Consider the following 60,948-nt stretch of genomic DNA (forward strand, 5'->3'; position numbering starts at 1 on the left):
AAAACGGACTTCTTTCAAAGTGCACAAAAAAAAAAAAAAAACGCAGGAATTGATTCAGAAAGTTTTTTTTTTTTTTTTTTTTTTTCAGGTTTCAAGTGAGATAAATACAGATAAACAATCAGCAAGAATAATTACTTGTGATACATGACATGGCATTTTGTGAAGAGCCAATCCGAGGTCTAAAAATTCCGTAAAGAATTTCGGAATATAATTTGGGGTACGGGCAGAAAAACTCCATGTCAAATCTTGTAAAAATATGCCAACTACAGCTTTTTCTTAGCTGACTGAGGCATCTGTAGATATAGCAGTGTGATGGGGGTATTTTTCTTGGTGATCAGCCGGGGTTTTTTTCTTCTTCTTTTTCTTCTTCTTAAACATTACACATACCCGCATTGGCGGATTGGCCAAGGTGTAGTCGTATACATGAAAATATTCATTGGCGATTACGAGAAAATACTAGCGGCAATCTGTAATTTTGAAAAATGTATTGATGAAAAACGACAGAAGAACATTTAAATAAACGAACAAAATATTTTGATGGAAAAAGCAGATGTCGAAAAAATTTGAAACAGTTAGCTTCTGCTGTAGCGCCTGCTAATGGGAGATTACCGAAACAGTCAAAATGCTCAAATCACCGTCTTTAATCAAGCGCTTTCCACATCTCGGAACAAAATAATGCAAATAAACAAATCAAGTTCCAACAGAGCCGCACAGCAAAACTAATTCCTTTTCACCATCTCATAGCCTGAGTCGTTTTGGGACGTTAACCCCCCCCCCCCCCCCCCTCCCCCCACACATGCACACACAAATTCTTTTCACCAGCTGGATTTAAGACAAAAGTTGCCCGGACCGGTCATTGAGGCCCTTAGATGAAAGAGAAGGCAAAAACAATACATCAAGGCGCCCGCTGACTAAATAAATAAAGATGTTTTGTCCTCCTCCTCCTCCTGCACCAAAGTTTACTGCCGCTTATATGTCAATACCGCCTTCCTATACAGGACATGCTCTTTTCATTTCAATATCTAATGGCGATTTCTACTGGTAGATCGGAGCTGAGCGCCCGAATCGGAACTGAGTGACCTAAACCCACAGAGCGAATCTGCCTATAGTCGACCAGCTGAACATGAAGAGCGTACTGCGGAAGCAATGCTGAATCGCATCCGGAAGTAGAAGCCGCATTCTAGCGCCAAAATGTTCTCGATTTATAAATAGGCGGGAGTAGGCACCTGCAACTTACACGGTATTCAACAGACGCACTTCAACATACGGGCGCGAAAAAACGATGATGCCCAGTCCCAGTGTCCTCGATATCTCTGAAACCATTAAAAAGAACCCCAGAAATACCCGCAACATCCGGAAGTGACGACATCGACGACTGGAACTTCCGACGAGATCCGACTCTGGTCGGCGAATTAGGGTGACTCGATGCCTTCGCCTCCGCTGCGCCAGTCATCGAGGCACCCTGCGGCGTATCGAGCTGGAGCGCCCTCAGTTGCTCCAAATGGCCAGCGAAATGCGCGCAAACTTCGAAATGTCATCCCGGAGCAAGGAAACATATACTCTGGAGCGACCAGTGGAAGTCGTCAATAATCTCACCTCGCGAAATGTATACGTCAGTTAATTGTCGGTATATATAAGTGCTTTTTTCCTCATCACGTTGATATGGTGCAGAGAAACCTGAATTTAGGGATCATCGCACGCCTTCACTCTCCCTCCAGCAGAAGGAAAATGCAGTTAATCAGAGCATAGCGATTATTAAAAAGAGTGTTGCCAATACTGCACCACTGACTGCACCATTAATTTCATTCAGCTGTGATGCTAAGTCTGTTGTTCCTTTATTTGATATGTTGTTGTAAAGAACAAAATAAATATATATTTTTTATATTGCTTCGTTTCATTTACCTAGAGAAAAAGCAGTTGACATGAACACCAAGCGGACAGCGCGTAAGAGGTTTATTGTACAGAGCAGAGTGCAAGTTTAATGAGTAGAAGCGGCGTTCCACGTTTGCTGAACGACACAAAAAGATTCATAGGGCACAAAAAGGCTGTTAGAAGTCGTATCGTAGAACGTTTTAGATGTTAATTACGAACTAATGGCATAGAGGTCAGAAAGGGCTCACCGTACTCATTTCAATACGAGTTTTCTGACGATGTCTAAAGACGGTTTCATCGTATATTGACCAAGCAACGACACAAATCGTCTGAGGGCTGGAAACAGGCTTCCTGGGACGTTTCTGAGCCTTTCGTTAACTCTCAGATAACAACAACGGTCTCTAATTTCGAGCGACCTAATTAAAACCCGTGGCTAACGAAGTGCGCAGCGCAGCTAGTGTTTGTGCGTGCGTGCGCGAACAACCTAGACCACCCTTCATAAGAACGCATGAATACACGAATTGAAGCCCATTATGCGCAAACTTTTTATTGCAATAGATCCCGCTTCATGTGAACCTCGCTATGAAATTATAACCATTTCGATTTAGTTTTTATGTGTATTAACAAGTGCACCTCTGAACAGTACGACGATATAAACGAGCGATTTTATTCAAAATTTAAATAAAACAATGAATAAAAGCAAAGCAAACTCCAAGTCCAGTTCTCCACCATGCGCTCCCGTGAAAGCCATACGGCGCGTTCGCACAAAAACCGCGAAGCTATTTCTTCTGCCGCAACTTTGAAGTGAAGAATCTGGAAGCTTGAAAACTGAGCATACCACGTAGTCAGGCACAAGGGTCAATAACGTCGTGCTGATTGGGCAAGTTGTAATAACACGCCGTGCGCAGTACGGCAGCTCGATTCAAGTTTCCGGTGTGCTTGACCGCTCGGCGCTGTATCAACTGCTCCCATAAGTACAGCGTGATAGACGGCAGAAAGAGAATAGACACAACACAGCGTTGAAGACCGTCACCAACTTGCCAAACGCACTTGTTTTGTCGAAATCAACTGTGCGTAGCAAAATGCTTCGGTGCCGTGTAACGGGTTTTTTACTAAGGCACAGAGCTGAAGAACGAGAAGGCACCATCGTGCAGGGGTCTCAGAAGTTCCTGGAACCGAAAAGTCATGTACTGAACTTTCGCGCTATATCGGTGCACGGCATGGCGTGTTCTAGCCAAAGCCGGTCGTGGTTCTAGCTGTGGGTGCCACTCTTGGAATCACGGTTCATGCACACCCTTCAATTAGCTGGCGATTACGAGGTAGCTAATAAGGGGCGACAATATAGATTGGGACGGAAGTAGTACGGTTTGTTTCGCATAATAGGAGGAAGAGGTTTCTTATGGTGTACACTAAAGGACGCCATTTCTTCGTTTAGTTTTAATTTTCAAACCTTTTCCGCTGTCATGCTGATGGCACCATTCTGCTTTCCGAACAAATTTAGTGGGGTGGGGTGAGGTGTACAAATAATACAACCTTAGCAAGGCTATTTGTGGATTTATGTGAAGCCTTGCGTTACCACCAGTGCATTCACAATAGCGGCAATAGTGGTCTGCATTATTAAACACGAATGAGGAATTATTAGCAGTTTACTAGATCGGTATATTAGATTTGGTTCTCTTACCAGCTATGTCGACCATTACGGCATTGGTATCTGAATTACTGTCCACGCAGTCCCGGCCGTGTCATGCCGGCCCCTCCCCCGTAACTGTCGTTGACTACTAATGTTTATTTTGGCGTCATAAATGCGCAATTCATGTTTTATGCACTTCGGGCTCCAAAACTATTGTTTTGGTTTATAGGGTTTAACGTCCTAAAGTTTTACCTGGGCTGAGGGATGACGCAGTGGAAGGCTATGGAAATTTCGACCCTCTGAGGCTGCGCTGATATCGCAAAGTCGCCTCCGTCGGTAAGCCGCCTGTAGTCAAGCGCTCTAACCACTGAGCCACCTCGACAGGTACGTTAATAAACTCTACTCGACAGTAATGAGCGGTACACATTTTGTGAGTTACATGTTACAAAATGTGTTACACATTTTGTGACGAGTTAGTCTGCTGCAAGTATAAAACTAGCCATTGCTTTTTTTGAGAACATTTGTTAAACTTTTTATATGTTGTAATTTACGCGGATTAAGTTTCCTCAGTCCCCAACCCACTTAGGCCCTGACCGCAGCGGCCGGCGAAATACAAAAACGTCAATATACTGTGCAAAGTCAGCACATTATAGAACACCAGTTGGCCTAAATTAATCTGGAGGCCTCGACTGCGTGCATGGGAACGCCAAAACCACAGGTTACAATTTTTATACTGCCCCCAGCAACTTGCAAGCAAGTGTTATACCATCAGTGGACGCCCGCCTGTAGACCCAAGCCCTGCCGTGTTGAGACACGCGCAGGCGGGCGTCATTCCCCTGTTCATTACCCTTTTGTTATTTCATTATATCCTCCTTTCTCCCTGTCTCTACCTATTTTATTTCCTCTTACTGTCCACTCGCTGTCCCTTCAATGCCGCCTAAGCTCAAGTGCCTCCGTGCTCGATGGCAGATGCCGCGGATGGCAAAAATAGTTTGCACCCTTTCTGTGATTTATTAAATAACCCCATACAGCAGCCTCGCCTTCGAATTTAGCAAACGTCACGGGACAGCACAAAGCATAGAACAGCACACGAACGCTACAAGTCGCAACCAAGGTGGTAGCAACGCAAAGCTCCGCTCCTGAAATTATGGTATCGCAGCGCTTTCAGACAAGGACAAAGAACTAGGGACACACACAACTGCGCTGATGTGTGTGTCCCTAGTCCTTTGTCCTTGTCTGCCAGCGCTGCGATACCATAATGTTTGATAACCACCACCAACTAGCCCAGCAGTATACCCTACATAAGCTCCTGAAATGTTTCATACAGTTCCAGTGATGATTGCAAACGTTCTCCCAGTACTGTCGAAAGAATGAAGATATTAAACATTTCATAATTAGGGATCTCTACTATGGCAACACCACCTAGACTAAGAGAAGGCCAGCGCAAGTCCCCCTTTCCACTAGTCCAACGTCACGACAGTGAGATCTGGGGATAGATCGGCGGCGCCGAGCGCAAGAGTACGCAAGCAAGGCGATCTGAAACGACTCGGCCTTAGTGTGCGTGCTTTCAGCCTGTGTTTGCTGCGTTCCTAATCCGTGCTGCATAGAGCAAGGTATCTACAATGTCTGGGTGTTGTGTGCTAAACTGTCGCTCTAACTACGCCAATGGATCCAAAGCGCAAGTGTACAAGTTTCCGTCGGACTCGGCTCAAAATGCAGCGTGGACAAAGGCTGTGCCGTGGAAAAACTTATTACCGAAAAAGTGCACTGTGGTAAGAAAGCGTTCTTGTTTGCTTCCTAATACTCGTGCTGCTATTCACCACTATTGATTTAGCGCAGTGTATTAAAGCGTAGGCGTGCCAATATCGAGCCCAAAATTTGGACAGCACAGCTACTAATAATCGTGTAGCATTAGCCCTGTTTTGAATGCGGAACAAAATTGTTTTGGCACCTAAATTATTTTCCTATGGAAACAATGTTATTTCGCCAGTGGACACGTGATTGTAGTTGCCGTAGTAAATGTTTGGTTTAAAGCCGAGTTAGCTGCTCGCTGCGTTAATATACTCAAGGCAATCGCTGATCCCAGCTTAAGCAGTTTTTTTATATATATTTACGTTACAGCTTTGTGACCAGCACTTGCGTCAAAGCGACCTCGTATTCCCGACAAGCTACACCGAGTGTCGTCAAGGTTACCGTTCTAAGTAATATCTCTGCCAACCGTCCTCTTCTTTATCTATCCATCTAACAATAAATGTGCTCTCAGATAAATTTTGTGCCTGTCTTAATGTTTATTCAAGTAACTCTGAATGAAGGTGAAAATTTCTTCATTTCTGCCAATAAAACAAATGCGAGGTGGATAGTGTCAAACTTCTCAATACTTCAAACGGCTGGCAATATTAGATAACATAGGTAACACAAGAATAACCCTCATCATCGCTAGCACTAAAAAATTCAAGAAGTAGCTCCAGAGCAGCGTTGAATAGAAAAAAAAAAAAAAAACGCGACTGCGTAGGATGAAGCCGACTTTCAGTATGATCTCACTACGATGACGTCACATAAGCTTGCACAGGCCTTATAGCAGTCTAGGTGGTGTTGGTCTCTGTACTGAAGTAGGAACAGAAATAGACAGAACCGCACAAATTATACAAATAAATCACTGTATGTTGTTGAAAACCTTTTATTTCCACCGAGAAGAAGCTCCATTTCGGACTCCCCGGCACGCAGGCCTGATGGAGCCTTACTCAGGAGCCTCGCGAACTAAGGTCTGGTGAAGATATATTGTTGCTTCACGGCCTCAGCCGCCAGGCGGATGGCTTGCTGCTGCTGGGCGGGGTCCTCGCTTCGCAGCAGGGTCTCCCAGGCGTCTCTATCTATATTTTCTTTAGCTCCTGGGCTGTTGTTACATTCCCAAATAATATGATCTAGAGTGCCCCATCTCCCACATGTTATGCAATGTAGATCCTTTTCATCTTTTGAAATTGTTGCATATACCCAAAAGGGACTAATATGATTGCCCCCTTGTAGCCTCCTCCATGCAATTGCCTCCCCGTTTCCGAGGGAACGGTCTGGCGGCGGATAGACCCTTCTGCTTAGTTTATAGTGCTCTGTAACCTCTTTATACGAGATTAGGCTATCTTTTATATCCATGCAAGAGGGCTGCTCGGCAGCCGCCCGGTGATAGAGAGCTCGGGCAAACTCGTGAGCAGCCTCATTCCCTGCGATGGATTCATGTGCTGGTATCCATATAATTTCCACGTTGCGCTCAAGCGGCCTCGATTCGAGGACTCGTTTAGCTTCTTCTGATATTCTTCCCTTCCCAAAATTTCTGACCGCATTTTTGCTATCGCATAGTATGAATTTAGCCTTGGTACCGACACAAGCGAGCGCTACTGCCAATTCCTCCGCCGCGTTGGCGTCTCTCGTGCGGCTTGAAGCCGATACTACAGGTGCTCCTGTTCCGTCGACTACTGCGGATACGGCTGCTCCTTGCCGTCCACATGCAGCATCTACGTAGGCCACTTGTTCTGCTGGTTGTTCTTTTCTCGTAGGCTCTGGCTCTATGCCCGCGCCTCTCTTTGTTATATTCGGGGTGCATATTTTTTGGCATAGGCGGGACGCGTATCCTGGCTCTTATCTCTTCCGGGATATCCACTGTCTTATGAGCAGTGTATCCCGGTTTGATGTCTATCCATTCTAATAAATCACTGTAGAATCTCGCGCCATTTCGTTATGTAGCCTCGGTCACAGTAGCCTCTGTTCTCGTCTGCTACAAAAACTATCCTAAAAAATGCATAAAATTTTTTAAAAATAATAAGCCTAATTTGAAAAACGTATTTATTTTACTTTTTTACTTTGATTTTAATTTTTTTGCCAAAAAAATGAAAATTGAAGCCAACAATTTTTGCAACTTTTTTAGCATTGATGTAGTAAATATGCTTATCTGATTATATGAAACAATTTTTTTGCTAAAAAAAAATATATTCCATGTTATTTCGTCAACTTCGTTGTTACTGTTTTTATTTATTTTTTCTGCATTTAGATTGAGTTTGAGAGTATATTCTCATTTCTCACACGTACCGTCGTTCGTCACTTCATGGCAATGTAACAGTGGCTGTTGAGGTGTACTTTTAACTTATAAGCATTCGTACGTAGTATCCTTGTCATGAAAAATGCGTTGTAACGTTGTGACCGTATTTAACAGCCTTCTAGGCGTTGTTTTGTTCTTGGTGAGTACCATTTCATTTAACAGGTGTGCTTTTCCGGGCGTATTTTCTGGTTGAGTAATCTTCTGCGTTATTGTGACTGCTATTCTCAATTTCGCCTTGCCTGTGCCACAGATGTACACGTGTTACTTGCCTTGGAATGTCTGTCGAGACGCCGCCTTGATCTTTCTAAAATTATTTTAAGGCGGACGAGTGTAAAATGCCGGTACACGTTGCACCTGTGTACACGACGATCGCAGACGTGTTGCTGGCCCTTTCATTCTCTTGACTGATGAACTGTGTTTGCCAGGATCTGTTTCCGCCAACAGTCGTTTTGCGATTGCCGTGTTTGTTTGTGATTAGCCTTGTATGCGCCTTCGTAGTTCACGAAATTAACACTTTCAGGGGCACCGGTCGCGAAGCACAGCTATCATTAGCTTGGCTGGGGCCCCTTTGCCGCATCAACCGGCCGTATTTATTCTAATTGGAAGGCAAACAGGCACAGGTCGTTTCTTTCCCGCGTGCACCGCCACGTACGATGTCGTTCTGTAAATCGGAGGCAGTGAATTGACGTCTTGATTGGGCTTCATTGCGCTCTTCTGGTGAAAGTCTGACCGCGACACTTTTTTTTTCTTATTCATGCGATGCAGCGGAAAGTGGTTCGACAACTTTGGCGCGTTTAGAAAAAGAGAGGAAACGACTTGACGCTATAAGCGGCGCACTGAAAACAACACAACGAAGCTGACTGCTATATTGATGCTTATGCAGTTGCGCCGAAACGTTGGTTTCGCTCAACTGCACATTTTTCGAGCACCCTTTTAACAAGCTTATTAACTTGTATCATTGAAAACTGGCATTTGCTGTGCTCTGCTGGAAGCAAATCTTTATTTATTTATTTAAATAAATAAAGATACAAGGGAAACAAAAACTGACAGTTTGTCAGCCCATTTGTGCCAGTGATGGATGTCTTCCTTCAGTTTGTGGCTGGCACTTCAGGTTAACACTGGCTAGTTTTCCATACTGCCAATGTATCATGCTGTGTCTTTATTTTCTTGAAATTGAAGAGCTATTATTGGACAGCGGCAACATAAAACTTAGTGCTGGGCCTCCTTGAAGCACAGCTGGAAGCGACGTGTGCACAGGTGTTGATTAGGCATCCACCAATGCAAGACATATGCGTCTGCTGACGTTGCAAACTCCCACGTGTATGTGCTGCTTAGAATTATTAACTTTATGCAGTCTTTATTACGTGATTGCACATGTCTTGCTGAAGGTGACCGGGATTATTACACTTGTCAGCATTTGTGTAAATTTTCATTGGTATGCAAGCATACTTGCTTAGTGAAATTAAAAGATCAATGGTGCCTTGATTTTTCTTTAGTACAACCAGTAATAGATAGCAGAGTCATTTATCCTAAAAAAAAAAAAAAAATGTATACTTAGAAATGAAACAAGAGGCGGTTTATCCAGCACCTTGCTCTTGATGGCAGCTGATGTCTGTCGAAAGTTCACTCAGGGGCCTTCCTTCCGCTAGGAATGGTGCTGTATGAAGCCTTTCAGCTGATTTTAGTTGGAAAATGAGTCTTGTGATAAACAGACTCGTGAAGTTGGCACATGCTGTTGAGACACGATAACCGCATTACGTAGCCTTGTGGACTGCAGGCCGCTTGTTTCAGATCTTTGGTTTAGATCAATATCTAGAGCTGAAATAATATGAAAGCACATTGACACAAAACCATTATGAGGTGTACAACAGCTGCAAACATCATGTGCCATGATAGCATATTTATGTAGCACATTCATTTGTACCTTCATTTGCTGAAGTTTATTTGTCTATTTAAGTCAGTTTGTGGTCAGACACGCATTGGGATTTGTTGTTTTGTATAACAAGACGGTGTCTTAGTAATTGGGATTCTGACATGACCAGCATTTTGAGTAGTCATCTTTGGCTCACAGATGTAAAACTCAGTCATTTAGCTATTTTCTCTGTCATGCCTAATAGCAACCTGTTTAGCTGTGAAAAAAATATGCATTGGCGGATCTATAAGAAAGCAGAAGGGGAAGGTGGCAGGTTCCTCTCCCCCTTCACATTCATGTGAGAAATACGCATAGGAAAACAGTTCTGAACACTATTTCTTTTTTTTTTTTTTATGGCAAATGTTTAAGAATAATTTGGATACCCTCCTCCAAGGCTAACCTATAAATCCACTCCTGATTTAAATCACAGCAGTTTTTTTAATGGCACTTTAAGGTGCAAGTTATTAACAGTAATTCAGAGCTAGCGGAAAATGTCGGTACTTTTTAGTTTTGTATGCCTTCATAGCTTACAACTCTGCTTTCGAGGCTCCTCATCACCGGTTCTGCACCTCAACTACATGGTTCAGTGTTTTGTTCGTTTTGCTGTTTCAGTTCCTTTCAAGAGCAAGACATGCCTTGGCCGGAAGTGTGGTAGATCTAACCTCTTCTAATTTTGATGACCACGTTGGTATGCTTATCAAATATTTCGGCTTTGTCTATTTATTTTTAAAATCTCTCCTGTATATCACAAAATATTTCACCTTTATGCATTGTTCCATTTCAGGAAAGCATGAGCTAGTGTTTCTTAATTTTTATGCTGACTGGTGCCGATTCAGTCAGATATTAGCTCCAGTTTTTGAAGAAGCAGCAAAGAGTGTCCACGAAGTAACCAAGGTTTGTTTATGTTCTGATTGCTTTATTTCTTTGGCCAAAAGTACTAGATAATAGGAAGGGCAAGCTTTGAATATCATGGATGTTAGTGACAGCTGGAGGTGGCCAAAGTGTAGTTGATGATCCTGGTGTACGAGTTATGTCATTTGCAGTTTTATTACCACTGCTTATGGCATTACGTTTGAAGATTGAGGGGCCACATGCTGAGATAAGTTTTGTAAAATAATTTTTGTTTTTCACCATGGTGCGTGTAACAGTGGAGGGTAGTTAAGGAACACCAATGGGCACACTACAGGCCTGTCAGTCTTTGGAATGAAATGGCCGAGTCATTCACTGAATATCCTGCAGTAGCACTTTCCTTTCATGTGGAGGACTGCTGAAATTAGTTTCATATTACAAATGACATTACCTTTCTTCAGAAATATGAAAGAGTCGAGTGTTGGAAACAATGGCTACATGTTGTGTTTTCGTCAGAAATTGAGTGGGAATGAATCTTTCTTAACATCTGCTCCTACTATGGAAGGGTAGAAACATATGGCTGGCAATATAGATTGTAAGTTTTTGGTTGCCTCTCCATCCCCTTAGAGCACACTCTTGGGTTCCACATTACTTAAGCTAACTGGAATTGAATCTCCATGAATTCTGTGTTCTCATTAGCCTATGGTGAACAAGCCAGTGTACATTCTCATTGTTCAGGCGGTGATTATCTTACCCTGGAGTGATGTCATCAGTTCTACAATAGACATGCTATATTACTGCAGTGCTGGGGGCGTGATTTAGGAAGCCATTGCTGGTACTTCATTTTTCTTGCAGCGAGCTGAACGGCTAAGAGCTTTAGTTATCGTATTTAAGATACAAGGCTTTTAACTAATTCTGAAATGAATGGCTGTTTGGGGCATGCATTCCTTGCCCAGTTTCTAGCAGAATCTGCATCAATATGATTTTTAGTATCAGGAACTGTGTTGTTCATTTCCATGTATCGCTGCTTTCTATTCCTTTCAGGAACCCAATAAAGTGCTTTTTGGGAAAGTGGATTGTGACAGGGAAAGTATGTGTGACTGTTATCATATTCAACACTAGTGCATTTGTGTTATCTTTATCAATGCATTTTTAAGCCATTATTGAATGCCATGTTGCATCCATATTATTGTTGGGCCTCATTTACGTGAATTAATCGCCCATCTTGTCTGACATTGGCAGTGTTGTTAAATTGTTGGCCCTTATTTACGTCAACTAATTGACCATCTTGTCTGACATTGGCAGTGTTGTTAATGATAATGCTGAATTTTTCAAGCATTCGTACATTCACGGTCACGTTGATAATCAGAAGTCATGCGTTTTAGTATGCATGTACAACAACTCTAGTGTTCTTAAATAATCGAAAACTTGTGTGTTACTGTTTAGCATTTCATGAAGCATGAGTATGCTTCTTGCTGTGCTTACTCTTTTTAGTGCTTGAGACAGGCTTAATATGGATTAATTTAAGTTGTATCACAGCAGGAAATGTCTCTGAAATCTTGTCTTGCAGCGTCCATTGCAGCAAAGCACCGCATTACAAAGTATCCCACACTGAAACTTGTGCGAAATGGCATGGTCATGAAACGAGAGTACAGGGGGCAGCGTTCTGCTGAGGCCATGAAGAATTACATACTTGAAATGCTGAAGGATCAAGTTGTGGAAGTACCGCATGAAGCAGAAGCAGAGCATGTGGAGGTGAGGCCTGCTCCTTGTTACATTTTTCTCTTGCTCTTTTTTTTTATTTCATAGCATTTTCTTTTGGTGTCTTTTGTTACCTAAATTCAAAGGCTCTTATTAGTTCTAAAAATGCTGGAATACTGCTCCTTTAGCGATCAAATCTACATCAACATTGGAGTGTTCAACTGGCTGAATTTATACGGAAGTCCTGCGCCATACCCTGGAATATTGTAATTCTGTAATATTGTGATTAAGTCTAGCTGTTGTGAGCAAAAGCAAACTGCTCATCAGCTAGTACAGTCATTAAAAAAAATGTACAGACCACAACTAGGGCACCAAGTGTGCAGTACAATCCCTTTGAAACCCTGAAAAATGAAACATGTTCATTTTTGCTTTTCATATGGCTTAGGGAGCTTTGTGTCTGCATTCTTGTAGATTTGGTTCACTATGCTATAAGACTATAGGCACCTAATTGTAGTTGCATTCTTTCTTTGTAATAATTCACAAGACATTGTATACATATATCGCCATTCGCATAGGATTGCTAAATTATTGATAATTAGTGGCTTGCGAATATTTAAATTTTTTAATATGAATCAAATGTGAATATCGGAAAAAAATGCCTTCGAATGCTGACTACCCGATCATAGGAAAAAATGGGAAATTAAAGAATAGGAACGCTGACTTATTTCAGAATTCACATGGTGTTTGCAAATAAAATTAAGCTAGAATTGTATGGGAGGATATACACTACTGCCAAATTCAGCATAAATTTTATCCAGGATTTTGTACTCGCCAGTTTTTTTTCAACAGAAAAAACCCACATAAAACCGGGTGGAGCTGTTATATCGCTGCTGAATACAGTAAACTCCCGTTAATTCGGCCTTCATGGGACCAGGAAAAGATATCCCAATTAACTAAAATTTTTTATTATCAAATGAGCCTGAAAAACTTGCCAAAAACCGTTTGCATCACAGGAATTCTATCACATGAACAGCTGTGTTCTTCCCTGGTTTCGTCAGCTGCTTTGTTCTGCGCACGCTGTCAGGAAGGGAAGGCCCTCTTCACAAAAAGGAAAGCCCCTCTTCACAGCACGGCCCTGTTGCGTTTTTAAGATGCTTCACTGCACAACCCACATGATAAACATTGCGGTGAAGCACGCAGTGCAGAGAAACTGCGGTAAAGTTGAATATTTTCAGTGTACCTATTTGGTAATTATCGAATATTCGGAAACTTTGAATAGTAGTTTCTGAATACGAATACGAATCAAATAACTAACGTATTCAATTCTTATTTGAAATTTAAAATATTTGCACACCCCTATTGATAATTGAATTTCTTCTCTCATTCAGAGCTCAGCACACAAAAACTGCAGAATAACCACTGATGTGTCATTTTGTTGTTATGCCAGCTCTTGGGACAAGTTGTAGTGAAAAGTCGTTAAAGCAAATCGAAACAGCATGGGAGAAGAAATTCAGTCGTGAACTATTTAAGGGTCAATCCCACATGGTGATTCTTATGCATTAAAGTTTAGAACATTATTATAAAGAAGAAAACTTGCAGGGAAATCTTTGGTGTCTATGCTCCTTCCGGTCCCAGTGATTTGCAACTGAAATTCAAAATGGACAGGGTGGGATCATGGTGAACTCTTTTGTTGCTTTTGAAAGCTGTGGCACAGAAAAAACTAAATTTATTGCTGTAGTTGTATAAAATTTACAAAATTGTTTCATGCTTGGTGAGAAGCTGCTGTGAGAAGGTGGCAGCTTCTCCACTGTGCAGTCATAGGACGGCTTATGTGTGTATTTCATTGTGTGGTCATGGGGTTGTTTCCCAAAAATGATTTTTTACTTAACCTGTCTTAATCACTTATCTTGGGCTGTGCATAATAAATGAATGTTATTATTTTTCCTTTTTCTACTGTTCAAAGGTGCATTTGTTAATTGCATATAGAAAATGGGCAGCTTTTAAAGGCGTACACATGAGGACTGATTGGCCACGATAAAACAGTTTGAGCATAATCTGTTTCAGTTCTGCCAATCATGCTCATGAAGGGAGGTCAGTCAACAACTTGTGTTGGGACATGATTGGTTTAGGTTTTTGAAACAAACTGCCTTACGACTGGCTATGAAGCCAGCTAGTTCAGGCTCACTGTACTTTACATTAATAACGTCCTAGAAGCATTTGCAAGAAATCTGATCTAAGTGCAAGCAGTTGGAAACAGAAGGGGGGGGGGGGGGGGGGGGCTCAGTGCCCCCTTTGGAGAAATGTTGGGGTTTCCCCTTCCTGTTTTAGAGTCTCTGCAGTACCCCCAGAAGCCCTGCTTCACGTTGCATTTATTTATTTTAAGCCACAGTGTAACACATGACCTCGTCTGAGTTGAATATCGCTTCGGTTAAGGTTAGGAAATAGAAACGAAATTACTCTGCATCCATCTAGCCACAGCCATCCTGGTTAGCTTAGTTAGTGACTTCCGGACAGGCCATGATCCCAGGTTTGAAACCCAGAATAGGAGGAATTGTTCTTTAACTATGAAGCTGTATAACATTCCTTTGTAGCAGTATGGCTGTGTTTGGGCAGAGGCTAATGAATAATTACTACTTTATTTCAAATGTTCTCCATTGCAAGGTGATGACATTCTGCAAAAAAAAAAAAAAAAAAAAATGCAGCCTGCTAAATCTATTTTCTTAATGGTTTTCGCTATAACAAGAATTTGATATCTAGACATTGTTTAAGGTGAAAGCTTTTATATTCTCATGAGTGTGGATGGGATTTCTGTGTGTCACATCGTCATTGTAGAGAAATTAACCAATTGATGGTTAAAAGAATGGTTGTATGTGGTAGACGGTGGAAAAATGTCTTTGAGCAAAATTTTATTGATATGGAGTAATTAGTTAATTACAGCCCAAAAAAGAAAGTCTGTATGATGTCAAAATAGCTTGGACGTCGATATAGTGTGCAGTCGTCAGAGCAGCTACGGACATGGAAATTGCGCAGAATACATAAAAATTTTGCAAAGGAACGTGAAAAAAACGTTGCAAAGCTTTAATGTGAGGCCTCGTTACAATACCGAACACAGTATGTCGAGTAAAAGAGGAAAGAATAGTGAAAGAGAAAAGAGCAAAAACTACACAAAAAGAAAACAACCAAAAGAGAAAAAAAAAAGGAGTAAAAAAGAAAAAAAAACAGGGATCAAAGAAAAAGGAAAAGAAGAGAAAAAAAATATGAGTGAAAAGTGGCAAATGAGTGCTAAGGGCCTCATGGGAGGCTTTTTCTTCTTACTGCACTTAAAGGTCCACTGTCCACCTTCCGGTCAAAAATATTTTCTTCCTCGGTGACTGTGAGACTTCGCCCCCAGAACGCAAGACCGGAAAATGTTTTTGAAAAGAGTAACTAATAACACAGTTACAGCCACCGCAATCACCCAATTCCGTCGTGTTTCTCTCCATCCGTTCCCTCGCAAAGGTTTTTCACTCTCCTGCCCGGTCGTCTAGCCTCCACAAGACAAATTCCCCTTCCTCCACTGGTTTGGCGGAAGGTGGGGCGTGGCACTCCGCGTGCGCGAAAAAAAAGAAAAAAAAACGGGCGAGGGAGCGTGCGCCGTTGGATTCAGTCCGGCAGTGCCAAGGGAAAAGCGCGCAGCAAGCGGTAGACACCCATCCTTCACCCTCAGGCAGCGAGACGGACCAATGGATGTCATTCTCGACAAATACGTTACAGCTGCGGCTCGACGGGCCAGCGCAGGGAACGGGGAAGCTGGCTTCCCGAAGGAGAGCATGAGAGCGCTTTGATTTGTATTTTCGTCATTTTGCGGCGCGCATGTCACTGTAGCAGTGTCACTGTCACTATAACACTGGGCTCCTTCGCTTAAAAGGTCCTTCCCTGGACAGTGGCCCTTTAAGAGAGATCAAAGTGCCTCCAACAAATTTTTGAGCGCTTGTATTCAGAATATGTATTGTGAACCAGATTGCTTCATGCACAAACCACGACCTTCAGAGGTCACACTGACCAAAAAGGCAATTGTGTATTTTGTATTTTGAAATGCAAACACTGAAAATAACTGCAGCCCTGTGTGAACCAAATCAAGATCTTTCAAATTTGATTAAGCTTAGAAAAATGGTCCTGAAGCGTTGGTCATTTTGTACCTTTGCCATTGCTTTATTAGAAGTAAAATTCTGCATAGATGGCCTGAGTTTCATAATGCCACTAATAATATGTGCCTCTACAAGAGAGCTGAATTCATCGAAAAGTCGACTCCTGGCCTCTAGGGTAATATGAAGAGCATATTAGTTGAATATGCTAGTAATTGCTATATATGATATAGACTTGTCGAGCTAATTTTTTGAAGAATGCTTAAGTTTGCCTGGTTAAAATTGTATATAGCCTTACTTGAATGATCTGCACATTAAACAGGGTTTATGTGTACTGTATGTTTGGAAAGATTAGCTGATGTCAGTATTTGACGTTCTTCTGGCAATCGGAATAGCAATGGGAAAGCCCTAGATACAGTTGAGAGCTACACTTTCGCAGTATCAGAGTTTCTTGTGCTTGTTTCAGGAAAAGAAAGCAGCTCTGCTTGGCTATTTCGCTGGCAAGGATACTGAAGCGTACACAACATTCCGCCGGGTGGCATCGGATTTGCGAGACGACTGCAACTTCTACTTTGTGTCCAGGTGTGGTATCTTTTGCTAGTTTTTCTAGTAGTCTGTTAGTCTGTTGTTGTTTGAGTTCACAATAATGCTGCATCAGAAGCAGACTTCTGTGTAAATTCTTTTTTGGGATGGGTACTAAAAATTCTGAGGTTCTTGTCATTGATCTTTTGACCTCTCCGAGTTGTTTAACTTGGCACACCAGGATAACCTAGATCGGCTCGCACACTGATGTCATTTTTCCTATTATTTTGGAGCGGCAAGATGTGGAAGGGTGTAGAGCAGGCATAGAATTTTATTTTGCAAGTTATTTTGCTATCGCAAAGCAGAGAGTGCAAAAATTAAACAAGTTGTGAGAGCAACGGTGAATCCTGTATTTTTTTTTTCTTGCAGCATGAAACATTAAAGGACGGGGGGGGGTAGTGCACGGAAGTAACTCCAAAACGAGGGTGGGAAAGCATCAGCTCGTGGGGCATATGTAGATGTCCCTTTTCAATGCCTGGCGTGGGGGAAGTTTAAAAGGCCCCCCTCGCTGCTAACCAAAACTTTCAGCGGCATGGCTTGCAGCCCTGTAGGGCTAGTTTATTGCTCCTGCTCCACCAGTGTATCCACCAAGGTGCCATCATCCGCCACATGCATCTTTTGGGTCAGAGATGGGCAGTAATATGTCATATCAAGGGCTTTGAAAAGTATGCCTGCTGAGCCCGTAACTTGAGCACCTTGGTCAGCAAATTGGAAGGAGTGCATGCATTGAAACCCCTACACGCAAGAGGGGGTGGGCACCACCTCACGAGAAGGGAAGGGCACAAGCGTCAGGCAAGTGCAGATGTGATACAGTCAAATCTCGTTACCACGAACACCACATTAACAAATTTTTCAAATTAATAAACTTTTCAAAAATCTCAAACAGGTTTCCTATGTTTTCAATGTAAAAATATTTCAGAATTACGAATTTTAATATAGCGTATATTGCAGACTAACATACTTTTTTTTTTCTTCTATTATCTAGGAACATCAGTATTACGAATTCCGCCGAAATTAACATCTCTACAACTCTCGCGTGAAACAGAAACCACTGTTTCTGTGTGAGTTGTAGCTATCATCATCAGCATATTTAGTGCCAGTTCCTAGCGCCACCACAAAGCTGTGGTTTAATATGCAGTAGCCAGCAAGTCTAGCTGGCCTAGCTGCCTGCCTCTTTTCATTGTGTTGTTTGTCGTTTGCAGGTCAGTGATTCGTGCCATTCTTGCATGCGAGAAGGTGTTTATTTTTGTCGCGGATTATCTTATTGCAAAGTTTGTGCGTGATCTGACGATGATTGCAGCCAGCGAAGATGCCAAGAAGATAAGAGAGCAGCTTTCGCTGCAAGAAATTTGTGCAGGGAAAAAGCGAATTGGCCTCTGCAGACAGCTAGCATTGCCCCATCAACCGCCGCAATCATTTTGAAAGACCGAGAAGATTTTCAAACTTCAGGGAACACTGAAGATGAGCTCACATCGTACTGATTTTGTGCATGGACAAAAAGTCCGTACTTTCAATGCTTAATTGATTCGGTGCAATCGCGCACCCGATGAGGTGTTGCATAAAGTGAAAGGTGTATGTGCTGTAGGAGTGTAATGTGTGTGGTCATGTGTGCAGCATGTGGCAGAAGAAAATAGCCGATTTTTTCAAATAAATGAGCTTTGACTTTAGTGCAACATTTTCATCTGAGATTTTGCTTGTCTATACACATGCCTACTGCCAAATTACGCCATTTTCATACCTAGATTTGACCATTGGCTAATAACCGCATAATTTTTTATTACAATATTTCAAAATAGCGAACGATTTCTTGCGGTCCCGCTGGATTCGTTATATGAAAATTTGACTGTACAATGAAAATGCACAGTCTTAATGAGTTGTTTACGCTGACTTCAAGTGTCTAATAAGTTTTCTGGTAGGTCAGTTATTTTTAAAAATATTCTTTGTTTACAGAAACAATAGAGAAAAAAACCACTAAACAGAGAACTACCGTATACACGCGTGTAATGGCCACACTTTTTTTTCCGAGATTGGGGTGAAAATCGGGGTGCGGCGATTATATGAGAAAAAAGGCAGCGAAAAAAATGATTTGCGGTGGTACCTGCCTTTATTATTGTCAAAAAAACTCCTCGTCCTCCTCCGCTAAACTCGTCGGGATTTCAGGCTCGTCCAGTGTCCAAAACACGCTTTCATGCGCAACATCTCAGTCGAAACAGCAAAGCCATTGCGCCGCGTCTCCGTCACATACTCGAGAAGTGAGTCTTCAACTTCCGGAAACATGCTCTGCTTCCCTCGGAAAGCGCGCCTCTGAACATTTGTTTTCCTGAGGGCATCTTCTTGGGAGCACCATCGCCGTACACATTTTTCGTCAACGCCGAACTTTCGTCCAGCCGCTCTTTTTCCTTCTTCTTTCGCGTAGTGAATCACTTTCAGCTTAAAGTGAGCGGTATAACTAAAGTATTTTTCCAACGAGGAAAAAGAAAATCTTCAGCTCATGAGCGCAGAACAAATTGGGGCAGTGATGCGTTCCGATTGCAAGATCGCACGTGATATGCTTCGGGCGATCGAGGAAATGGCTGTAAAACGGAGGAGCGAACAGACTTGGATTGGATTGGATTGCATTTGCTGGCCTCACCCTTTGTAACGAGCGGGCATCGCTGCGGCTAGGAGCGCGCCCCCTTTGTAACGGAGGTGGTGGCCGCTGCCCTCATGCTCGACTTTTTTTTTCCTCAAATATTTTGTTCTTAAAGGTCCCCTGAAAGGGGTCACAAAGAAGGGTAAACAACGCCATAACACTGATAGTTATTGAACCACCCATCATTCTCCCGCAAAAATTTTCCCTCTCAACTCGTACGCCGAAGGGAGCCATAAAAAAACAAAGAATACAAGCAAGTTCAAAGCTCCGCCCAGACATACGTCACTTCGATGAACTTCCGGTTGCCGCGCGCACGCTCGCTGGCGTACTCGCGCGCTCGCGCCAACCCGTCCTCGCTCGCACACGCCTGAGGAGTTCGCCAGTTCGCGCAGCGACGGTTAGTGTAACCGCGAACCCGTGGTTATCCTATGTTACACGGCGGACCTAACCATGGTTGTACCACTAACCGCGGTTACCGCAAACCGAGCTTGACGACCTCGGTTTGCGTCGTTAACCGAGGTTATGACTGCGTCTGTTGACACTCGTCGGCGCCCGAGTGCGCGAAATGTATGAGCGGTTCTGCTTCACAAAGTTATTCATTTGCCCACTGTATCACGTTTAAAGATCGATGTATAGATTATGGTGCCGCCCGACGTCTTCGATTACGGCCGACAGTGCAGCGACTGCGTCTGAAGCCTTGCCTTGCCTACGGTATCGTTTGAACGGCTTGTTGCTGAGCAGAACGTCAAAAAATATGCGGCCTTAGCTATGAAAGTACACGAGTTTGCAACGCTTGCAGCACGGGATGCCGCGAGTAGGCTGAGGTACGTTACACAATTACCGCGGGGGGTGGAACGTGCAAGTGCGGCGAACGACGGCGCCGTGCGTGACCGTCCCTAGTCGTCGCTAGGCCTAAATTGTTTCGCTTCGAAGCCGCGGCGGTCGACGCTTTGGAACATGATCAACGCTGCCGTAAATCGCCTACTTATGAAACTGCCTTATAGTGATTCCTATCCTGCCATAGTAAAATAGTTATAGGATTAACTCTGCCGACGCAATAATCTCGGAGCTAGTACAAGCAGATCGGTTCAGCCGAAATGCACCAGCGGCAGCTGGCTTGAGCAGAAACTAGCTTGTATCACGGCTGTCGCTCTTACCAGCAATTTGCTGCTGGTCAGCGATCCTCACGAGGGCTTCATACTTGATATTCGGCTCAGTATTCCAGACGGCAACAAATTTTAGCACGCTTTATTTCGGACATCGGTGCTAACGATCCGCCGTGTCGTTCGCGAACGGTATGCGGGAGGAGGGGCCACAGCGGCGGTGTTTACGGCGGTTGAGGAGGTGCTGCCATCGTGCGGTGCTTGACCGTGCTGTTGACGCCTTGTCAGACGACACTCCAATACTCCTGAAACCACGTTATATAAATAAGATATTTGTAAAGGCAGCTTCGTTCTGCCAATCCCTGCGTCGCTTCGGTTGTTGCACTTAATGGGCAATGGCCACCTAACCGATAAGGGCGGCGAGCTGTGTAACAGCCCGCACAGAGTTCGAGCAGCGCACGAGCAGACGACTTTCGCAGCTACCGGAAGTGTGTCCGTGACGTCATGGTTGCAGTGACCGCAGCGAATGGCAGCTTCTAGCAAGCCTTGCCAGTCAACTGACCCGTGACGTCACGGGTCAAGGAAATAGTTACATGCGACACCGCCAAGCGACATTCACTCTGCCCGCGAATTTCAAAAAACGCTGTTTTTAAAAATTAATAATAAATCGCTGGCTTTGTTTCAAGGAGTTGTACTTTGCGTTAATGCTCAAAAGGATGTGTTCTACACACTGAACATGTTTATCAGTGGCTTCTTGGGGGCCGTTTCCGTGGACCTTTAATTCTTATTGGTGATTCTACTTCTAACCTTACACTTCATTTTGGCCTTCACTTGATTTTTGGGCCCCACCTGGCGGCAGTAACCACAAAACGTTCCGTATTTCTTGCACCGCACAGTAGACGGCACTGCTCAACTTCCTGAAACTCATGGTGCGGCTTTTACTCGGGAAATTTTTAAAGATTTTTTTCCCAATTTTCTTTCTAAAGTTCGGGGTGCGGCCATTACACGCGTGTATACGGTATTATTAACATATGGCTATATAGTATACAGTATAAGAAATGAGTAGGAAACTGCTTTTTTGATTAGTCATTTTGCAACTTGTTGAAGTTCAAAGTTGGGAATAGCGATTTTTGAGGTATTTAAGTTAGTACGAAAAAAATTTAGTTTAGTCGCTCCGCAGCATGCTGCTATAAACGTTATTCCTTTATCTGCTCTAGATGTGAAGATATCCTTCTTGTAAACTAGCAAACCGTCAATAATTTGTGTTTTGAAAAAATGAGAAAAAAATTAACAGAAATAGAATTTATTCAGCTCATTTGCACCTTATAAAGTGGAATTAATGACCCAGGGAGTGAATAAATTAGTTGGTATGTAGGAGATGGGCTGGGGGATTTCTAAATGTCACATCGTTTTTTTTTATTTTTTTTTTATTTTTGTGACGTTCGGTCCATCAAGCGCCCTGTTTCCTCTTAAGAGGGGAAGAACTCAGGCTGGACGCAGGTAGCAGCAAGAGAAGGAAGCAACTTTATTTACTCTTGTTTACATTGCAGCTAGCGGTTAAATGTGGTGATTGTTGACTCGCAAGGCGGTTGGCCTCCTTTCTAGAGAGCCAACACACTTCCTGAATTCAGCACGTTGCTTTCACTGCTGCTGTCACTCAGTACTGGCCCGCAGCAGGTGTTTTTAAGGCGAAAGCCTTTAGAGGACGATTGACACCAAATTTTGGTGGCATTTTTCTTCTTGTTAATGATGTGTAAGTCATTCTTGTATATCGATCCGCACGCAGTTTTCGCCTACGACTGCCAAATAATTTATAATTGAATTTTGTTTTCTCATCAAGTTTTTGTTTCGACAGCCAGGAGATGGCGGTGATGTCACAATCATGTCCTGATGCGCGGCACGAAAAAACGGCGATATAATCGCTCATTCTTCACTTGTAGTGATTTCTGTTTTTGAGGCAGGCTGGCTTTATCATTGTAGTGAATTTAAATGACACAGCAATGATTATTTTGCTGTATTTTCATCCCTCGCGTGACCTAGACTTGACTGTGATGTCACAGCCATCGTGCGGGTGTTGAAACCGAAGCAGGTGAGAAAAGAAATTCGATTATAAATTATTCAGCAGTCGTAGGCGAATGTGACGTGGTGATCCGTGTACAGTAATGTTCTAGGCATGCTTACAAATGATAAAACACGAACTCAAAAATTAGGTGTCTATAGTCCTCGCGGCCACGGTCATGTTTGTCTGTCTGTAAAACTTTCGTTGAGTGGAAACTAATAAAGGTAGGAAAAAAAGATCTGTTGCGTCAGATACAGGAGGAAAAAATTAACCTAGAAGCCAAGTTTGATGAGTGTAGAGTAACTAGTTAATTAATTATAGTCAAGAATGTCAAAATTGCGTCGAAATAGTGCGGACGTCGATGTAGCCATGGGAACGATGTGATGTCACATTCACCAGATGTTGTCTCCGGCCATGTCTAATAACCGGAACTGACGCCACGATGTCATGTACGACCATGACGTTACGACTGGTCATGATGTCACCAGGCGATTCACGCATGTTACGAACGAAGCTGACCCCGCCGAGCGTCGGATCCAGGCGACCGTGTGGCACATTTCATTTGGCGCTTCCTGGAACACTGCACCACACAGCATACAGAAGCAGATGGAGTACAGCAGGCGTCAGTGGCGTTTCAAATTGGTTTATAGGAAAGAAAAAAGGCAGTATCTGCCACAATTATCCGTGGACACCTTAACCGTGCCAAAAGGAAAAGGAAAAAGGTGGGAGTGAAAAAAAGAGAGAAAAAGGTACCGTAGTGGAGGGCTTCGGACAGCAACAGAAGCCTTTGCCTCATCGCACTTTAGTTTTCCAAAATCGCCGTTAAAATGTGTTTTTTTTTTTTTCCCCAAGAAAGTAGAAGATTGTACAGGCGCCACTGTAGCTCAGTTGCTAGAGTACCATACACGAACTTTGAAGGTCATAGGTTCAGATTCCAGCAGTAGCTTGTGGTTGTTTTTAAATATGCTTTCGAATTACCATATTTACCTGATTTTAAGCACTCCGTTTGTTTCATGATTGTGATGCTTAAAGTTGGGGGAGTACTGAGATTCGAAAAATGTCTTAACACCCCTCCACTGCTTTCTTTTTGTGGCGATATGGCGATATTTCAATAAGATGGCCTCAATAAATAATTTATTTGGCAAACAAACTTGACAAACATCTTCCTCAAACGTGGTTACAGTTTGCCCGAACTTCAAGCTGGAGGCAGCCCTCTACATACTCCTTCTGACGTCCGTTATGGCTCTCAAACCTCTGATAGCAAAACAAGCAAAGCATGCCATGATGCATATGAAACCCCCTGAGCACTGCTACTGCTACATAGATAGCTTTTGGCCAGTTTTCGGCATTTTGTGTCTCCATCTGTCATGTGTTGTTGGAATATAGCAACACATGAAACCGCAGATCATCTCGCGGATGCCGTGCTTCTAGAGTCGCTAGAAATAGTGCCACCTCGGGACTATGACAACTCTGGCTCGATGACAGACTGAGCAGGTGCGCCCTTGCTTGCAAAAAAGGGTGTGCTTAGGTTTGTGAAAATATGGCATCTTTCAACTATAAAACAATTGAAGTACCAATTTCCCATCAGCACTTCAAATAATAGAAATAAAAGAAACATTTACCTGTATGTTCCTTGCTTTTGCTGATAACTTCCTTGATATGTATTATCATTTGTCATGTCTGCTGTGCATTGTACCGTTCTACTAGACATAGGGACAACATTTTCTACCCCTTTACGTTCAGTGCTCAGTGTGGGCTTATTTTTGCTTCAGAAAGAGGTACTTAAATTACTCTGTAGCCCTCTACTACGGCTCCTCTTTCTCTCTATCTGCTTTCACTACCACCTTCCTCCCTTTCCTTACGGCGCGGTTCAGGTACCCACAGAAACAAGTGTGACAGATACTGCGCCTTCCCCTTCCTGTGAACCAATTATTATATATATGTGTTGAGATATGTTGGTAGTATTACTACCTGGATTTGTGTAAACTTTATCTGCTGGTACCAATTCTGCGAGTACTTTGCGACTAGTGCTGCATGACTTTTTCTTTTTTGTATTTTTGTCTTAAGGGGCTTATATTTTTTTTTTCAACAGCAGCTAACAAAAAAAAAAAACATATTTTCATTGCAGGCCTGCAGGAAATGCCAATGTCACGACACCAGATATGATACACTTTAAACCACCTCGATCGAAGGTAAGATACCACTGCTGCTAATTTGGAAAATATTGTTGGACCCTTTGCCCAACTGTGCATTGATTGATATGAGCACTTACCTGGTGATGGTTTTTGTGGTCAAAGCAGTGGGGTTTAGTGGCCAAGGCTGACATTATGTATGTAGATGTTAATGATTAGATGAAGAATTATTTACAGTTAACTACAGTCAGTTCCGGATGCATCGAACTCAAAGGCAATTGTAGAATAGCTTTATACAGTAAAATCTTAATTCGACCACCTTCAATTTGGAAAATCAGTGTTGGCTTCCTCGCATTGTAGCTCCGGATTGTGGAAAATGGTGCTGCCTGACAAAAGGCTACATGCCATGTTACTCGTGTCATGCAGTTTTACGCAGTCTTCACGTGGCTAGAGCAGTCAGCTGGTGCCCGAAAAGCGATTGCAAAAGGACTAATAGAAGTGTCACTTGAAGTGTCACTTGAAGGCTTGAGAGTATTAGGAAGGAGGGAGAAGACGAGAAGAGCCGGAGCATGCACCGTCGGACGTAACAATAGCAAGTGGTAGGTGACTGCCAGTGAGCCTCTGGCCATCAATTTGTAACAGTAATGCTGTACTTTTGCTTGGCAGTTTCAAGGGGTTTCTTTGGCTGTTCGATGTAAACAGTTATTTCATATTCGAATATCCAGAATCAGTTGTAAATGACTTCATTTTTTATTTTAAGGGGCGATATTAAATTTCCGTTATCTCTAATGTGGCTAAAAATATTAAACGTCAAAACTGCATATCTGAAACACCATTCATGCCTTGCCACAGTTATGCCGGGGTTAAGATGCCCGACTACTTTGCTGAAGCACCCGGGTTCGATCCCAACCGCCGGCGGCTGCGTTTAGATCGGGACAAAATAAAGAGGCGTCCGTGTGCTGTGCGATGTCAGTGCACGTTAAAGATCCCCAGGTGGTCGAATTTACTCCGGAGCCCTCCAGTGCGGCATCTCTCTTTCTTTCCACTTTCACTCCCACCTTCCTCTCTTCTAACAACTTGGTTAAGGTGTCCACAGAACAAGTGTGACAGATACTGCACCTTTCCTTTCCTGTGAACCAATTATTATTATTATGATTAAGGTCATTCAGCTGCCTTTCATGCATTGCGCATTATAAAAGTGCATTGCATGCATTTTTTTATGCAACAAATACAGATTCCAATTGTGTATTTGATGATGTGGAAGAAGTTAAAGTGATTTTGGTGGAAATAGCATGTGGAGTGATGCCATTTATAAGCATTCAATGCATGAAAGTCAACTTAACTTTCAAGTGTGTATTTTTGACGTTCAATATTTCGAGCTATGTTATTGATTAAAAAAAAATTTTGTAAAAGAACTCATGTTTGATTTATACAGCATTCAATTTTGCAATTTAATACTGCCCCTTAGAATAAAAAGTTGATTAGCTAATTTTTAGTTAAAGGTATACTGATCAAATATCCAAGGTTATTGAGAAAAAAACCACAGTTGCATTCTTCAGATATGATTACACTAGTACAGACACATAATTCGGGTTAGTTCTGAGCGGATGGCTTTATTTTTTGTTTACTGAGCGGCCGTCATGCTGAGGGTTAATGTGATGCTGCCGCCGTCGACGCCACCCTCGCACCTGAGTGAGGGCCTGCTCAAGAGATGCAGGAAGCCGGGGTGAGGGGGGCAAGACACTCGCTGGGCGAGGGAGCAGGTTGTTCTTGGCGCGCGGGTGAGAGGGCCTGTGCGGGAGATGCACGAGGCTTTCGGCGAGCTTTGCGCGCGCGGAGTGTGGAATGCTGCTGACGAAGGAGTTCAAGGGGGATGGGCACTGGGAAGGAAGGATAAGTTGTGTGCAGCGTGGTTTAAAGCTGCGTGCGGGAGGTGCACGGGGCTTTCCTAATCTGCAAGCTTTGTGTGCGCGGAATGTGGAATGCTGCAGACGAGGGGGGTCGAGGGGGACGCGTATTGCGGGCAATTGTTTGCGCGCTGGAAGGAAAGGATGAGTAGTGTGCAGCGTGGTTGAAAGCTGAGCACTTAGTCCGCTGTCCCATAGGAACACGAGGAGGAGCGTTCAACTTTATTCAAAAAAAAAAAAAAAAAGTCCTTCCGTGCGTCTTGGTGAAAAGGAAAAATGACCGGGTGGGATCGCTCGCGATCAGAGTGGCTAGGGAGGCATGAGGGAGGCTGGTAGAAGTGACGTGATATTTGGTTTTGTCAGGGCTTTCACAGGAGGGCAGTAGGTGCGGTGATTTGAGAAATATTCATTAAAATACTTTCCGCTCATTTCTGTTTATAGTGTGTGTTGTTTTGGTCACCCTCAATGCGATAGCTACCATCTGTGCTAGAAATCTCGGCGGCAATTTTTTTTATTCAGTATACCTTTATGGCTCTGTAACATACTCAATGTCTGCCTTGCTGTTTCTCATTGTTTTTAGAATACATATTTGTAAACAGTAGAAAGGAAATTTCCCTACATATCCCTAGTTTCTGCCTCCATATTTCCTGCAGGTTCTTGTGTCATGCATGTTGATGTTATTTCCCACCAAACCATGTGATGTGCTCGGATATGTCCAGGCAGTATTCAGCATGCCAGACATTCTTTTCTGCCTTTAGTTTTAGGACTGGTACTGAAAATTTGGAAACTTGGTTTACTTCAAGTGCATTGGGTTGCACAAGATATTTTGATTAAGCATGTCATTGAAATAAATTGTAGAGTGGTAAAAGCAGATGAGAAACTTGGTTTCATACGTAGGTGCATCATGACTGCTCGAAGTACGCATTCATGCAGCCTGACTTTGTAGAAGCGCAAATTGTATTGCTGCTTGTTGGAAAAGCTTTGTTCATTTCATGTGGCTTGAGGGTGGTTGAAACAAATTAGTAATTGTTAAGGCTTTGTGGATGAGCAGTTATCCCAACATCGCAGACCACTGAATTGCATACCGTTGAATGACATGTGGGAACAGGCTCTGGAGGCATTGCAACCAGGAGGTGATTACAATTCTGGCACCTGGCAGTGGCATCAATGACTGCGAGTTCACCCAAGTTCCTTTCGTAGCAGCATCCAATTGTTGAGCAACCGCCATCTCATATCTGTTTATCTGTGTGGTTGTTCCCATCTGCCACTTTTTTGCTTGAGGATGTGTTACAAGCATATAAGAGGAGCTCTTTAAACAACTTCGCTTCGAGCAATGGCCACTTATAAGACTTTGTTTGCGACTTCATATTGCAAGAGCTTTTTCTTCATGCTCCATGAATAGCCTGCATTTGCTGTATTGTGCGTGCAATTCTTATATGCTCGAAAGCTCACGTTTTAGCCCCTGAAAGGAGAGAATTGTTAATTGCGCATACATGCACCCAGCTATATCCGTGGTATTGTCATGCTGCTTCTGACCTGTGCTTTGCCATCAGTTATTTTCTCTGTTTTTAAACACTTTTTTTTTTTTTTTTTTTTACCAAGAACGAAGCACCAGACGACCCTCAGATAAAGCCTTTCAGCCAATAGTGTTGACTGATTTTCATGTTGCCATGCTTAACCAGATGAAGTTATGATCAATCCTATTTCATCTGCCACATCTTGCGATGCCATACTTAACGAGTCAAAAGAACCACCATTCCCTGCATGCCTCTGCTTTGCGTTGCTATAATTATTAAGGAGCTAAGAGCTTTCCCCTCTGTTTTTCTTTTATAATGCCTGCACATTTCCTTATGTAGCACTTGCAAAACTTGTATGATGGACACAGTGAAGTGTTGATGTCGTCGAAAGTATACCTACAAGTAGACAGGCTAGTTTTGTAGCGGATGATTGCTGCAGTTCTCGCCTTGCATTCTTACCCGCCTTGCTTAGTGGCTCTGGCATTTTGGTAGCTGAGCGGAAGGTAATGGCATCGAGTCCAAGTTGCCGCAGCTGCATTTTCATAGAGACAAAATGCAGAATTTCCATTTGCTATACGATTTCAGTGCATAGCACTGAACTCCAGACACTTTGAATTAGTTTGAAGCCTTCCACTTGGTACCACTCATATAAAGGGGGACCCAAAAACAACAAGCATCATTCTCCTGTGCAATCATGTACTTGTAGTATGGAGGTCGCACCGCTAGGGCACTGTAGAAGGACCTCTCCTGAATCAATGTGCCAAGTGGCGTCAACCAGCAATGACTCTTGTGGTTTCTTTGGAAGCATTTCCATGTATGTCTGTAGTGCAGTCGTGACATGAAGAGTTGGCAGATTCTCACAAACAATGGGGTGTGAAATTTTCTTTTTTTACTCGGCAAGATTGCAGTAGGAACTTGTGATGATGCAAACAGCTTGCAAAGAACATGCCGGGGTAAACACAAGGGTGCAAATTGTTTGCTCTCTTAGAAAGGAGGGAAATGACCATTGAAAATTAGCCCCATTCCTGTCGTCTTTCAAGCGTGCAAACTGAGACCATCATTCCCAAACTCCGTGAACTCATCAGGTAAGGTCGATACCGAACAATCCACCAACTCGAAGGCTTATCTGGGTTATATCCTGGAGCCCCATTCAGCACATTTTGCACAACAATTTGGGAATGCAACAAGAGGCTGCGAAGTTCGTGCAGACTTTTCACCGAAAAGCAAAGGGATTGTTATACAGAAGCCTGTTGTACAATAAAGGACGCAGTCGCAGATGATGAGTCACTGCGCTATGGGTGCAGCCCCGAAAGTAAACAACAGTTGAGTGGCAGTCATCTGGCTTCCCTTGTCCAAAAAAAGTGCATCAGGTTACGGAGGGAAATGGAACGTTGTCACAGCGGCTTTAGTAGGTATCAAAGAGGCTGATTTTGCAAGGTGCTTCCAATAACGGAACAAACGTTTGGACATGTGCATTTGCACTAATGAGTACTTTGAAGGTAATAAATGTTTTTTTTGTAGAAAGTTTTATTATGAAAATCTCGTTATTTTTATGTCCACTGTGGCTTCTCTTGTGCAGCTTCGGGATGTTAAACTCTCACGTAACATGCCGTTCTTGTGTGCAGTTTGGAGAGAAGCATGAAACCTACCCATCACTGCCACACCTCTTTGATGAGCTGAAAAAGTGGGCTGGAGAGAAGTGCATCCCACTAGTACGTGAGATCACCTTTGAGAATGCAGAGGTAAGCAGGCTCGCATTTAGTGCCACACTTTGTATCCCATATAGGGGCATGAAAATAATCGAAGCTTTATATAGTTTTCAAATTGCATTTGCTTTTCGATTTGCACTGAGCTTCTACTGTTTGCCTCCAAAACTGAACAGGCAGGCAGTGTTCAGGATGTTTCAGCTTGCACAGCGAAGGGAAGACACTCTGGATTTTGCACGGTGCATGCGACTGCTTGTAAGCATGGTCACAAGGCTGGAAAATCAACCAGCATGCGACCATTCTGTGACCCAAATTTTCACTTACCTCTGCGACTTGTGAATTCGATCATCGTTAACCTGCGTGCCTCGCAAGTTGACACTTGTGAGTCACAGAAGTTGCATAACCGTGTATCAAAAAGTGCAAATCTTCAAGTTGGTTGCATGTTGCCCAATTTTATAGTCTTCTGAGCCAAAGTTGCAAAAAACTAGACCCATGAGCATCTTTTTTTTTTTTTTCCCCGATGCCTTGTTTCAGTAACAGACTTCACACGTGGTTTCAGTAGTTTCTTGAAGTGTTTTGGTGTGGTAATTACTGCAGGTGAACAACATTTCTAAATCGCAAGCCACGTCGCACTGTGTGGAATTGATGAGGTGACCGCTGCATATAATTTCATGCAGTGTGACGTGGAGATCCGTGGAAAACCAAGGCAATCACGTAGCAAACGCCAGCGGAAGTGCTTATTCGTTTGTTTCGCACGTTCCATTTGCCAGCATGGTTTCGGAATACTGTCATTGCTGTGACGTGCTTAATTTGTGTATGTCTATGCTGGTTGCATCATCCATCTTTCAGTAACGACTAACACAGCCAGCTACCGAAACCTTCGAGATGGCACCAAGTGAAAGTGTTTAACATTCTGGAGCAAATCTCAAGAATTTGCGCGGCTGGTTGCCACTGCCGTCACTGAGAGAGCCTCTCCGGCTTTTCATGCTGCTGTTACCCTTCACATGTGCGGAGTGCGAAGGCAGCTTTATGGGTGTGTCGCATGGTTGGGCCTGGGTACGCAGTTGGAATTATAGGTGGTAGAACCAATTTATGTTTGAACTTCAGGCTGCTTTATACATTGTTTTCAGCCCCGCCGGGGTGGCGCAGTGGTTACGGCCCTCGACTACTGTTCCCAAATGCGCGTGATCGAATCTCGGCCTCGGCGGCCGCTTTTCGATGGAGGCAAGAAGCAAGGTGCCCGTGTGCTGTGCAATGTCAGTGCACGTTAAAGAACCCCAGGTGGTCGAAATTTCCGGAGTCCTCCACTACGGCATCTCTCATAGCCTGAGTCGCTTTGGGACGTTAAACCCCACAAACCAAACCAACATTTTTTTCAATTTGGTTTGAACAGACCAGGCTTTACTGTTTGAATTATGCATAAATTCAGATTAACCCTTTTGCTGTCACGAACGTACCGGTACGTTTTCACGCTTTTCCTCCACAGTTTCACCGACGTACCGGTACATTCTCTATCGTGCGTTCAAAACTTCGCGCCTGAGCTCTAAGCTGGCGCACTTGAACAGGCTGCGCCATCTGTAATATCTTTCCACAAGTTCCTATTTTCGCCCCGCGTTGCATTGGTGCGTATATACTGAAGAGTATGGAGCGATCGCGCCCACCCCCACCACCTTCTTTGCTAGAGGGCACAGTCGCTCCGCGCGCGCTACTCTATCGCGCTAAGCAATCATGCAGCCCGCGCGTTTCGCGGTGCGTGCGTACGGTTACGAGTTCAAGGGTTGTTCTGCCATCTACCGCAGGATTGCAGGTTTTAATTTTTATTCTGTTGACGTGTCCGCTACGACACGTCACACTCAGGGGCTCGTGCCATTGCCTCTCCAATAAGTTGAGACATGACTCGATAGCTGCTTTCGCTCTGTCTTGCCACGCCTTTGTTTGTGGCTAGCAGCAGCAAAGAAAGTTGTTTTAGCCTCTTTCCACCTCCCTCTGTCAACTTGATTTCACAGCGTGCCATTTCTCTCCGTTGTGTGAGCCACTGGATGTGCACGTGGTTACTTTCAGATGGCTGTCCGCATGAGACCTTCGACTGCGGACTGGAACGATGGCTCTTTTCATTATAAATATGAGCCGAGCTCGGAATCGGACTCTGAAGAAGTTTCGAGAAGTTTTTTCGTATATTATCTTCAATTATCTAATTTATAATTAGGCTGATGATGATGATGTTAATTAACAATACCTGCAGAACACTGAAATGCACATATTCCGATGACTATGTTATTTGTATAGCAATCATAATCAAAAATAAATCTGTATGCTTGTTCCCTGATACACTCGTTCCCTGAACCCAAGCTGACACTGGGGGTTCGCCACGGCCAGAAACGCTTGACAGCGAAAGGGTTAACGAAGCTTGATTTAATGAGCTTTCGTTGTATTTCGTTTGGGGGCTGTGCAGGAGCTGACAGAAGAAGGCTTGCCATTCCTCATCCTGTTCCACCATCCTGATGACAAGGAGAGCGCTGAACTTTACACAAAAGTTGTTCATGAACAGCTGAAAAATGACAAACGTATGGACGTTTCTTATGTGTATTTCTTTTAGTGCTGAGTGTGTGTTGTTCAGTTATGCGTAATTTGTGCTTGGTTTTTTGTTGGTCAGTATTCTTAGAAACCAGGTGTATTTTATTTGTTAAATTACTTAAACATAAAAAAGATTTTCTTCTTAAATGTGAGGCCATACTTTAGGGAGACTGCTGTGGATGTGAAGCTGGCGAGGTGTGATGCAAAAACCCTATTACAGTTAGATTACAGTTAGACCTCATTACAAGAGACACTCAGGGGAACCCAAAAAGGTGTCTCTTGTAACCAAACCTTCCTATCAACTCGTATGTGTGACAGTTTAGATTCCCTTATCTAAATTCTGTTCCGTATCAGTGTCTTGTTTGGTTGCAATATGTCTGGAACCAAGAAGGAGTGCCTCGTTTTGACTGAAAAGTCAAAATGTCCTTATTGTTTCAGTCGCTGTCATCACATTCCTGTGTGACTGAAACGACAGGGACGTCTTGGCTCTTCAGTAAAGAGGAGGCACTCCTTCTTGGTTCCTGACATATTGCAACAAAACAGGACACTGATATGAAACAGAATTTAATTAAGGGAATCTAAACTGTCGCACATAAGAGTTGGTACGAGTCAGCTGCATTGCATGAGTGTACCTGGGTTAATTGTGTCTCTTATAAATAGTGAAAAAATTACTTTAGGGACCTGGAAAAGTTGTCCTTAGTAACGGAGTCTCTCTTGTAACCATGTCTCTTGTATACATTGTTGTTTACATGGCAAACATAGGAAAACCAACAAAACCATTTTCAAGTGTCTCTTATAACCGAGTGTCTCTTGTAACCATGTCTCTTGTAACGAGATTTTACTATATATGTTTCCTTTTCTTTTGTTGTTCACCCAAATGCAGCAAAGCGTAAGTACCACAACACAGTTGCTTGGGATTAAATCACCTTCAAGGAGACACCAAAGGCAAACATGAAGTCAAGCTAGGGCAGTAGATGGTACTTCTGTGGGGAAAGAATCTGAAGCGTGACAAGCTTGAGGAGGAACGCCCTAGCAGTGAAGCCACCAGAGCAGTGTAACAAGAAGGCCCACGTTGTTCATTGCTTCTCTTGGAGACATTGTCAGATAGGACTTTCTTGTTACTTCTGGCAATGAAGCTATACATTAAGGCCTCACAACTCGGTTTGCTGCTTATGATAGTGCCCCATGAGAAACAGCAGAATTTTCATTTCTGTACGCTTTGTCGATGAAAGTGCCAGCTCCATTAGTTTCGATGATGTATGGGTACACAGTCGCAGCCTTGAAATTATACAAGCAGTCATGTAACTGCAATGCCTACTCTTTGAGGCAAGGTATGTTTTGTTGAACAAGTTGCCACATTTTATACTAAATTTTTTGTTAAAAGCAATCTGTAAATGCTACTGAAATTGAACTTTTAATTCATGTCAACGAAGGAAGAGGAAGTTAAGCATTTGAGTTGATGAGCACTTATTCTTGATTCAGAAGTGCAATAATACTTGCCTGTAATGATATGGTGGGGAGGTTAGTGGGGTAGCACGGTATGTTTAAAGTTTGTTTGCCACTGAGCAATCATGGCATCTTAAAACTGTATTTCGCCAGGCATATGTATATGTGATTTCAGAGTTGCATCGCAGCGAGTCACTTTTTCATAATTTTCTGTCCCGTTGGAGCAGTTGTATGCCTCTCATTTGCATTGCCTAGGTCCTAGCCTACAGCTCCAACTTTCACCCTGCCTACTGAGGCATGAAGCAGCTTTGTTGTTGTCTATGACTGTGCATTGCATTTCTTGAACCTGTGCTGTTTTCTGATTGGTAAGGCTGGAAGCCCTGTCTGCCTTAGCTGCAGGTGTGATGGGACAATAGAACACACACATTGTGCGTGCTCTGCACAGGGCTTAGAGAAAATCGCTTGTCATGATCCTTCGAATGAAGATGGAGGTCCTCCTGATATGGCTGCAGCAATCAGTGGCCTGATTGGCACTATTCTGTTTATTGAGGGCATTGTGCAGGCAAGTAGGCTATGACTTTCTCATACACTAAGTTCTTATTTCCTTAAAAAGGGAAGATAGGTGAATTTATTAAAAAAAGTTTGCTCAAGGCCCAGCGAGGGCACGGGAGCTGGGGCAGAGCTAGGTGTGACCCTCTTTGAAGGCTTCCACGGTAAGTTATGTGTCTTTCATGGTGTTTTTTGATGAAACCTCATTCCAATAGAACATCACTGTTGTGAGGCAATGCTTCTAGCACACTGTCTGAAGCATCTCGAATTCCCACCTAAGGAGCTCCAAATTTGAGATCACCTGGTAGGGTGGCTGCATTGCCATCACCATTTCCATTTATGCGACTTTGTCTTTTGTTATGCTGTAGCTTGCTGCTTGTATTGTTGATAAGAAAGCAAGCCCCCCACGCGACCCTAAGGAGGTACTAGTATATATACTAGTGTGTGCATGTATTCTTTGTCATGGGAAGCATTGCCCTTTGCAAATTTCTGTTTAGATTTCTGGTGGACATCAAATTTGATATCGGTAGTAGTACTAGTACTATGTGACATTGCAAGCTTGCTTTCGCAACTAGCACCCCTTTCCTAGTGGCTGGGGTGGAGTGATATCGACACTAGAGGCTGAGTGAGTTCAGAGGACCATATCCAAAGCAGGAGCTTAGTTTGATTTTGCTTTAATATTTTCAGCTGGCAAGGTGGGCCTTTATACTTTCTGGCTTTAACTTGTTTGTTGCTCTGGCTTCTGCAGATACCATCAACCCTCTCATTGCGGATGGAGTCAAATTTGCCCACCCCCTGCAGCACTTGGGAAAGACAGTTAAGGACCTGCCACTGATTGCCATTGACAGCTTCAGACACATGTACCGCTTCCCGGACTTCTCTCACCTCAAGTAAGTAGCTGCAAGGGGTGATTGCAGTAAAAGCTCATTATTTTGAGCTTAAAGCGACTGGAAAAAGTGTTATCACCCAAAACTTTGGTTGTCGAATGATTTCCAAAAACCGGTCAAGTGTTTACATTACGGTAAATTTAATTGGTGAAAGTTTGGGTAATAGGTTTTGGGAGGAGAGCAGGGCAACAATGAACCTCTCCAAAATAGTAAGGGCCCTTCTAGCATCCTTCACGGCGCTACGTGTTGGTAGTGGTGCCCCCTCACCATCGGCTGCATCACTATTGAGGAGGCTTCACTGCAAGTTGTGAAAATGACATGGCTAGAGCAGTTTGACTGCACTGTAAGAATGACGCAGATAGAAGCAAGGGAAACTCGTAGCAGGGCCAATCAGCGGCCGAAACGGCGCCATAACTGGATACAGCCTCCCTTCGCGAGCTCATTTGAATTAACCGGTACAAGACAGTAACGCCTGAATTAGTGCACCTCTGATTCCATAGCTTTATATGGGCATTGGCCAGCACCACACCGACAGGTTGAATTATCTGGACTTCATTGTATCTGCATTTATCAGTGTGTGTGGCGTTCGGGACTTCTAGAAGTATGCACTGATGTGAAAATGTAACTTAAAAAAAAAAAAGTTGCTGTTACATTTGCAAAAATGGTTAGCTAATTTTTAAATTAGGGGGTGAATTTGAGTAATTCCTGTAAGTCATTAACTTTCTGAAAACGTTACCAAAGTATGGCAAACATCCATTCTCAGAATTCTGCATCTGCTCTCTGCATCGCCCTTGTGTAGAGCACTCGAGCAGTTTGCACCACATAATAAAAACTAAAATCTGAAAGCAGACCACGGTTTCTCGGCCAAGTGCTCATGCCCACCTTGCTTGCAGGCATTTGTGACTCTACTTCCGCCATAGTTTCTTACTCTCACCTAGAGGGAAAGCTGGGGGTGCTGCACTTCGGTTGCCATGGGCGCGCTAAGCATCACGGGCCGGTGTGCTACTTGATGCAGGATAGTAAGACTTTTTTTGGGGGAACACAGAGTGGTGTTACTAAGCATTCTCATCATGATCATCATCATCTCAGGGGGCGAATGTAGAGCCCAAAAACCCCCAAAAAAGTAGTGAAGGTGCAAAAGCAAATGCCAGTAAGAGGTCTCTGTTTTCCGAAATGCCACTAAAAAAACTTCCTAAAATGATTGAGCACCCACGTATATTTTTTTAAAACATTTTTTTTCTCTTTAAAGTATGCCTGGTACTACTTGCGAAATATATTGGCTTCTGTGCTGCTCAATACTTAGCCAATAATAGAGAGAGAGAGAGCCATCACTTATTTTGGACACCCACTTTTTGCAATTTATGGTCACACTATTGAATGTTGGGAAATTTTTTACAGTTATTTTTGCATTATTTTTGGCCAAACGTAGTTCTGCACTCGTTCTAGCGGTGGTGTCGGCTGACTGCTTTGATGGTTTCGGTTTCACCATGCTGGCACCGCTATCCTCGCGACCATGGGACCCGCGACGCACACGCGACCGGAAGCTTGCTGAACACACCTCACACGGGTCTTTCGTGGGCCTCTCCAGCTATGCTGGCCATGCCCTACAGCTGAATCGCGGACTCTTGACCAGTATTCTCAAGGAGCGCGTTGATCATGCTTTTGAGAAATGCAGGATACTGAACGCGTTTAAAGGTGCAGAAAGGTGTCTCTAGCAAGGAACCGTCGGCAGACGATATACGTGCCGGATGGCAATGATCGCGGAAACAATCTGAGAACTGGAGCACATGCACCGCTCGCCTGTGTGTGGTGCTAGATGTGAACAGGCCCGAGCATGGCGCATGAAGGCCGTCAGCTCATGCGCTGGCATCTTGCGTCCAAGCTGGAAGTGACCTACTGGTTTTAGAACAGCCGGAGAACCGTATGGCTTCCGCGATTGCCGGGGCGAATGTGAAGGTGCTCTTCTCCTCGCGGTGCGTGAAATTCTCCAATCAGGCATGTTAGCGCGAGAAGGGGAGCGAACTAGCATTGGCAAATGAAGGTTCGTGGCACTATTCAACTGCTGGTGCGGGGGTTGCATTGAACATGAAAGCGTGGAGCGCGGAGCGCGTATGATAAGTGGGACAACTGCAAAGTGTAGTGCAAATAAATACTTGCAGCACCAAAGTTCTCGTGCTCAAAGCCACCAAAGCTATTTTTTCCTCCAAACTCCACACCCCACCTTCAACTAACAGACAAAGGCATTATGCACTCTGTCAAGTTGCTGTACAAAACAAGGTTGGTAGAACGCCTGTTGCTCGACAGGCAGTAAGACTGTACAATAAATTGATGCGAAGTTTGCTGTTCAGGTGATTTCAGGTGTCTGCAATGGCCTGAGAAATGAAGCTGTGTAAAACCGTTTCAGACAAGCAGGCATTAAATATGGTGACATGATGTAAGAGGGCCCATATATCAATACTGTGGAAAGCTTCCTTGAAGATGAAGCTTGGGCGAGCATCCAAGAGACTGCTGAGGTACCAGAATCTTTTGAGGAATTTGTATCTGCAGATGTGGATCTTGTGTGCTCCCGAAGAGCTTACAGGCTGTGCAATTCTCGCGCAAGTAAATGGCACATGTTCCACAGAGGATGACTACGAGGACATTTCAGAGGAAAAGTGTCAGCATCTGATGGTGACGAGTATGTAAGAATGCTTCAAAGGTATTAGAGCAACAGGAAGGCTTGCAAAGTGAAGAGCTTTACCTCCAGAATTTGGGAAGGAGTGCACTCTGCACTCACAAAAATACATATATATTATTGAATAACATCTTTAAGCTTTCCTGAACAATTTCCTGTTAATGCGTGTGAATGCATTTACATGCTGATGTGCAGTAAACTGATCAACACATTGCTTTTAGAATTTTTAGTTACAAGAGACATCTTTTTTGGGTCCCTTGAGTGTCTCTTGTAACGAGGCTTTACTGTATTATATATATATTTTTGCTTTTGCTATTAAGGGGAGATGCTACTCGAAAACATTTTTTTCTTAATATTGATGCTAGGTGAATGAAAATTGCACCACTTATAGAGATTGATCTCCTCTTTCTAAATATGCTTTTAGTTTTAAAATAGCTTAATGTTTTCATATTCTAAATGCCATGCATAAGTGAAAAACAATGCATGTTTGTGCAGCTGCTGTACACAGCAGCAAGCATGGTAGGGCAGAGCCAACTAGTTCTTCTTGTCCCCAACACTACACTGAGTGCAAATAAGCAACATAGCAACATTCCCTTGGCATGCAATGTTTTGAGACAATTTTATATCTGGTGCCTTGTTTTTAGTGGCTAGCACCAGATAATTTTTTAAATTTGCATGCCCAAAAATACTGCTGATTGCATTTAAACCTAGATACTTGCATTCTACACATCCTAAAGATTATGCATGCCAAATTTGGTGTTGATTGAACTAAAATAACGACATAAAATATTGTGCACAAAACTCATATTCGGCCCAAAATACGAATTCGAGAAAAATGCGATTTAAAGATACAAAAGCTGTTTATTGCTGTTGTAGCAGCACTATCTGCATGAAAATTGCACACAATGCAGGCCAGGGTATTATGATACAGTGCACAGTTTTAGAATTCACCAGCATCATATGATGCTCCCACAGTGACATTGTGAGCAGCATTCTCAAGGCGTGCTTTCTTGGCTATTTAGTGATGCTGAGACCTTGCTTCTGTCAGCCACTGCTTTGTAACCACAAGGTGCACATTTTTTGTTATGGCATTAAACTCCTTATGGTGCACTTGTTTCGGCAAACCAAGAACCACACAAAATCGGGAAAGTTATTGTATCCAGCACCAATAACGAGCGCCGCAACCCCTGCATTGACGTTCACGGCAAAACTCTCCCTCGGGCTGGCTGAAGGGCGTCGTCCACCGGAGCTGCACACCGCGCACGACTACGACACAACGGACATGGCACACGCTACACTGCTGCAACGCAGCTCTAGAAACGACGAGAGTCCTTTTCACTTCTTGGCCAACTCGCGAACGGAAAGTTAGCAGCGTCCGCGCTCCCGACATGCTGCTCGCTCGCCAGTGCGTTCGCGGCACCGATCTCGCCGATAAAGGCACTCGCCGTACTAGGTCTCCTCAACGCTCGAAGATCCTTATCTTCTTATCCAATGCACTGACGAAATCGTCTAAGCTGTCACTGAAACTTCAGTGCCCAGCCGGCTTCGAGCTGTCAAAAGTGTCGCCTCCGCCGAGGTTAGGCCTAGCTTCCGCGGACGTCTCCACTGCACGCCGTTTCACTTTGCCGGTGACTTCCCTTGAACGCGTGGTTTGATCGGTACTTTCGACACCGAAAGTCACGTTTCTTCTCGGATTCTATCGCAGCGACGAGCACGAAGATGCATGAAATTTTGAAAACACGCCGAAAGAAAACTAGCGGGCAAGCGTGACAGCGAGCTACGCGTCGCATGAAGAGCAGACGAGCTATGGCCGCTTCCCACACTGACAGCCAATGGCGTGGTCGAAATCGCACCACGTGATTTAAATGGCCAGTGAAAATGCTAGGTTTGGGCGGCGAAACTTTTTTTTTTTTGTTACTTGCTGGGGGTTTGTGAAGCGGCAAAGCCAGCTTTAGGGAGAAAAAGCGTAGGCCTGCCGCCTTGCAAAATTTCAGTGGCGTGCGACGCCGCGATTTGACGCGTCACGCGCTTGAACATGGGTCGTATCTGCCCCTTCTTTAGCCACCTTGCGTGCTTTAACAGACTTTTTAAATGATTTCGCGACTGTTTTCGGCTCTGATTTTTTTATATATTAAAGAGGAAGGATCAGTGCTGCTGAAACAGTCAAAATCACAAAAATGACTTTTTTACTGAAAATCGCCGTTTTTCGACCCGCGTCTCCCCTTAAGAAATATCACCTCGTGTTATATGCAGGTACATATTATACGCAGGTTTTTTATGGTATATATCTTTTAAAGGAATCTTGCTGCTTCAGCCCCAGTGTGCACTTCCCTCACATCCATCTGTATGATGTTGCCATTCTCCTAAGCCTAAACTCTGTGCTGTAGTGATTTTCGCTCTTTATATCATGACGCCTCCTTGCTTGTGACACCACATACGAACAAGCTCTAGTGCGCTCTAGAGGGGCCCTTACAAGCTCTAGAGGGGCCCTTACCATTATGAAGCAGTTCTGTTTCTCACACTCCCCATAGTGTGCACAAATTAAAGCTAATGACTGAACTGTGAAAATGTCGTTTTTGCCTAATAAATATTACTTTCGCACAAGCAGTTCTTGGCAGTTTTGGGTGCCATTTGGCATTTTGGCATTTCAATAACTTCTTTGTTTTTCCACTTCCTTGAGTCTTAAAAAGGAGGTTTTGTTTCAGTTCAACCATTCACTTTTCATCCTGTTGCCAATGTGTAGGTGTATACATGAACTGGGGCTGTCCTGAACAGCAAGCTCCAGCGAGGCTAGAATGCAATTGCAATGTGGATGTGAATGTAAAATATGATTAGACTCGTTATAATTCAGCTTTACGAGCATTGTGAAAACCATCGTCAGGGGTTCTATGACCAAACTTTTTTTTTTTACTTCATGCATATTATGTATATAGATTTGTATAACCTTTTCAGCATCTATATTATTATTTTTGTTTTTCATATTCTTTTGTTTAACCCATGCATTCTTTCTCTAGTTTCTGTTTTCTTGTTTCAATGTTTTCCTGTTCTTCTTCGCATTGTATATTGAGCTTGCTCCCCCTTATGTAATGCCCTCGGGCCTTTAAGGGAAAAATAAATGAAATGAAATGAAAAACCTTGAACTGGTCCATCTGTTTTGGTCATTTGCAGAATCCCTGGAAAACTTAAAGCTTTTGTAGATGACCTGTACTCTGGAAAACTTCATCGTGAATTCCATTATGGCCCAGATCCCACAGTAGGAGGTGCTGAAACTGAATCTCAGGTATGTGCCAACAAAAATTTTACTTTGCAAAATGTGGTCAAACCTGTAAAGGCAGATAGGTGCTATAGTGATGTTTGTAAGGCAGCCTTGTAGCCTGTTCACTCACTAGATGAAATGATTGCGTGCTGGGATAGAACATCATAACCTCTTAAAGGCACAGTTAAAATTTGACCACTTCATTGCTTCTGGAAGAACTGTACCAGAACCACAAGTTTAAGGATTTCAGTGAAGGTAATCAGTATTACTGATGAGCTTAAACGCTGCATTTTTGTACCACACGCATCCCAAAGGGTACCTTGGAATTTGGTTACTACGTGGAAGTTGTAGTGAGCAATACAGTCAAACCTCGATATAACGAACACGCATATAACGAATTATTGAATATATCGAACTCTTCCGAAATATTTTTGTCAAACACATGTATCTTTAACTTCCCATAGCGAACGCGGTTCGGCATAAAACGGATATTACGAACTTCGCGACGCCAAGCACTACCTCACTTTAATAGCAGGAGGTAGGCTTCGTTGCACTACATGTGTGTTGTGCAGCGCAGCAAATGTTCAGGACTACCTCGCGGGCGCTGACAGCGCCACAGATGCCACGACGGCATTGGGAGTTGACAGCCAAAATAATCCATGTCCTCCGAGATCACCTCCGCGCGCCTGTTTGTGCTCGCGGAGGTAATCTCGGAGGCCATGAAAAATCGTTCGCATCTCACAATCGCTGACAGCACTGCTTCAGCAGCGGCAGCAGCGGCGCGATTGAATGTTGCTTTTGCCTTTTTGGTTTTTGCGTCTTTCGCGTTTTTTCGTTTTAGTGTTAGCAGCGGCGTCGCGGCGTGGCCGTCGTAGCGTTCGGCGGAGGCTGCCGTCGGTCGTCGTGTCGAGTGTGATGCGCGGGTGTGCGTAGTGCTGTGATGGCGGTGAACGTGAAAAAAAGCAGCACTGACGTTAAAGACCAAGCTCAAGATAAAATCAAGGTCTTCAAGGCAGTTTACAAGAGGAGATTGATTGAAAATCTTCTCGTGAAGCTTCTTATGAAGCAGGACTTGAAGATCGAGCGGCATGGGACAGCGTGAAAGGCGAAACGATTGCCAACTGCTTTCGGCACGCAGGTTTTGTTCCAGCAGAGACCCGTGCATCAAGTGACGATGGGGACGATTCCGACGAAGCAGAGCTCCGCGAGCTCGATGAGGCGATTTTTCGCATTTTGTTGGTGACATGCCCACAACAATGACTCTAGAGGGCTTTGTAGGCGACGACGACATCGCGGCGACCACGGCTGTACTAACGGACGCCAAAATCACTGTGGAAGTTTCTGAACATCCCGCAAAAGAAGCTCAGGCTGACCCTGGAGACGATGAGAACATTCCGACTTCACAAGAAGCGCTTGCTGCATTGGATTTACTGCGCCGCCACTGCAGTGCTATTGAGAGCAGTGGGTTTGCCCTTGTTGAGTGTTTGCAAACTGTGGAACAGGCCGCGATACGGAACGCGATCAACACAAAAAAGCAGGCCGCGATAACGCAGTTCTTTGCGTGTAAATAAATGGACGTGATCCAAGTAGGCACCCTCAGAGTTGCTGTGCCTTCTCTGATTGAATTTTGCTGCTCTTGCATGTATTTTCTACGAAATTTTATATTACGAATTATGGATAGAGCGAACTATTTTCCAATTTTTTAACTGTTCGTTATAACGAGGTTTCACTGTACCTTCATTCTGAGTAGGCAAGGGTGGGGAAATGAGGCACGCATTGTGACATGCATACAGTGGAACCCTGGTTATTCACCCCACCTTTATGCAGGGATCTGTATTTTGCGATGAACTCACATGGGCTCGACGAATCCCTCTTTGGGATGATGCACTCAAAACCTCAGTTATACAGTCAAATCTCTATATAACCAATCACGTGCTGTCCAATCACAAACTTGGCAAACATCTTTGACACGCACAGTTACAATTCGCTGCAACTACAAACTATGGCAGCCCTCTTCAAACTCATTCCGCCCCTTCCGCAAGGGCATGGTGGTTAAGGTGCTCAACTACTGTACCCAGGTATGCAGGATCGAATCCCGGCCACGGTGGCTGCTTTTTGATGGAGGCGAGAAGCAAGGTGCCCATGTGCTGTGCAATTTCAGTGCACGTTAAAGAACCCCAGGGGGTTGAAATTTCCAGAGCCCTCCACCGCAGCGTCTCTCATAGCTTGGGTCTAAACCCTATAAACCAAACCACTTTCAAACTCATTTGAACTTCCGTTATGGCAGTCGGGTAGCTGACACCAAACAAAGCTCTGCCGAATGGCCGCTGATTAAATGTCCACGTGATAACGTAACACGCTGATAGAGTTATTACAGTTGCTCTTGGCCGGATTTAGAAGCTGAAGATCGTAACACGGCATTGTCAGGACTCAGGCTCAATGGCTGAGTGAGCAATGCTTAGAATCACATGCATAGTTTTTTCCAATTGGTTTTTTGTGTGTGTGAAATGAGGAAAGGAAGGGGAGGGGGGGGGGGGGGGGGTCTGCTTAGGTTCACAAACTACTTTGAGCATTTAATATTGTTAATAAGTACTTTATGTATACAGATTTAGTGGTTGTTTAGCATCAACCTCATGCTCCTGGGAATATTTCTGTGAAGATTAAGTGCAATAGACCTACCTTGATGCACTTTCAACACACGATGATGGTTGTGTAATCTAAACTAATCCAGATACTGCCAGTATAATATGCGTTATGGCTGTGTAAGGTAGCTTACTGCAGTGCACTGTACATTATCAACCCTGTAATATCCAGGGAATGGAAACTTGAAATAAAAGTTGCGAAATGCCACATTTGTTATCTCTATTCTCCTTGCATATCCTCATTCACTTACACGAGTTTGCTGCTCGCTTAATCACAATCCCTTAATTTGTGCCTCTCTTATCTTGCACATATTCATTAGCGTACAGTCATAAGCTGCGCAGTTATGTGAAAGACCACCCGACATAGACATCTATAGAGCCCTCCTCAATCAAGTCACACATACGTGCCTGTGTGGCCGATAGGAGTAGCACGGCTTACTTACTTATTGCCCAAGGGTCCTGGCAGGCTAGGGTTTCCATCTCACTCACCCATCTGAAAGCAGACGCCTGAGTTGTGAGCTCCTACCATGCCTTATGGTCTCGTGAAATTGCACAACCCGCTGACCAATCAGTATACAGCAGTGCCACCTGCCAGTGTTGTGCCCATGATTTTTTGCTCACTGGGCCAACAATGCCAGATTTTCTCGACTGAGGCCTTTGACGCATTTGCATTAAAAAGTTGAGTTATCTAGAACAGTGTACTCTCCACAAAGCAAAATGGTGCCTGAAATTAATAAGTATCAAAAGTCAAAATAAGTTTGTCACTTGCCCATGCAGCAGAATGGCTATTTTAGGCTGTTTCACCAGTCTGGTCAACTTTTGTAGCATATGATCTTCTCTCTGCAAAATTATACTTACATCTCTAGGAATAATTTCCTTTGGCAGCTGTGTCAGGAAGTGCAGTTCATGAAATATTGCGAAGAGCATGTATGCTTTTGTGTCCATAAGCAGAAACATGTACTGTAGAACCTCGGCGATACCGTTCCCGGCTCATACTACGCCTTCCCGTTTCATACGCTGAAAATCGCAGGCAGTAAAATATCTCCCATAGAGTTACTTTCTTTTTCTCCCGGCTAATACGTTCCTGGATAACACGATTTCCCAGTTACTACGTTCGAAATTTCTACAGATTGTGGTCTTATAACATGTATTGCATTCAAAAGCCCTTGGGCTAACGAGTGCTCGTGACGTGAAAAATGATCAGCGGCGCTCACCCACCACAGTTGTTTTCCTGAAGTGTCTAGGTGCAACAGGGCGAAGCATCAAATAAAGCCAATGAGCCAACATACGAGGCGCCCGTTCCCGTGGAAGCATGCCTTCGTGTGGAGAAACGCAATGGCTTCTTTGTGGTGCCTTAGGGGCATAGGGAGGAAACATTTGATAACTATTCGCTTGCATACGAGCAAGCCGGGCCTGGAAAACGCGCAGAGCAAAAACGCGGCGACTGTAAACAATTGCGATAGCTTCTCAACATGTCAATAGTGTACGGAGGCAAAGCATCCAGAAACAATCAAGAAAGCGATTCTGGCTCGTCATTGCTGTCTATGAACCGGATTTCTTACTAAATCTCTTCAGCGCTTAGGACAATGCAAATACAGACTGAGATCTGCGAGAGCTAAAATTGAGTTGTGCATACGTGATGTCTATAAATGTCAATCTACACTTTATGCTGTGAAAGTGTCAATTCTAAATGCCTTTGTGCCTCATCATGGAGTTAAATTTTTCAAAATCATGCAGTTCGGATTATACATTTTCCCGGAAAATATGTTTTTGTCTGCTTATTGGAAAAAAAGTATCTGAGGTTTTACTGCGCTTGCTGTAATCTTCCAAATCGCAAAGCCATTCAACATTCATGGTAAATGAGCGTGAAAAAGACCTATAATTACCATGAATAACTGCCAACTAGCCTAACAGAATTTCATGGTTTTGCTTGATCCTGCTTGGTTTCATTTTAAGCTGCCATTTCTAACATAGAGAACAACTTAGCAAGCTTGGTATAGCTCGCAAACTTTGCTAGGGTTTTGATGACCCTCTGAATATATATGGATTTTTGTTTTGCTATGCATGGTATGTATGAATGTAATTATTAGTCAGCTACGGCATCAGCTTGCATATTTCTATTTCACACTTGGAAGACAAAATTGTACTGTCACAAAAAGAGGCAGATTTTATTTACACCCTCGGTTGTAAATTTAGATTTTGCAAGTTTGCTACTGCGACATTGTAACTCCATTGTAGTAAAAGTAGGTATTGAATCTTTTTGATATAAGCCTACTAAATTATTGAAGCAGGGAATGGACATGCTAGATGTCATGTGTTGCAAGTTTATTACTTTATAAACTGGACACTTCAAAAATTCCCAGCATTCATGGCAGGTGAATGTAGCAGGCTTATTGAAACTCTTGTAGAAGCGGCCTGGTAGGAGTGCAGTGTACTTTAGTGCATTTAAGAGAACCACAGGTAAGGCTTCTTCTTGTGCACAAATTGGTTCAGGTTGATTTGCAGGAAATGAGTATTTCAGTGGCAAAGGAAGGTCTAGACTATGAGAAATTCCTAAAATTTATTTTCAGTTTCTTTCTTATATTGGAATATTTGGTATTGTGCAGCAAATTTTTCTAATGTATTGCTTCTTTAAACGGCTCTTTGCAAAATTTTGCCTGCTACGTTACTCAGGAGCAGCTGTCTTTTTGCTTATGTTCTTAAATGTTTGTGCATTAGTGGTGCTTATGCTGAAGTATATCGCAAAATGATTGCCTAAAAGGGATAAATTTGTTTTTCAAAATGTTGTCTAATTGAGCATCTACTGCTTTGCAGAGCACTGATCCACCAGAATCAACATTCAAGAACTTGGCTCCATCCCGACAACGATACACTATACTGAAGGATGAACTGTAGTGGAACTAATGGAGCACACAACTGTACAGTTTGGCTAGTGGTCACCACTGCATTTTTCTAGGGCCTGGGGAGTGAGAAGGATCGTTTTGGGCAGTAAAAATTTCCTGGTGCCGTGTACATTTTTTCTTTGTTTAAAAGATTTAATTACTGACCTGTTACACTGAAAATGAAAAGGTAAAAAAAAAAAAAATTCATTTTTTAGGTTGCTGTTTAGACTTATTTTTCATGTTAACTACTGCCTACAGGTGCTGTGATGCAAATGGTGTGATTTTGGCTAAATGCACTTGAATGCATGTCCTTGCTTCATTCCCTCTGACCATATTGGTTCATGTTCAAAGGAATCTTTTTGGAATGTCTGGTTTCAAACTGTTTAATTTGGGCCATGACATATATGTTGTGCAATACTTGTGCGTACTTTCTTTTTGGGTACTTTTATTGCTTGTTACATTGAAGTGCAGCATTTGGCACATTTATTTTCTTGCAGTGTTCAGTTTGATGATGTAGTGTAGAAATTGTGCTACGTTTTTGGATCTTTTTCAAGTACTAGGCATTCGATGTGAATTGTAGTCACACTATTTTACTTCTTTTTCTTAATTTTATGGTCAGTGAAATCATTGCATGCGTATATGAAAAATGCTGGACGTTGCGAAGCATCACGGAGGAATGAAGCAGCCTGGATTATTATACATGGCTTTGTACAGAGTATTGAGGTGACGATGTTGACTATATTGAGATGATGGTTTAGTATACGTGGTTTTGTTATACTGCTCTTTACAGCAACTTTTTAGATGACCCAAATAATGTAATTGACTGACATTTGTAGTCAGGTCAGTGCAGTCACTGAAGGTGTTGTCAAGGGGGTAAACCTAGTAGTGTACTTTGCACGCACAAGGTACTAATAAGGGTCTTATTTTGACAATGAGCTGTTGAGCACCAGTGAAGTGGAGTTTGCTTGGAGGCTTTGAGGAGTGAAACTGATGTAATGTGGCTGCTTTTTCGCCGCAGTTCCCTGTCATTTAGGCGTTGTGAGGGCCTCCTCTTCTTTCTTTGTCCCGTTGTATATATATATGAAAGACTAAGGTACATTATCTTAGTCACATTGTGACACGAAATACAAGCTGATAATTTTATTTTTTTCGCAGGCAAGCCGCAGCAAATATTTGTAGTCAGTGAATACATATCAGTTTTTGTTTTAGCTGATATGAAAGCTCTTTGGCTGTGTGCCATTTGGATCTGTAGACTTTTGTTCTTCAACTGCGACATTCTATGGAGTGGCTCAGTCTTGCAACGGCCCCTCCTTTTACACTTTTTTTAGACATTGGCCCTAGTTCCCAGAATTGTCAATTACTCATACACTGACTCGTTTCTATTCTAAACGGCACTGTTTGAGCCAGTGATTTTTTTTTTTTTTTTTTTCCTTGGGCATGGGTATATGTTTGAAGTGTGTCCTAACAGCATTGTTCGGATAGTTTTAGTCTTTGCACTGAAATCATGTTCATTTTGGCTTTGTGATGGTAAGCAGGAGTGCAATCACATGCAGCTGCAGGGTTTTTCCTATCCGCGAATGTACTGGCTATTTGCAGAGCATTTGTGAAACCAATCTGATGCCCTTTGCTCAGTAGTTGCCTTCTGCTGCTACAATCAGGGATTGACCCTCTCATTTCTCCATGGTTTCGTGTGCACAGATGAATGGAGAAAATGTGCTTATTCACTACAGTGTCCATGCCACCCTCTTGTGCTGACAGGCAAGTGTAAGCCAAAGTTACTGGGTAGTCTGGAATGACTACAGGGTGATTAATTAGTTGGCATCCAATCTGGCTCGAAATTCCCTTCCCACTGGCGTCAGCACGTGAGGAAAATTGCGCTAGTTTTGCCCTCTGCAAAGTCACTTTTCCGTCAAAAGTGATTTTGCAGTTTCATTCATGTTGGGTGGTTTCTTCACCCATCGCCTTCATATTGCTTGAGACAGCAGCTCTATTTTGTACATGTAGCCAACATTAAGTGTGGCTCTCATTGGCCGTCCTTGTAGCTTGGCAAATAATGTTCATTTGGAGTGTAATTGTGGCTCTATGACTGAAGAGTCTCTTCCCTCTCCTCTGTCTTGAATGAATGTGTTTCTATGCTTGCTGAATATACTATCACTTTGTAAAATAATGCAGAATTGGATAATAAATGTTTGTTGGGGACACATTCACTAATATTGTTAATGTCGCACATGTGTATTGAGGGATCAGGCATTTTAGCCATTTGTAGATGAAGCATTGTACATTTGGATGGAGTGCAGCTCAAAGGGACAGTCTACTAACTTTTTCAACAATTTTTTTCTGACGTCAATCAGAAGATTTTCTAAATACCTGGCTGTGACACTGAGAAACGGGACATTTTAAAACTTCTTTCATATGGTAGTCCATTTGCACAATCGTAAATGGTGTCTGCAAACCCTGACATCACGAACACAATATATAGTTATAGAAACTACACACTTCTATGCACATGATGACTACCACTTCATCAATGTTGCCTAGTCTGCATGCAGGGCAATATTGTGCATGAGGTTAACCAAGAAGCACAGATTGTGTTAAAGGTATTATTGAGAGTACTAAGCAGTTTCAAATAAAATGAAAACAAATGTGGCATCTACTGCATGTAAGGACAACCACCCTTGCTTGTAGCAGGCAGCGCTGCTGATGGCAGTTTCGCCACATGTATGGCGGTGTCTTCGTTTATGCCATTTTCTTTTAAGGCATTTTATAAGGGGATTAAGCAAGACTAAACGAGAAAAGTAAGCTGCCTCAAGCTGATACAGTAAAACCAATAATTCGAAGAATTTCTGCGGTCCCGTAATGTAATAAAATTTGACAATTTTAAGCGGTGGCACCTTTCAGTGCTATGCTGGAATGCCCAATCCCAATTTCGCCACACTTATGATTATGCTTGATGTGCTATAGCGCCCCAACACTAGAGCTACCAGCACAGAAAACCACTCTGTGGTACGGCGTGCTGACCGCCAAAGCGCACTCCTGCAGAGGTGGAGACTTGTTCCTCTGCAATGCAGCTGTGTGTACTTGCGGCACTTCGTCAAGGCACAGCCGGATTGGAGGCAGCTCGGACATTCGTCGCTTACTTCTGCAGAAAGAACAGCACACGAGAAGACAGTATGCGTCAAAACAATGTGTAAAACAGCTGGCGGAAAAGAGCATACAGAATAATAATTGGTTCACAGGAAAGGAAAGACTCAAATCTGTCGCAGCTTTGTGGACACCTGAACTGGGCCTGCTTCTGCTCTATGGCTATTGGCTGCCTGACGGTCATCCGGCAGACACGGGCAAAAACCTCCCGAAAGCAGTTTCCCAGCATTTCAATCGGAAAGACCATAAGTTTGAAAAAATTTGTTCTCCAGTCAGGCTTTAAATCTTCGAGACAGAAAATATGGAGAGGCATATATCTAATCCGTAAATTTAGAACATTGGAATTGGCAGGAATAAATATCTTGAGCACATAACTAGTCCGGAATACATACCCATGTAGCATACAATCCCAGCACGCTTACAGTTTATCCCCCCTCCGCAACAGCATGTACGCTGCACATGGTTTCCCAAGCATGTTTCCCTCTTATCACTTCCTACTTTAGTTGGCCCCTGAACCCTTTTCTTCAGGTTGTGGCAGGTGTCGTTCAGTTGACCTGTTGTTATTCTGGTTCTTTGTCCCCCTGCAATCTGTATTCTTAGGTGCTGACTCAGCATTGTAGTTTTTCCTGCTGCTGCAACTGCCGCTTTTTATTTTATTTTTCAGGCCTAGGGGTCACCGGTTCCAATTGCTGAGAAATACACACCCAAAGAACATTTTTTCACTCCTTGACCTACTTTCACCCCCCCCCCCCCCCCTTCCATAGTTTTTCTTCGGAAGCAAAAGCGTATTTAAACCCCTGCCAATGATGATCGCGCTGCCCAGACGAAGACAAGTCCTCTTGTTGAAACGTTGGCTCAGCTTGTGAACTAAGGCTCCCCCTCTATCCTTGTTCAGTGCCTTTCATATGTCGTAGTTCTTGAAATACAATTTTGTACGTGGTTAAAAATAATCCCCTACATTGTTGCATTATGCTGTTAATAATCACACCGGGTTATACCGTTATACCTCCTGGAGAGTTTATCGAAACGTGGTAGTTACTTTTTAACGCTCCTTATGAGCGACGCTTTCAACAACGCTGAGCGGCACCAAATCACCGGCTACGAGATCCGGTCAAGTGTTTCGTACTTCCCTCTTCCTCTTTTTTTTTTTTTTTTTTTGTTTTTTGAGAGCGCAGCAAATTAGCGCCCCGGCCTGTTCTTGCGTTTCGCGTCGTCGCTGTCGGCCTCGTAACCAGTTCCGCCTCAGCCCCAGCTCAGCCCCCCTCTTCCTTCCTGGCGGCAACCGCGCGTGTTCTCAGATTGCGAGACTAACCAAAAGACCTCAATAAAGTTTTTTCACTCACTCACTCACTCTCAGATTGCTGCGCGCTACTGACATCTGGTCAAGCGAACGCGCCGTATAGGTCCAAATGCTGCCTGTGGCTGCTTGTGCAAGAGTCCTTCAGTTGGCAAATGTGAGATGGTTCAGCCGAGCCGCGACAGGCTCTTGCATACGGCGGCGGCCACGCTAAGTCTTGTGCGTGTTTTGTTTTGTTTTCTTCTTTTTTTCCAGTGCAGAATTACGTTCTTGGGTTTCCGCGGCAGGTCCGTCTGCGCCGCAGCTCAAATGAATAACATTTCTTACTTGGATATAAATAAAGAGTATATTTTCAAGCATGCATGATATTCCGTGGACTGTGGCATGTAGGTATACATATCCGCACTATCAAAGTCTGTTTAGAAGGGGGAGATCGCAGCAGGGAACTTTAGAAGCAGAGTAAAATAGGGACACATCAGAATTAATGGCAGGTTCTAGTCCAGGATTACGCGACAGTATTTGTTGCCGAATTTCTTTGTGCTAGATGCCCTCAGGTAGTACAGTACTTCTATTCGAGATAAAGCATTTCTACAGCAGTTTCATCGAGCGTTACGCGGGTGCATCTGCAGAAGCTTTTATGTCAATTCCTCCTCGCCCTCTCAGGGGTAACATCTCTAATTATGCCTGCATCACACACCCATATGTGTGCTCGTTCATAAGTTGAAATTAGCTTAACCGTCCTGATATCCGCGTATTTCGAAGCCCATAAAGTGACGTGCAATCCAGAAACAACTGCTCTCGGCAAGCATATAGCGCTTCAGTGCGAGAGAGTCTGGCATATACCGTGCTTAGCTCACATCTCAGTTTTCCCGCCGCTGCGAAGCGCCGTGTGCTGCAAGGCAGGCCTTTCGTCGCCCTTGTGTGGAAGTAAATAAACCGCGCCGGGTCGGTTGGTCATCATCTCGATCGTGGTACATGAGACGCGCTAAGATATCCTCGAGTCTTGGCAACAGCTGTGCTACTGCTACCCCATCAGTTGCTGGTTGTTCCGCATTCTGTTCAAAAATGAAAGCACCGCTGACGAGAAGTCATCGTCAGGCTGCAACTTGGTCTGCTTGAGTATGATATCAGGAGGTCAGACGGTGTAAGCACGGTCTCATAATTGGAGTTCACAGATAACCTTTCAACCGACCCAGTCCCCCAGTCTGTTCCAGTGCTTTCTGTAGTGTAACGCGAGCAGGACGGGGTACGCCAACATTGTGCAAGCTGTATCTTTGCTTTAGGTATAGACCATTTCACGACCCTTGGAGAAGCAGGTTTGATTGGGCTGTTAAGGGGGGAAGTCGTCAGTACTTTCCTGTGCTACGAGGGCAGCCCAGCTCCCCAATATGGCAGCACCCTTCACCCCTTTGATTCCAGCACAGGTGGAAAGGGAAATAAAGAGGGGGAGAGAGAAAGCGATGGTGGCCTGCTTCTCACATCTCTTTGTACAGATGGGAGAAATTATTTTTCTCCGTCCTGGGTTATATAGAAGAGATGTTAATGGTTCTTATTAAAACTCACTGTCAAATTGCAGAAACACCAGAGAAATGTTCTAACAACCAGTGAAAGGATTAAAAGATGACAGCCTGCTTCGTATTCGTGCAGTCCTTATATTTTCGAGCGCGCGGGTCTCAGACCCCTCCTAAATACAGGTGGGGGTCTCAGACCCCTCTGGACCCCCCTGACAAGCCCTGGGAATAGTGTGCCGTCTGCCGCTGGTCGTTTCAGCGATGACAGGAGAGAGGGCGCTGTTTGTAAGAGGAGCGTAAAGCCTTTAGAGGAGCGTAGGGTGCCTGGATGCTCTCTCTCGCCCCCGCTCCGTTCAGCGGGGGCGAGAGAGAGCATCCAGGCACCCTAGAGGAGCGAGGAGCGCAGAGTCACTGGAGGAGCGCACGAGCGCTGAGCAGACAGCTGAGTGGACTGCCTCCGTCACCGCTACTTCTTCGGGCCCCGAAGGCGCGCAACAATAAATTGTGTCGGTTTAGCTCTCATACGCTTGTCTAAATGTATTAAACCGATTTTGGGATTGGATAAATGAACTAGTTCCCTATGAAAGCTGCCGTCGTCAGGGAACTTGTGTATAAGCGGCGAGACATATACATCCGAGGCCTCTCTTCTCCCACAGATTCTTCCCTTGGAAGAATCAGGTGTTGAAAAAAAACTGTGCCGTCATAATTTCAATCTGCCAGGAATCCAAGAACATACCATGGCTATTCGGGATTGTGTTTAAGACTGTTTTTCTGGTGTCGAGTCAGACACCGATTGCCGATGAACTGACAAGCAACAGCAAAAAATTTTCTGAACGTATTCGGTACTTTATTTCTCAAACGTAACGGGAAGTCCAATGATGAATGTCTAACGTATATTTACGATCACATACATTTTTATTATCGGATGCGCCGGTTTATGCGGGCTAGACTGCGGTCCCCCATCGATGCTCGTGTGGACTGAAAAACCAATGGAGAATGTTTTAGGCTATGTTAGCGTACTTTAATTGTTTGCGCCACATGTAAATAGAGATATGTGAAGATTGCTTGAAGACAGAAATTATGTCAGGGGCTGTTGAAATCTTATTTGAATGTGGGCGGATACATATGAACAGGCAGTTGTATAAAAAATACGAACCAGATTAGCGAGAGCTCATACAACTGCACACAACAACACAGCGGACGACTTCAAAAACCAGCAGGGTGAACAATTCGCGACTTAAATGAATATAAATAAATAGCTCAAAAATATGGTACCAACATATGAAATGCTACAGAACTATATGAAAATGTCACTGAACTACGAGCATATTTGAAAGCACACAAGACGCGGACAGAGTTAAGAAAGAGTCATCAAACACGATTATTTGCACCTCCTCACCTTCAGGTGCTTTATTTGCTCTGCTTTAGAGCTCTGCTCTTTTTTAGTGACTTCACATAAAATGGAATCGCATCTGCACGTATAACTTCACTGTGCGAAGCGTCATTTCTCTATCATGGGTAGGACATCCAGGCTCGGGAACCTCTGTGCTTTGAAAAGACATCGCATATTCGCGGATGCTGCTAGCATTAATCATAATTCTTGAACTAAAAGAAAAATGGGGCTCTTCCAGCGTGTTCACGAGATTTGCAAGCTCTGCCGACGGATAAGGAAGACCTCCGTGGTCGAAGTCTGAGATGAATTCATTTTCTTCTTTTTGTGCGCGCATGATTTGCTCGAAATGAAATATGCAGAACAGAACAAGTACTGCATTTTGATTCGTGCATGAAGTTTCAAGCCACATATACTGCAATATAAGCTGTGACGCAGAAGTGTGCCTATAATGACGTACTTATGATCATCTGGGGGAAGGGCATTCAATGTAGCTTCGACGTCCTCGGACCTTCCCTCGTGAACCAAGCGGTCAGGCTGATCAATCGGAAAGGGCTCGCAGTGAGCAAAAAAGAAAACGAAAAAGAGAGCGTTCACCAGGGCACAGAAGCCAAAGGAGACGAACTGGAAGTGTGACTGCGCTATCTGCAGACACGTGTTATTCTTTTTGACCAACCATCAACAGCATATCGCAGTACGACAGAGAAGCTATGCGATGCAACGAAATTAACGCAGGACACGTACGAGCCACAGAAGCAGACGCCCCGATCCTTTGCGGCGCGCGCGCTTCTGATGCGCGATCCTGCGACTGACAGCGCTGCCTACGCTTTTCATCGCTCTGGCGACCGCCTCGCTCCCAATCCCGCGCGTTGAAGACGGCACACTCTTTGGGAAGTTAAACCTCCCAAGCCAAGCCATAACTCATGCTTTGAATATTACCGGTTACATGAGCAATATTCGTATATAACCCTTTGAAAAATATTTCTCTCGCAATATTAAAATTTGGATGATAGCGCTAGTCAGGAAGAGTAGAAGTAACTGCAAGCGGAAAGTAAGCGTTACAGGCAATCATATGTATAGGCAACCTGCAGTGGTCAGGCGGCGCTAGTGGAGCGCAGCGTTCAGCGCCGCCAACGGCAGCGCCGAGTAATCTGGGTAGCCCGGCGCGGTCGGGTTGCGTTCGCGTTGTACGGCTGGAAGCATCTCGGCTCTCATCTTCTGCGGTTTTAAGGCAATCGAATGTCTTCAGAGCTACTTCCGAAAACCAATACTGGCGAAAGGATACCGCCTGTTCGAGAATGGTCATGTTTAAAACGTGAACGGTGTCGACGTCACCGCGAAGTGCGCGCCGCTCGCGACGGAACACCTGCGCTACCCGCGCGCACAGCTTTGAATTTCGCGTGAGTAGACGGAATTTTTTTTTTTAACGAAGGTTATTCGCTCAGGGCATCAGTCGGATATGTAATGATGAATTAAGAAATAATTAAATGAATGAAAAATGTTGTAAATGTAGCTTTTCATTTACCTATTGCGTTCACACCTCATACCCAAACATTGAAAGTGCAGAGAGAACCTGAGAAGAGATTGATCGCCGTTTCTTCTTTTTTTGTTCTTGCTGTTTGATTACAGCAGCATAATTTCCTCGCGGTTTTGCTTTACAGTTTAATACCATGACGAACACTTTTGCTCGTGGTGCACCTTTCGACAGTGCCACTGAGGTTACAGGAGACATGGTGCGGTACCCGCTACGGATGTCGTGGCGATTGCAAGCACTGTGCGGTTGTAGCGTGCATCATCAACGAAAACTGTGCGTGCCGGGGGCGAGGAGTAGGGGTCCTCCTACATCGTTGGAAAAATAAAGCTCTTAACAACAACTGGCATGCATTTTGTACCTCCGTACCTCAAACTTGGGGAAAGCCGGCGGCTAATGCTGACACTCAACGGCAAAACTTTCGTAAAGGAGGTCGTTAAGAGTTAGAATTTTTTACTGTTGCTACTAATGATGAAATAGTCTATCGTCTGGGACAAGAGACTCTTGAGTAGCTTGAGCAGTCGGTGAAAGAAATAATTGGCGCAGAACGAAGTTCCATTCTCAGCGTACACAGTATCACGGGCTTCTACACTCCGCCACTTCGACTTTTTCAGCACCTTAAGAACTAATTTACAGATAAATATGCTTACTGAAATCTGTAATTGGAAGTTTTGAAGATATTTTGGCTTTGTTGTTCCGAATAGACACCGCATTAGAAATCCGGTTCACAGATACATGAACATTTTTTTTTTTTTATTTCGCCTCCGTTGAAATGCGGCTGGAATACGATGCTACGGCTGCACGGCTTTGTTGCTTTTCTGGACGTATGCCACTCGATCTACGCACGGCATATACCAGTACACGCCAGATTTTACAGCGCGGAGCACGTACTGAGTACAGAAGTGCAAGATGCCGGGCTAGTTGGTGCTGCATAATGAAATAAAACAGCGCAAGCAACGGGACGAAACACGAAGGAAGGGAGACAAAGACACAGGCGCTGACTAACAACTCGGAATAAAATTTCAGTTGTTAGTCAACGCCTGTGTCTTTGTCTCCCTTCCTTCGTGTTTCGTCCCGTTGCTTGCGCTGTTTTATTTCATTACGTACTAAGTAGTGTGCCCTAATCAGCATGCGACTCCTCGAGTCAGAAGTTTATACCGTTTCCTCCGCTCACGGGCAGTCGTCTTATTTTAGCTTCTTGGCGTCTGTACGCTAATGGCCCCATAACAAAACGAATTTCAGTTACATTGCTCTATCGCAGCCAATATCTCCTTCTCTCATCATTCTCCCCAGGTTCTCCCAGCAAGCGGTACGCTTAGGTTTCCTTCGTGATTGTGGCAGTCTTTCTCGCCGCCCTTGCGCTTATTTTTATTATTGTTCACATCCGTAGTAGTCGAAGCATCGCACGAGACCACTGAAGTAACTAAATGAGTAAATCACACTCACTGGCATAACAAAACGCGAACGCAGAAGGAACGCAGCGGCCGCAACATATACGGCGTCAGCTTCTGCGCCGCCTCAGTATTAGCTCCCGTCGACCGCCAGGTGGCGCCACATGTCTCAGCAAACTCCATTGCAGGTTGCCATAGCACTTGCACAGCCGGTAGATCCCGTAGCACTTACTTCAATCAACGGCCACGCTGGCAATGGGTCGAGTTGCTGCGCACACCACACAGCCACATTACGGCTCACGCCTAATTTTGGCCCTAGCTGATTCCGTCGAGTGTGCTGCTTTGGAGGCCTTTGTTTATTTTGCTTTGAAAAATAACAGGTGAGAAATTATTTCTTCGTGCTCCGGAAGAGCCTCCAAACAGACGTTCGGAAAGATGCAAAAAGGCTCTTTTAAATTTTCGATTGGGGGAGGGAGGATAGAGGGGGAGGAAGGATGAGGGCGTTTGCCCTCTCCCCCCCCCCCCCCGCCCCCTTCCCCACTGCACTCCAAACCGCAAATGTCCTCGACGCCGTCGAGCAGTGTAAATGGCAGGCCGCTGGAGTGAAACGGAAGAACGCACCCACGTTGTCTTGGGTCACGGACACGTGACCGTGCGTAGATTTAAATACAAGATTTTTGTGAAAGAAACTTGTTTGTAGGATATGCACTGGAATAAAGGGAGGCCACTTACTTGGTGGTGCAATGAAATTTGAGAGTCGCAGAGAAAGGGAGGGGGGCGCTCAAATGAGAAGGGGTGTTGGGCGCCACTCCTCCAAAGAGCATAAAAACAGCTAACAAAGAAATGACGCTGTTCAATTAACAGTAGTTTGCATTTGAACCAAAACAATGTTATTGCACACAATGAATTATTAGTCACAATAATCATTTATGTAACTTACCTAATCGGCTGGTCACATCGCGCCCATTTCGGTGCGTTCTTGTGAAAGATATATGGAAGAACGTGAAGTAATCGGTGCGTGAAAAAGCGCTACCAAAAGCGTTAGCAAAGGTTGTATACAGATGTGTTGCTTTTTGACAACAATGAAGGAATCAAAAGTTCGATTGCCCCGCCGGGGTGGCGCAGTGATTAGGGCGCTCGACCACTGTGTCCAAGTATGCGGAAACAATACCACAGGATATATACAGTTGTATTGTTTTTTCACGGCTATGAAGGAATCAAAAGTTAGATGGCCCCGCCGGGGTGGCACACGTGGTTAGGGCGCTCGACTACTGTGCCCAAGTATGCGGGATCGACTTCCGGCCACGATAGAGGCGAAGACCCAGGCGCTCGTGCGCTATGCAATGTCAGCGCACGTTAAAGAACCCCAGGTAGTCGAAATTCGGGATACATATAGTTGTTCTGCTTTTTCATGACAATGAAGGAATCACAAGAAAGATATATGGAAGAACGTGAAGTAATCGGTGCGTGAAAAAGCGCTACCAAAAGCGTTAGCAAAGGTTGTATACAGATGTGTTGCTTTTTGACAACAATGAAGGAATCAAAAGTTCGATTGCCCCGCCGGGGTGGCGCAGTGATTAGGGCGCTCGACCACTGTGTCCAAGTATGCGGAAACAATACCACAGGATATATACAGTTGTATTGTTTTTTCACGGCTATGAAGGAATCAAAAGTTAGATGGCCCCGCCGGGGTGGCACACGTGGTTAGGGCGCTCGACTACTGTGCCCAAGTATGCGGGATCGACTTCCGGCCACGATAGAGGCGAAGACCCAGGCGCTCGTGCGCTATGCAATGTCAGCGCACGTTAAAGAACCCCAGGTAGTCGAAATTCGGGATACATATAGTTGTTCTGCTTTTTCATGACAATGAAGGAATCACAAATTAGATGGCCCCTCCGGCAGTGGTTGGGGCGCTCGACTACTGTGCCCTAGGATTCAGGATCGAATACCGGACTCGGCGGCCGCTTTTCGGTGGAGGCGAAAGCTAGGCGCCCGTGTGCTGTACGATGTCAGCGCAGGTGAACCCCAGGTGGTCGAAGTTTCCGGAGCCCTCCACTACGGCGTCTCTCATAGACTGAGTCGCTTTGGGAAGTTTAACACCATAAGCCAAACAAAAATTAGTGGAGGTGCTCTTACCGCGCTTTGTCACATCATAGTCACGTTTAATGAAGCGAGAGAAGAACTAGGCGCCATCTTGTTCGGGCGGCCGCGCTAGATTCAAATCCACTTGATTGATTGATTGATTGATCGTCCTTTATTGAATAGGAAGGCTCATGGCCATGGATGGGGGTAAAGGGGAGTAGGCAGAATCTTCGTTGTTTGCACAGGTCGTCGCTCAAATCATATTGCCACTATCATATTGACCAGGCCATAAGGGAGCCATACTTGGCAATTATCATTTGTGTGTCAGCATCAGTTCCTAGAAGGGAACGGTAGTTAAGGCGGTAGGGTTCGATCTCGGAGCGTCCAGCAGAAAAAGCAGGGCAATCCCAGAGTAGATGAGATATGCCGCCGCGCGTTAGAGTCGTACAGTGGGGGCACGTAATCATTTCCTCTGTATACTGACGCCAGCGGGCCATAATACGTGGCGTGTAAGCCGCATGGGTGATGAGCTTATTCAAGAAGACTTCTTGACTTCGGGTGAGGTGTGTTTTTCGCGTAAAAGGTGGGTCTGGTGTGGCCACTTGCATGCGATGCTGACTGAGACTACGAAGACTGGTCCGTGTATAGTGCATAAGGGCAAGAGAAGGGGTGTGTTGCCCGCCCAAGGTCGCGTGAATTGGGGAGCCTTGTCAGGAGTGCCTTGGACCGGAACTGATTCAATACGTATTCTTGCTGATTCCTATAACGTCTACAAGGAAATCGCTACTCCGGTTCGCAAGATGCAACTGCTACGGCCACACAGCTTCTTAAACGCCACGACCAGAACTGTCGTTATTCAGTGGAAATCCACTTGAATATGTATAGCTGTATTGCTTTTTCACGTCAGTAGAGGAAAAAAAATAAGAGGAAGTGCTCTTATCCTCTTATTATTACCCTATGCCAAATTTGTGAAGCCGGAAATGAGCTCGGTGCCATCCTGTTCGGGCGGCCGCGCGAGATTCAAATCCCACGTGTCGCGAGACAATGGGCTGCTTCCAGTTATTGCTTTGGTTATCGTCATACTCGCTCTTTTGTTCGAAAGGGGCATTGGTCTTAATTCAGCATCCGCCGAAGGGGCTTATCGCTATGAGCTAGGTGGTATGTTTGCTTTCAGTTCCTGTAGCGGCTCGCTATATCGCTTTTAATCAAGCGAAGCCCGAGAGAGACGAGGACGACGCTCAGCCACGTGCCAAGGCATGGTTCGGCCACTTGGTGGCGCCAGAAGATGGACAGCGGTGTGGCATTGCCCCCTTTCCAAGAGGCGCGCATCGACCCGATGCCGCAAACGTAGGGGAACAATAGAAAAGTGGGTCAATTGTTATACGGGAGAGTCTTGGGTCTGGTTTGGACCCTACAAACGGTTTACAGATTAAAATATGGCTTCATTCTGGCGACGTGAACTATTTCAGACTTCGGCTGTCGAGAGGAGCGGACAGTGCCTTGTGGTAGCACCTCGTAGTTCACTGCGCTGAGGCCGCGGAGCACCTCGTAGGGTCCAAAGTAACGCCGCAGAAGCTTTTCAGAGCTCCCTCGCAACCTATTGGGCTCCATACCCAGACTTGGTCGCCGGGCGTGTGTCACCTCTCGGTGTCGCAGGTTGTAGCGCTAGGCGTTGTGTTCTTGTTGGTGCCGAATTCGCTGTCGGGCAAGTTGGCGTGCGGCTTCTGCGTCACAAACAAATTGGCCAGCCCCCATGACAGTAGAGGGAGCAGAATTCGGAAGAAATATGGCATCTAGCATAGTCAAGGGTTCGCGTCCATGAATCCAATGAATGGAGTGAAGCTTGTAGTTTCCTGGGGCGCAGTGTTGTATGCGAACGTGA

At 44.2% G+C, this 60,948-nt stretch overlaps 1 protein-coding gene across 1 annotated transcript; it reads left to right on the forward strand.

Annotated features, from left to right (window-relative positions):
* Positions 1-7,549: 7,549 nt before the first annotated feature.
* ERp44 (Endoplasmic reticulum protein 44) lies at positions 7,550-48,930 on the forward strand. Its single transcript, XM_084590783.1, has 12 exons — positions 7,550-7,728; positions 10,114-10,189; positions 10,286-10,395; positions 11,395-11,440; positions 11,921-12,105; positions 16,642-16,757; positions 24,680-24,743; positions 29,733-29,849; positions 32,266-32,377; positions 35,131-35,272; positions 41,112-41,223; positions 46,656-48,930. The coding sequence occupies exons 1-12, from the start codon at positions 7,672-7,674 to the stop codon at positions 46,734-46,736; spliced, it is 1,218 nt and encodes a 405-aa protein (XP_084446909.1). The 5' UTR covers positions 7,550-7,671; the 3' UTR covers positions 46,737-48,930.
* The last annotated feature ends 12,018 nt before the right edge of the window (positions 48,931-60,948 follow it).

This window comes from Amblyomma maculatum, chromosome 1, assembly GCF_055883805.1.
Source record: "Amblyomma maculatum isolate TAMU_Amacu chromosome 1, ASM5588380v1, whole genome shotgun sequence".
Classification (NCBI taxonomy): domain Eukaryota; kingdom Metazoa; phylum Arthropoda; class Arachnida; order Ixodida; family Ixodidae; genus Amblyomma; species Amblyomma maculatum.

Coding starts and splice junctions, on each gene's coding strand:
- ERp44 (XM_084590783.1), top strand. CDS start 7,672: ATGCGTTGTAACGTTGTGACCGTATTTAACAGCCTTCTAGGCGTTGTT. Junction 10,190..10,285: donor TAATTTTGATGACCACGTTG/GTATGCTTATCA, acceptor GTTCCATTTCAG/GAAAGCATGAGCTAGTGTTT. Junction 24,744..29,732: donor TTAAACCACCTCGATCGAAG/GTAAGATACCAC, acceptor TCTTGTGTGCAG/TTTGGAGAGAAGCATGAAAC.